At 47.4% G+C, this 66526-nt stretch overlaps 1 long non-coding RNA gene across 1 annotated transcript; it reads right to left on the bottom strand.

The window, feature by feature from the left end:
• Nucleotides 1-14977: 14977 nt before the first annotated feature.
• On the bottom strand, nucleotides 14978-42853 carry LOC142492512 (uncharacterized). Its single transcript, XR_012800828.1, has 2 exons — nucleotides 42636-42853; nucleotides 14978-15223 (listed from the first exon to the last, which is right to left on the bottom strand). It is a non-coding gene; the product is annotated as an uncharacterized LOC142492512 (long non-coding RNA).
• Nucleotides 42854-66526: the final 23673 nt, after the last annotated feature.

Genomic DNA, 66526 nt, shown 5'->3' on the forward strand with positions numbered 1-66526 from the left:
TGCCTGAGTATGCATAATGTGTAAGACGTGTATAGGTGCCTGAGTATGCATAATGTGTATGACGTGTATTGGTGCCTGAGTATGCATAATGTGTATGACGTGTATAGATGCCTGAGTATGCATAATGTGTAAGACGTTTATAGGTGCCTGAGTATGCATAATGTGTAAGATGTGTATAGGTGCCTGAGTATGCATAATGTGTAAGACGTGTATAGGTGCCTGAGTATGCATAATGTGTAAGACGTGTATAGGTGCCTGAGTATGCATAATGTGTAAGACGTTTATAGGTGCCTGAGTATGCATAATGTGTAAGACGTGTATAGATGCCTGAGTATGCATAATGTGTAAGACGTGTATTGGTGCCTGTGTATGTATAATGTGTAAGACGTGTATAGGTGCCTGTGTATGTATAATGTGTAAGACGTGTATAGATGCCTGTGTGTGTGTGTGTGTATCATGTGTAAGACATGTGTATAGGTGCCTGAGTATGCATAATGTGTAAGACGTGTATAGATGCCTGAGTATGCATAATGTGTAAGACGTGTATAGGTGCCTGAGTATGCATAATGTGTAAGACGTGTATAGGTGCCTGAGTATGCATAATGTGTAAGACGTGTATAGATGCCTGAGTATGCATAATGTGTAAGACGTGTATAGGTGCCTGAGTATGCATAATGTGTAAGACGTGTATAGGTGCCTGAGTATGCATAATGTGTAAGACGTGTATAGATGCCTGAGTATGCATAATGTGTAAGACGTGTATACAGTAGATGCCTGAATATGCATAATGTGTAAGACGTGTATAGATGCCTGAGTATGCATAATGTGTAAGACGTGTATAGATGCCTGAGTATGCATAATGTGTAAGACGTGTGTAGCCATGTTTAAAAATGGCATACAGTTTTCTCTCATGCTGGCAGTAAACCTGGTAAGTTACAGGATTGCCAGCATCAATCATGGAGGTTTGCCCTCACACCCTGGTGAGGTGTCATATGTACACCAGGGGAGTGGTAACATACTCTGTGTCCACTGTTAGTGACACAAGATTTGTGGCTATTCCCTAAGTTATATAAGACACAGCACTGCCCAAAGTTAGTGGTTCAATGTGTCTGTCAACTAGTTGTTCAAGTTATGCTATAGAGAGGATCTACTGCAAAGGATGAGAAGAAAAGAAAGTGCACACTTCCTGGTGCAAATAAAATTTTACTAGGTTAAAATCACAGAAAAACCTGTGCTGGAGAGGATGTGGTCAAAAGGGTGACATGGCCCATATTTTGTGGTCATGTCCGGAGATCCAGAAGTTCTGGACCAGAGTCCAAAGACTCCTAGATGATACCCTAGGTCTGGAGATCCCCCTGGACCCCCGGACTTACGTGCTGGGCAAACCAATAGAGGACCTCCCAGCCCCCATGACCAGGCTGACCTCCGCCATACTAACGGCGGCGAGATGCCAGCTGCTACAGCGCGTCCGCTGCCTGCTTCCGCCCCCCCAGGGGTTGGAGTGCCTTTCCGTGTCACGTGACAGCTTCAGACTGCGTCACCACATGATCTCCTCAAGCTCCCCCTCCTCCGTAGGGCGTCGCAACAGCGCGGCACTTCAGGGATGATCTCACCACAGCCCGGTCTAACAAAGTCAGCCCGCTCCCTGTCTTCTCCTTCACGAAGTTCAGCACTGAGAGTATTATTTGCACCAGGAAGTGTGCGCTTTCTTCTCTTCTCATCCTGTGCAGTTATCACTGAAGTACTGGGTTAGTACTTCCATCTGAGAAAGCAGCGCCCTCCTGGATTTTTTCAGCAGTCTGGACTGTTTTTGGACTCAAATTTCAAATGATTGGACTCTAAGGTTGTATTTGAACTACTTTGGGGTCAATCAGGGGACATATTTACACTCTTTTTGTTTGTTATTGAGCGCCTGTAGCTGAACCTTATATAGTATTTAGGCACTGATAATTGTGATTGTGGAACTGATTAGCAAGTCTTTCCTATAGAGAGGATCTACACTGTGTTCAGGGACCTGATACAGGCGGGTCTCTCCCTGAGGGGAGAGGTGACTCAACACCATTAGGAGGGAAGACCTTCTTAATGGACGTGTGGTGCAAGAATGAGCGGCTAAGCTGACCGCTGCAAAGGGCAGTCTGCCTGAACCTGAAATAAAGATGCCCAAGTTCACCAAAACCCTCATGTGTGAGTGTGGAGTTACTCAGCAAAGGAAGGCACCAAGAACGAGTTCCTCATCAGATCCATCTCCCTACGGACGCAGAGATCCTGATGAGGTGGAGGCGCTGCACTGGATGTAGGTAGGACTCAAAGCACACTACCTCAGCGCCTGTTTTGCTGATATCCCCACTACCATCATGCGGGAGACTCAGGAGTCCTGTAGCCAGCAGGTGCACCACAACACACAACCATGTAATGGGGACCGGTTAGACCACAGGGGCCAATATGAGATTGGGTGGGTCAAAGAGGGTCCAGAAACACCGTTACATTTGGAGGCGCTGCTGAGATCTGCATCAACAGGACAGGCTTTTGCTAGGCACACTAGGAAACAGGGAGAGTGTATGCTGCCAGTCAGTACTGTGTTTGGGACGGAGCCTAGGGTTAGTCAGGGGGCCTGATGGATTTGTCAGCTCGCAAGGACAACCTAGGATCCTGAGAGGGGTACAGTGGTTCTGGAGACAGGGCTATAGCTGTCCTAGTCACCTTGAGGCAGCTAGTTGGTAGGATGCCTAAAGAAATAACCTGTTAACGTGGTCAGGAATTCTGGAGAGGGTCTGCGCTAGGCTGGCCAACAGTAGGTAGACGCCCTAGTACTGTATGGGAGAAGCCAGAGTACTCTAGCCAGGAGCCAGAACACTTACCACAGAGCACAGACTGGAGGGAGGTGGACACAGCATACACAGAGAGAGTGAGCCTAGCCTGAGGTAGTGCAACATGAGTCAGACCTACATTAGGTACACGTAGGTGGTGCATCAGGCATTCTTTATTGCATCGGTATGTCAGCTGCCCCGCAGAGAGGAGCTCCATGTGCGATAACAGTAACTACTACAGTGAAAAGATGGCGACCGCAAGAATAGAGGATCCGCATGGTGCGGAAAGTCCAAGATTGCAGACGGAGGCAGATGGAGGGAGCACACGTGGTGTGCGTTCCACGGAAGAGCAAGCTGCAGAAGGAACTTTTGCTAGCATGCTGTGGAATGGTGCCAAGGCTGTGGCTGCGCAGTTTTGGTCCTGCCTAGGACCGCGGGGTGTTACCCTGGAGGACAGTGTTGAGGACATTGTGGTTATGGGTGGAAACGGAGAACCTGATTGCCAGACGGCGATTCCTATGCAAAGATCTACCTCAATTGCGATTGTAAACGGCCGTGCAAACCAAGATGGCGGCTCCCGCTTCCCTGGGAGACCACGTGGCCAGAGTGCAGGAAATTCTGCCAATGCAAAAGCTGCAGACAGTTAGCCGGGATTGGCGCCAAAAAGAGAATCCCACCCTGCTGGGGGGGTATGGAGCGAAAGCTGTGGCCGTGCCCTCATGGACAGTGACGGGCTCAGAGCCAGTGCTGGGTCACCCTGTAAACTTGTAGGACCCTCCCCTAATATCAACCAGGGGGAGTGGTTTCCAGCTGTGCCAAATGAGAATGGAGATAGAGGAGGGAGGAGTTACTAAACCGACCCCTGCCCTTCAGTTGCGAGGAGCTGGAGAAAAGGAAAGACCACTGCAAAAAGTGTCTCCTGTCATCAGCATGGCCGGCAAAGCAGAGGAAGAAATGGACATCTCCGCTCACCCCTACTCAGCCCCAGGAGGCTTCCTGGTGCTCAGAGCGGGTGGCAAAGAAATCATCAAGTGCCTATGTATGCAGTGCCGGCTGCCGGGTGTTACGGTCAGCACAGCGGCCAGGTGCCCCCAATGTGGCATCCACTACTTATGGGCCATGCAGTCGTTCATACCCGGACAGACCGTGGAGGCGGGAGCGGACACAGCCATGCTGACGGCTGAAGCCCCGCGTGCGGCATGGAAAGAACCTGTGAATCTGAGATTGGGTGGGTCAAGGAGGGTCCAGAAACACCATTACACGTGTATAGGTGCCTGTGTATGTATAATGTGTAAGATGTGTATACACTGGCGACACACTTTATTCGAGCTCGGCTAGTCCCACGAATTCGGGTATACCCGGGTGTATTGAGGTTTGTGACTGTTTTCTGCCCGAGTGCATTGGGTTATTTTCCAGGCAGGGATTGAAGCATTTTATTCCCGCTGGCTGCAATACTGCACAGTATATATATATATACTGCATTACAATTCATGAATTTATGCCATCTGGTAGACACGCGAAGCATTGCAGCCTATTAAATCCTAATCATTATCATTTAACAGATCAGCCGCCCGTCAGCCAGGCATGAACCCAGGCTGGGAAGGCAAACGCAACGGGGCTTGTCAGAGGTGAGGAGCGGCGCATTCCAGGTATCTGCCAGGTACATACTGGGTATTTGCTCGAATAAAGTGTGTCGGTGCAGTAGGTGCCTGTGTATGTATAATGTGTAAGATGTGTATAGGTGCCTGTGTATGTATAATGTGTAAGATGTGTATAGGTGCCTGTTTATGTACAGTATAATGTGTAAGATGTATTGCCTAGCCCACCGGCCTCTATCTTTCTCTTGGGCCCTAACAGTATAAGTCCTGTTAGGAACAGGCTCTGTGAGGGATAAGCTCTTTCATAAGGCCTAGCTTGTTATTGCAGCCTGGATGCATTGTTACTATATCAAGGGGTGGGCCTAGCAACATCGTGAGCGTGTCATCCCTGGGAGAATACTGGCACAAAATGTGATGCCTGTCAGTATCAGACCTGCCCTGTTATGGGGCAGGGTTACAAGCCACTCCATGAGGATACCTATTGACATTCTCCCAGAAGTAAAGCAGTCTATCTCCCCTCCCCTTGTGGAGTGGGAACATGGTTTATCCTGTATGTCACCAGGGGTAAAGGAGCTGGATGGGCCTTACTGGGCCTTATGCAAAGGGAGTGTTGCTCCAGGATTATGGATGCTGTGACCCTGACTATGCCATTAATAAAACCCAGTTGTAATATATCTTGTGGCTGTTTTATGGGACATTATATGAGTGCCAGTGTGGACCATCCTGGCTACACCAGGATCCTCACTGGATGGAGGCGCTGCAGCATTGAAGAACCATACTGAGAACCTGTCCTGATGTCTCCCCATACCAACGCGCAGTTTCTCAAGGCCTCTTGTTCCACCTCACAAGTATGCACCGCACCAGAACACACGGTGGCTGCATGATCTCACTTAGGGTGGGGAAAAAGGTGCTACAGACGTGTATAGGTACCTGTGTCTGTATAATATGTATGACGTGTATAGGTGCCTGTGTATGTATAATGTGTAAGATGTGTATAGGTGCCTGTGTATGTATAATGTGTAAGATGTGTATAGGTGCCTGTGTATGTATAATGTGTAAGATGTGTATAGGTGCCTGTGTATGTATAATGTGTAAGACGTGTGTAGGTGCCTGTGTATGTATAATGTGTAAGACGTGTATAGGTGCCTGTGTATGTATAATGTTTAAGATGTGTGTTTAGGTGCCCGTGTATGTATCATGTGTAAGACGTGTGTATAGGTGCCTGTGTATGTATAATGTGTAAGACGTGTGTATAGGTGCCTGTGTATGTATAATGTGTAAGACGTGTATAGGTGCCTGTGTATGTATAATGTGTAAGATGTGTATAGGTGCCTGTGTATGTATAATGTGTAAGATGTGTATAGCTAGCCCCCCCCCCCCCTGGTAGGGTGACCAGATTTACAAAAGTAAAAACTGGGACACATTCATTTTTTTTAACAAAACATGACATAACCAACTGCGCCCTTCTCCTTTGTGTCTCTCCGCCCCTCTCTGTCCCCCCTTCTCTCACCCCCCCCATTCTCTCTCCCCGCCATCCCTCCATTTTCTCTCTCCGCCCCATACCTCCATTCTCTCTTTCCCTCCCATCCCTCCATTCTCTCTCCCTCCATCCCTCCATTCTCTCTCCCCCCCATCCCTCCATTCTCTTCCCCCCCATCCCTACATTCTGTCTTACCCCCTGTAGACGGACGTTCACAGAGGTACACAATTGGAGACTTTTGTAAGGTGAAATTATAATAAGGCTTTATTGTGCCTTTTCCTTTTCATCAGGAAACCATCCAAACACAGGGGGGGGGGGGGGAGGACAAAGCTTCTATTCACTTGGGAGTATTTCTAGTGAAATCCTATGCAATTAATTCACATCTCCCTTAGTTAAGCATTTCTCCCAGCCCCAAACACATAGCATGAAATAAGCAGATATAAGAAGTCTCTTAAGAATGAAAGTCTTATCTGTTAGCTGCTGTAGAGTAAGCTTCTCTGCTCTCCTGGAACCGCACCCATGTGTGCACAGAAAATGTCAGCATCCAGGTTTAGAAGTCTTATTTGTCAGCTCCAGAGATCTGTGTTCTCTTGGTCAGTCTCTCCTGGGAGACTCAAGAACCACTACTCTGTCTCCAAAGTTCAGCTCACAAGTGAGCTAAGGAGTCACTTCCTGTTTCAACAGACAGGCTTTTGTAAGCAATCTAAATCAGGCAGATGGTGTTTATTAATTGACTACCAGCAGTTAACCACCACACTGCTAGATTAAAGGCACATTACTTGAACAGGGATTACTCCCCTGTTACACCCCCCCCCCATCCCTCCATTCTCTTCCTCCCCATCCCTCCATTCTCTTCCCCCCATCCCTCCATTCTCTTTTCCCCACATCCCTCCATTCTCTCTACCCCCCACCCCTACATTCTCTCTCTCCCCTCCATCCCCACATTCTCATTCCACCCTTCCCATTCTGTGTCTCTCCCCCATTCTGTGTCTCTCTCCCCCATTCTCTGTGTCTCTCTCCCCCATTCTGTGTCTCTCCCCCATTCTCTGTCTCTCTCCCCCATTCTCTGTGTCCATCTCCCCAATTCTCTCTGTGTCTCTATCCCCCCCCCATTCTCTGTGTGTCTCTCTCTCCCCCCATTCTCTGTGTCTCTCTCCCCGCATTCTCTGTGTGTGTGTCTCTGCCCCCCATTCACTGTCTCACTCTTTCCTCCCCATTCTCTGTCTCTCTCTCCCCGCCATTCTCTGTCTCTATCTTCCCCCCATTCTCTGTGTCTCTCTCTCCCCCCCATTTTCTGTGTCTCTCTCTCACCCCCATTCTCTGTCTCTCTCTCGCCCCACTCTCTTTTTCTATCTCTCTCCCCCATTCTCTGTCTCTCTCTCCCCCCACTCTCTTTCTCTATCTCTCCCCCATTCTCTGTAACTCTCTCCCCATTCGTTGTCTCTCTCCTCATTCTCTGTGTCTCTCTCCCCATTCTGTCTCTCTCTCGCTCTCTTCCCCCCCATTCTCTGTGTGTGTCTCACACCCTGATTCTATGTGTGTCTCTCTCTATCCCCATTCTGTGTCTGTCTCTCTCCCCATGCTGTGTCTGTCTCTCTCCCCATGATGTGTCTGTCTCTCTCCCCATGTTGTGTCTCTCTCTCCCCCTTTTTCTGTCTCTCTCTCCCCCCATTCTGTGTGTGTGTCTCTCTCCTCCCCCCCATTCTATGTGTGTGTGTCTCTCTCCCCATGCTGTATGTCTCCCCATGCTGTGTGTCTCCCAATGCTGTGCGTCTCCCCATGCTGTGCATCTCCCCATGCTGTGCGTCTCCCCATGCTGTGCGTCTCCCCATTCTGTGTGTCTCTCTCCCAATGCTGTGTGTCTCCCCCTGCTGTGTGTCTCACCATGCTGTGTGTCTTCCCATGCTGTCTGTCTCCCCACGCTTTGTGTCTCCCCATGCTGTGTCTCTCTCCCCATGCTGTGTCTCTTTCCCCATGCTGTGTGTCTCCCCCTGCTGTGTGTCTCCCCATGCTGTGTGTCTTCCCATGCTGTCTGTCTCCCCATGCTGTGTCTGTCTCCCCATGCTGTGTCTCCCCATTCTGTGTGTCTCTCTCCCCATGCTGTGTGTCTCCCCATTCTGTGTGTCTCTCTCCCCATGCTGTGTCTCCCCATTCTGTGTGTCTCTCTCCCCATGCTGTGTCTCTCTCCCCATGCTGTGTCTCTCTCCCCATGCTGTGTCTCTCTCCCCGTGCTGTGTCTCTCTCCCCATGCTGTGTCTCCCTATTCTGTGTGTCTCTCTCCCAATGCTGTCTGTCTGTGTCTGTGTCCCCATGCTGTCTCCCCATGCTGTCTCCCAATGCTGTCCCCCCTCCCATGCTGTGCCTCTCTCCCCATGCTGCGCCTCTCTCCCCATGCTGTGTCTGTCTCCCAATGCTGTGTCTGTCTCCCCATGCTGTGTCTGTCTCCCAATGCTGTGTCTGTCTCCCCATGCTGTGTCTGTCTCCCCATGCTGTGTCTGTCTTCCCATGCTGTCTGTCTCCCCATGCTGTATCTCCCAATGCTGTGTCTGTCTCCCCATGCTGTGTCTGTCTCCCCATGCTGTGTCTCCCCATGCTGTGTCTGTCTCCCCATGCTGTGTCTGTCTCCCCATGCTGTGTGTCTTCCCATGCTGTCTGTCTCCCCATGCTGTGTCTCCCCATTCTGTGTGTCTCTCTCCCCATGCTGTGTCTCTCTCCCCATGCTGTGCCTCTCTCCCCATGCTGTCTCCCAATGCTGTCCCCCCCCCATGCTGTCCGTCTCCCCATGCTGTGTCTCCCCATTCTGTGTGTCTCTCTCCCTATGCTGTGTCTCTCTCCCCATGCTGTGTCTCCCCATGCTGTCTCCCAATGCTGTGTCCCCCCCCATGCTGTCTGTCTCCCCATGATGTGTCTCCCCATTCTGTGTGTCTCTCTCCCCATGCTGTCTATCTCCCCATGCTGTGTCTCCCCATGCTGTCTCCCAATGCTGTCTGTCTCCCCATGCTGTCTGTCTCCCCATGCTGTGTCTCCCCATTCTGTGTGTCTCTCTCCCCATGCTGTCTGTCTCCCCATGCTGTGTCTCCCCATTCTGTGTGGATCTCTCCCCATGCTGTGTCTATCTCCCCATGCTGTGTCTCCCCATGCTGTGTCCCCCCCATGCTGTGCCTCTCTCCCCATGCTGTGCCTCTCTCCCCATGCTGTGCCTCTCTCCCCATGCTGTGTCTCCCCATGCTGTCTCCCAATGCTGTGTCCCCCCCATGCTGTGCCTCTCTCCCCATGCTGTGCCTCTCTCCCCATGCTGTGTCTGTCTCCCCATGCTGTGTCTGTCTCCCCATGCTGTGTCTCCCCATGCTGTCTCCCAATGCTGTGTCCCCCCCATGCTGTGCCTCTCTCCCCATGCTGTGCCTCTCTCCCCATGCTGTGCCTCTCTCCCCATGCTGTGTCTGTCTCCCCATGCTGTGTCTGTCTCCCCATGCTGTACATCTCCCCATGCTGTGTCTGTCTCCCCATGCCGAGTCTCTCTCTCTCCCCCCATTCTGTCTGTCTCCCTATAGAGAGTGTGTGTGAGTGTGTGTGTGTCTTTTCTCTCTGCTCCTGCTCTCCTTCTGCATTCTCTGCTCTCTGCTGCCCCCTGCTCTCTTCCTGCTCTGCCACTGCATTCTCTGTTCTCTGCTGCCCCCCCTGCTCTGATGGTCAAAAAAATGTGACATTTTAAAGAATGTCGGTCAGCTGGGACAGGCCTTAAAAAAACGGGACTGTCCTGGCTAAACCAGGACATCTAGTCACTCTACCACTTGGCCCCTTTCCCTTACCTCCGCTGTAATGCGGAAGGCTGTGGGCTGTTGCGGCGGGCAACTGCATCACAGAGGCGGCAGCTCCCGGTAAAGGGCGCCGCTATCTTGGGGAAAGTAGTGCATGCGTTGTGTAAGCGCGTGAAATGGCGGCCCATAAAGAAAGGCTCTATAAGGGGACTACATGTCCCATGAGCCTCAGGGACCAGGGTCACATGGCGCATTCTACCCAATAGGGCTCTGGAACTTCCCTGCCTGCAATGAGATACATCTCGTGCACTGTGAGCACCACGCTGGGACAAGGTAGGGGTAGGTTATGTGTGCAGGTGTCTGTGGCACCTGCACTAGGCCAGATACCCCCTGTTAGGCCCCAGCTAGGCCTCGACTCCCCTCAGCTTGTGGTTGCTACAGGGACAAGCCCATAGATAGGGACTCTACCCCTTTAGTATTAAAGTGCGGGACACAAGCAGGATGCGGCTGCATCCTGGCCTCAGGTGCTCTGGCACGAGACACCCATCTACTACAGAGACTACTAAAGGTGGTACAATCCTTGCGGAGCCACCCACCGTAGAAGCGGAGGCTCAGCGGGTATTCCTTGGATGCGCGGATCGTTTCATCACGGCATCGGCGCGCCCTGGTGTGGACACACCCGGCAGGTACCCAACTAAGTGCACCAACTCACCTTCACACATTAGTGGGCAGCGCTGTACCACACATTGGGTGAGGGTATTGAGCTTGTGGACACCGGATTGGTTGGGTGCCCAAGGGCCCCTAGGTATTTTGGGGGACCGTGACCCATTGAGAGGGGGGCAGAGTATTGGAAGGTATGGTCGTACGAGTCCTGGTGGATAGCCTGTAACTATATGCAGTGTGCTACACGTATATTGGTGCCTGTGTATGTATAATGTGTAAGATGTGTATAGGTGCCTGTGTATGTATAATGTGTAAGATGTGTATAGGTGCCCATGTAGGTATAATGTGTAAGACGTGTGTATAGGTGCCTGTGTATGTATAATGTGTAAGATGTGTATAGGTGCCTGTGTATGTATAATGTGTAAGATGTGTATAGGTGCCTGTGTATGTATAATGTGTAAGATGTGTATAGGTGCCTGTGTATGTATAATGTGTAAGACATGTATAGGTGCCTGTGTATGTATAATGTGTAAGATGTGTATAGGTGCCTGTGTATACAAAAACACACTATCTAAATAAACTCTCTACAAGCGCTAACCTAAACTGAACATGTGAGGTGCAGTTAAACTAATTGGGGCTATAATATATGTAACGGATTTTCTGGCCTAGCCTGACCCACCCAATCTCACATTGGCCCCTGTGGTCTAACCAGTCACCATTACAGTGTAGTGTCTGGTGGTGCACCTGTTGGCAACAGGACTCCTGAGTCTCCCGCATGATGTTGTGTGGGGATTGCCAACCCAGACAGGCAGCTGAGGTAGTGTGCATGAGTCCTACCTATATCCAGTGCAGCGCCTCCACCTCATCAGGATCCCAGCGTCCGCTTGTGGATGGTCCTGGTGAGGAACTCCTCTGTGGTGCACTCCTCTGTGTAATCACTCCACACTTACACACGAGGGTATGATTTAACAAGATCATCTTTATTGACTTGCGGTGGGCCAGCTGCCCCTCACAGCGATTGTACTCAGCCGCTCATGTTCACCGCACTTCCCTTTGAAAGGTGTCCTTCCCCAAATTGGTGGATTCCCTATCTCCCCTTAGGGAGATAGTCCCTGTGCCAGGTCCCTGGTCACAGTCTCATGAGCTGTCTCCTCCCAAGTCTGTACTCAGACTTGTTCCATGTTTCATCATCTACTACCAACTCAGCAACAACCTCCAACAACCTAACTTTTGAGCAGTGCTGTGCCTTATGTATCCTCTGGGGGCAGGCACAACTCTGACATCACTAATCATGGATTCAGAGCATGTGACCACTCCCATCCATACATAGGGCACCTCACCAGGGTGTGAGGGCAAACCTCCATAATTACTGCGGGCATGACCATAACTTACCAGGCCTTACTGTCAGCAGGAGAGATGACTGTCATCCATTTTACAGCATGGCTACATATAATAGATAGATCCAGTGACAAGTGATGGAAACAATTGACTGGAAGAGAAGAGCTGCCGATGGGAACCTCATAAAACAGATGCTCCCAGGACCTGTTGGACAAAAATGACAAACACAAAATATGCGTTCCCCGGCGCTATAAAATTGGTGTAAACCCAATTTACCGTAGTCCAATTATCAGTCCATAGAGGTTGAACGGACTCCGGATTCAAATGTTGAATTCTCCAACAAAAGTCATTGACAAATGAGTGTCTTTGGAAGGTGTCTCAGTGGGTTGTCCTAGAAAGTAAACAAAGGACACACCAATTGCGCAGTACCTAAAACAAGGACACTTATCTAAAACTTAAAGACCCCTACTTACAAGATAGGATCTCACTCAGGCAGGGGATAGAATCTGTGCTTGTGCCACGTCTTCACCTTGATCTTCCACGGGCCCCACGTGGTCTGACCGGGGGATTCCCTCCAGATGGTGATCGGGGCTCACAAAGTGCGCCGATGGCGGCGATACCCGGTGGGGAAGGGAACAGGACAAGTGTGTGTGTCCTGACTGTAACGCCTGTATGCCCGCAGACCTGGCCAGTCCCCAGTACTGAGGTGGGTAAGGGTATAACATGCACCCACAGCAGTGAGGGCGTGCCGGAGTGTGGTAGTGCATTGCCGGGCCTGGTGAGAAAAGATTAGCAGATACTTGCAATGTCCTGGGTATGAGAGTTTGGATAGTAATGTCCGTGTGCCAGAGTTCAGGGGTAATAGAGAGCAGCGTAATCAAGTCCATAAGCCAGTGTTTGAGGATAGGAGAGGGCAGCATAAACGTATCCGAATGCAGGGTCCAAGGGCAGGAGAAAGCAGGGTAATCCCATTCAAAGCAGAGTTCAAGCCAGGGAGATCCAAAGGTAAACAGGGACAGGAACCAGCACTGAAAGAGACAGGAGAGCCAAGCATAGAGACTGCACACACAGGGGTCACAAGAAGCTATGCAGAGCAATGAGCTAGAGGACATACAGGGGTTATAAAGGAGGGAGCACCAATGGGAGAGAGAGGAGGAGTGAAGGGTTGAGCACCAATGGGAGAGAGAGGAGGAGCAGAGGGTAGAGTGAGGGATTGAGCACCAATGGGAGAGAGAGGAGGAGCAGAGGGCGGAGTGAGGGGTTGCAGAGATAGGTCAGAAGGAGTGAGGGAGGAGACAGGCAAATCAGACAGGGAAATGGCTTGCACACTATGAGGGGCGGAACCAGGGCTCAGGGAAGACCTACAAGTGGAGCGTGTGCGCGCGCTCTCTGTAAGGGCTGGATGCGCGCGCACAGTGTGTGCCAGGGAGCGTGAGGAGCGTCGCGCCGCGGGGTTGCTCGCCAAGGACGGCGACGGGGCAGGAGGAGCAGCTGAAGGAGGTAACATGGCAGGAGAGGAAATCGAGGGGCGCCGCGAGCGATGAGTGCCGCGGGAGGAATCGGGAGTTTGGGGATAAGCGCGCACCTTGAGGGGAACGCGCGTGACAGCTGGGCGTGTGTCCGGACAGGGCGCAGAGGAACGGGTGCGGGAGGAGGAAGGGAGAGATGAACGAGGAGGCGGAGGAGGAAGGTCAGAGGCAGGGAGAAGAGGGGTGACGGGGACACATTGAGAAGCAGGAATCCCCTGAACCGTCACACTGACGTCATATCAGCCCGACGCCGGAAGAGAGACGTCTGGAAGTGACATCACCATCAGCGAGTCCCGAGAGTTCCCGTGTTCCTTGTACTGCTGATCTCCGGGTACTTCGGGTGGGATACAGGCTGCGGACGGCATTCGTGAGTCGTTTCGATACCACACACACTTGTCCTTTTCCCTTCCTCACCGGGTATCGCTGCCATCGGCGCACTTTGTGAGCCCCGATCACCATCTGGAGGGAATCCCCCGGTCAGACCACGTGGGGCCCGTGGAAGATCGAGGTGAAGACGTGGCACAAGCACAGATTCTATCCCCTGCCTGAGCGAGATCCTATCTCTAGCTTTAGATGTGTCCATGTTTTAGGTAATTGGTGTGTCCTTTGGTGTGTGCGCAATTGGTGTGTCCTTTGTTTACTTTCTAGGACAACCCATGAAGGTGTCTGTGTATGTTTAATGTGTAAGACGTGTATAGGTGCCTGTGTATGTTTAATGTGTAAGACGTGTATAGGTGCCTGTGTATGTTTAATGTGTAAGACGTGTATAGGTGCCTGTGTATGTTTAATGTGTAAGACGTGTATAGGTGCCTGTGTATGTTTAATGTGTAAGACGTGTATAGGTGCCTGTGTATGTTTAATGTGTAAGACGTGTATAGGTGCCTGTGTATGTTTAATGTGTAAGACGTGTATAGGTGCCTGTGTATGTTTAATGTGTAACACGTGTATAGGTGCCTGTGTATGTATAATGTGTAAGACGTGTATAGGTGCCTGTGTATGTTTAATGTGTAAGACGTGTATAGGTGCCTGTGTATGTTTAATGTGTAACACGTGTATAGGTGCCTGTGTATGTATAATGTGTAAGATGTGTATAGGTGCCTGTGTATGTTTAATGTGTAAGACGTGTATAGGTGCCTGTGTATGTTTAATGTGTAACACGTGTATAGGTGCCTGTGTATGTATAATGTGTAAGACGTGTATAGGTGCCTGTGTATGTTTAATGTGTAAGACGTGTATAGGTGCCTGTGTATGTATAATGTGTAAGACGTGTATAGGTGCCTGTGTATGTTTAATGTGTAAGACGTGTATAGGTGCCTGTGTATGTTTAATGTGTAACACGTGTATAGGTGCCTGTGTATGTATAATGTGTAAGACGTGTATAGGTGCCTGTGTATGTTTAATGTGTAAGACGTGTATAGGTGCCTGTGTATGTTTAATGTGTAACACGTGTATAGGTGCCTGTGTACAGTATGTATAATGTGTAAGACGTGTATAGGTGCCTGTGTATGTTTAATGTGTAACACGTTTATAGGTGCCTGTGTATGTTTAATGTGTAAGACGTGTATAGGTGCCTGTGTATGTTTAATGTGTAAGACGTGTATAGGTGCCTGTGTATGTTTAATGTGTAACACGTGTATAGGTGCCTGTGTATGTATAATGTGTAAGACGTGTATAGGTGCCTGTGTATGTTTAATGTGTAAGACGTGTATAGGTGCCTGTGTATGTTTAATGTGTAAGACGTGTATAGGTGCCTGTGTATGTTTAATGTGTAGGACACCGCTGATCTTAACACAGGAGACATTAGAACATGTTACATGCTTTATTGATGCTCTATGAGGGATGATTGGCAGCCTGGTTGGCGTGTGAGCCCGATACGTCATGCATGTGACATTGCATGTGAAAGCCATGTTTCGATTCGGCAGCAGCTCACGGATTTACACGTGTCATTTGCAGGACTTGGACAGTTCCTTCGCGTATCCTTGTACAACCATTGCACACTGTATGCGGCACTGATTATCCTTTAATTTCCTGCAGTTATTCATAGTCAGGCCTGCAGGGGAGAGAGAGCACAGGGTCACTAATACAGAGACGTCCTGCACACAGGGTCACTAATACAGAGAGACGTCCTGCACACAGGGTTACTAATACAGAGACATCCTGCACACAGGGTCACTAATACAGAGACGTCCTGCACACAGGGTCACTAATACAGAGACATCCTGCACACAGGGTCACTAATACAGAGAGACATCCTGCACACAGGGTCACTAATACAGAGAGACATCCTGCACACAGGATCACTAATACAGAGACATCCTGCACACAGGGTCACTAATACAGAGAGACGTCCTGCACACAGGGACACTAATACAGAGAGACATCCTGCACACAGGGTCACTAATACAGAGACGTCCTGCACACAGGGTCACTAATACAGAGAGACATCCTGCACACAGGGTCACTAATACAGAGAGACATCCTGCACACAGGGTCACTAATACAGAGACATCCTGCACACAGGGACACTAATACAGAGACATCCTGCACACAGGGTCACTAATACAGAGATACATCCTGCACACAGGGACACTAATACAGAGAGACTTCCTGCACACAGGGGCTAATACAGAGACACATCCTGCACACAGGGACACTAATACAGAGATACATCCTGCAACCAGGGTCACTAATACAGAGATACATCCTGCAACCAGGGTCACTAATACAGAGATACATCCTGCACACAGGGTCACTAATACAGAGAGACATCCCGCACACAGGGACACTAATACAGAGACATCCTGCACACAGGGTCACTAATACAGAGACATCCTGCACACAGGGTCACTAATACAGAGAGACATCCTGCACACAGGGTCACTAATACAGAGAGACATCCTGCACACAGGATCACTAATACAGAGACATCCTGCACACAGGGTCACTAATACAGAGAGACGTCCTGCACACAGGGACACTAATACAGAGAGACATCCTGCACACAGGGTCACTAATACAGAGACGTCCTGCACACAGGGTCACTAATACAGAGAGACATCCTGCACACAGGGTCACTAATACAGAGACATCCTGCACACAGGGACACTAATACAGAGACATCCTGCACACAGGGTCACTAATACAGAGATACATCCTGCACACAGGGACACTAATACAGAGAGACTTCCTGCACACAGGGGCTAATACAGAGACACATCCTGCACACAGGGACACTAATACAGAGACGTCCTGCACACAGGGTCACTAATACAGAGACATCCTGCACACAGGGTCACTAATACAGAGAGACATCCTGCACACAGGGACACTAATACAGAGAGACATCCTGCACACAGGGACACTAATACAGAGATACATCCTGCACACAGGGACACTAATACAGAGACATCCAGCACACAGGGACACTAATACAGAGACATCCTGCACACAGGGTCACTAATACAGAGATACATCCTGCACACAGGGTCACTAATACAGAGAGACATCCTGCACACAGGATCACTAATACAGAGACACATCCTGCACACAGGGACACTAATACAGAGAGACATCCTGCACACAGGGTCACTAATACAGAGAGACATCCTGCACACAGGGTCACTAATACAGAGACATCCTGCACACAGGATCACTAATACAGAGAGACATCCTGCACACAGGGTCACTAATACAGAGAGACATCCTGCACACAGGGTCACTAATACAGAGACGTCCTGCACACAGGGTCACTAATACAGAGAGACATCCTGCACACAGGGACACTAATACAGAGACATCCTGCACACAGGGACACTAATACAGAGACGTCCTGCACACAGGGACACTAATACAGAGACGTCCTGCACACAGGGTCACTAATACAGAGGGACATCCTGCACACAGGGTCACTAATACAGAGATACATCCTGCACACAGGGTCACTAATACAGAGAGACATCCTGCACACAGGGTCACTAATACAGAGAGACATCCTGCACACAGGGTCACTAATACAGAGAGACATCCTGCACACAGGGTCACTAATACAGAGAGACATCCTGCACACAGGGTCACTAATACAGAGACATCCTGCACACAGGGTCACTAATACAGAGATACATCCTGCACACAGGGACACTAATACAGAGAGACGTCCTGCACACAGGGACACTAATACAGAGATACATCCTGCACACAGGGTCACTAATACAGAGACACATCCTGCACACAGTGTCACTAATACAGAGAGACGTCCTGCACACAGGGACACTAATACAGAGATACATCCTGCAGACAGGGTCACTAATACAGAGAGACATCCTGCACACAGGGTCACTAATACAGAGAGACATCCTGCACACAGGGTCACTAATACAGAGAGACATCCTGCACACAGGGTCACTAATACAGAGAGACATCCTGCACACAGGGTCACTAATACAGAGAGACATCCTGCACACAGGGTCACTAATACAGAGATACATCCTGCACACAGGGACACTAATACAGAGAGACATCCTGCACACAGGGTCACTAATACAGAGATACATCCTGCACACAGGGACACTAATACAGAGAGACATCCTGCACACAGGATCACTAATACAGAGAGACATCCTGCACTCAGGGTCACTAATACAGAGATACATCCTGCACACAGGGACACTAATACAGAGAGACATCCTGCACACAGGGTCACTAATACAGAGAGACATCCTGCACACAGGGTCACTAATACAGAGAGACATCCTGCACACAGGGACTAATACAGAGACATCCTGCACACAGGGACACTAATACAGAGAGACATCCTGCACACAGGGTCACTAATACAGAGAGACATCCTGCACACTGGGTCACTAATACAGAGAGACATCCTGCACACAGGGTCACTAATACAGAGACATCCTGCACACAGGGTCACTAATACAGAGACATCCTGCACACAGGGACACTAATACAGAGAGACATCCTGCACACAGGGTCACTAATACAGAGACACATCCTGCACACAGGGACACTAATACAGAGACACATCCTGCACACGGGGTCACTAATACAGAGAGACATCCTGCACACAGGGACTACAGTAATACAGAGAGACATCCTGCACACAGGGTCACTAATACAGAGAGACATCTTGCACACAGGGTCACTAATACAGAGAGACTTCCTGCACACAGAGTCACTAATACAGAGAGACATCCTGCACACAGAGTCACTAATACAGGGAGACATCCTGCACACAGGGACACTAATACAGAGATACATCCTGCACACAGGGACACTAATACAGAGAGACATCCTGCACACAGGGACACTAATACAGAGAGACATCCTGCACACAGGGACACTAATACAGAGAGACATCCTGCACACGGGGTCACTAATACAGAGAGACATCCTGCACACAGGGTCACTAATACAGAGATACATCCTGCACACAGGGTCACTAATACAGAGAGACGTCCTGCACACAGGGACACTAATACAGAGATACATCCTGCACACAGGGTCACTAATACAGAGATACATCCTGCACACAGGGTCACTAATACAGAGATACATCCTGCACACAGGGTCACTAATACAGAGAGACGTCCTGCACACAGGGACACTAATACAGAGATACATCCTGCACACAGGGTCACTAATACAGAGATACATCCTGCACACAGGGTCACTAATACAGAGAGACGTCCTGCACACAGGGACACTAATACAGAGATACATCCTGCACACAGGGTCACTAATACAGAGATACATCCTGCACACAGGGTCACTAATACAGAGATACATCCTGCACACAGGGTCACTAATACAGAGAGACGTCCTGCACACAGGGACACTAATACAGAGATACATCCTGCACACAGGGTCACTAATACAGAGATACATCCTGCACACTGGGTCACTAATACAGAGAGACATCCTGCACACAGGGACACTAATACAGATACATCCTGCACACAGGGTCACTTATACAGAGAGACATCCTGCACACAGGGTCACTAATACAGAGAGACGTCCTGCACACAGGGACACTAATACAGAGATACATCCTGCACACAGGGTCACTAATACAGAGATACATCCTGCACACAGGGTCACTAATACAGAGAGACGTCCTGCACACAGGGACACTAATACAGAGATACATCCTGCACACAGGGTCACTAATACAGAGATACATCCTGCACACAGGGTCACTAATACAGAGATACATCCTGCACACAGGGTCACTAATACAGAGAGACGTCCTGCACACAGGGACACTAATACAGAGATACATCCTGCACACAGGGTCACTAATACAGAGATACATCCTGCACACTGGGTCACTAATACAGAGAGACATCCTGCACACAGGGACACTAATACAGATACATCCTGCACACAGGGTCACTTATACAGAGAGACATCCTGCACACAGGGTCACTAATACAGAGAGACATCCTTGTCACGGGAGACCAGGTCTTATGCACACCTTAATACCGGGATTCTGCACAAGTTGAGTAAAATAAATTGTAATTTATTTTGTTTCAGACAAACACACAGGGCCTCATGCAGAGAGCAGCCATTTTTAGTAGAAAATCGTGCTAAAAACAGCTGAAAATGGCGAGTTAGGGAAAACGCGCCATTTTTTTTTTCTATTTCAAAATTTCGCCGCGCGGCTGGCGAGAAACTACATCTCGCCAGTCTGAAAAATAGCCGAATTCAGAAAGGCGCTCTCGCCATCTAGCGGCTGTTTTTGGCGCGATTTTCGTCAATTTTCTCCGCCAACTAAAGTTGGCAAGAAGCAGGAGCTCGCCGGCTATAGGGAAAAAAAAAAAAAATGCGCAATTTTTTTTTTTCCCTTTCAGCTGCGCGCATCTCCTCATTTACAATTCTCCACATGCAGTAATGCTAAAAATAGCGGATTTCGCCCATTTCTGCATATGGAGAATAAAACTCTCCATTAAAGCTACTTTTTCTTAAACTCTCCATTTTATTATAACACTGCTCTCTGCATAGGCCCCACAGAATCTTCACAATATACACTTAATAAAACACTTACTGGGATGGGCAACGAAAACAAATGTCCTTGGGACAAAACAAAGTCTCTGGGCACGCATGCAAGTGGGTGTGTATAAGGATCCGTGTAGCAGTTCCTGGCTAGGGGCGCAACTTGCCAGCCCCATATCACAGGCAAATGGTTCGTTCCGTCCTTACATGGTTCGTTCGTGAACCCTTAGCTCGAACGAATTCCAGAAGAGGGTGTAAAACCTCGTTGCATTGGATATTAACCCGTCACACTCCGGAACCGCTGGTGCTGGAACTTAAGATGAATCTTGAGATGGAACAGCCTGGGACTGGCCCACAGGCATGTTTATAGGGTTGAAGGCCCTATACCCAACATGTACAACCAATCCCTCCCGTGGGAACCTTTTTCCCACCTATCCCCAGCGTGCCAGTACTTTGCAGTAATTGTGTAGATAAAGGTAAAAGACAGGCGCTACTTATCAGATGAAACCAATAGATAATAAGTGGAAAAGTGATTGAGAGAAATGGGTGACCCAACCCCTTGCTCAAACCTCACTGGTGGGACCTGTTTCACGGGTTCCAAGGATTAAGTATTGCTCAAAACATCCAGGGGGAGCATAGGGGAAGATAAGAGAACAAAATATATATATAAGTGCAGACGTTATGTAATTAGATGAGTATTTCAGCAGTGTCTTGGCTCGTATGGCTATTCTACTCACAGGAGCAAGGTATATTCAAAGCAGTTGGCAAATTGGGTTGCCACCCTTGAAGATGTCTATGATCTGTGCCCCCCAGGCGATGATCCGACAGCGGTATGTGTATAGAGAGAGGGAGAGACTACATAGTGCGATCAGTATGAAAAAAGTTTATATATATGTAACGGGTCTTCCCTATGACTACCGCCGCTACTACGTGCTGTGCAACCTGTGTGGCTCTCAGGAGCCTAAGCCTCCGCTTGGGGAACCTGGGGTACATCTTTATCATACATCTCTAGGTGCAACGCCTCCACCTGGGAGGGATCCCAACGGAGTGGGAGGAGGCCCTCACAGGAACAACCACACAACACTACAGAATATAAAACAGGACGGGCTTTACTGCATGGAAACACACAAATCACGTAACAGCATAACATCAAAACAGCATAACATCAAAACAGCATAACAGCATATTGCGCCACGGCGGACGCTAACCACACTATGCGTCACGGCGGACGCTATCACCTCTAGGCGTCACGGCGGACGCTAGCCACCTCTAGGCGTCACGGCGGACGCTAACCACCCACAGTGTGACCCCACCCTGTGTCCAGTAACCCCCACCCAAATGTCTCGTGTTCGCGAAGTCAAATACCACTGTACAGGTGTGTGTGTGACTGCGCAGCCACTATGTTTGGTGATAGGCCTGGTTGGTGCACGTGAGATACAGGTTACCTGCCCGGGCTCCAGCCACGGGTACCGCGATATAAATCCACACGATCCGACGGGGTCCTCCACACCGCGTGGGTTGAAAGTCCAGCGCAACAATGTCACTCCTTGTCGCAGGGTCTTGGGTGGTGTTCTGAGCCCAGAACCCACCTCACAGGGCCGCACGGCTTCAACACTGTGTCCCTGTCTATTCAACCAATAAATGGGGCAGTGTCCCTATCTAGGGCCTGTCCCTAAGCTCCACAAGCTAATAGATGGCTCAGGACCTAACTGGGACCTTGGGGGCTGCTGGCCTAATGCAGAGGGTCACTCACCCCTGCATCTACCTCCTACCCCTAGCTGGTCCGGATCCTGAGTGACTGCGTGGCTGCAAAACCCCGCGAAATGTATCTCTTTGCTAGCAGGGGAATCTGGCCTTCCGATAGGCTCCCTGGCATCAGGTGTCTCTGCCCCTATGCACCCTGGGGGGCTGGCATGCTCATCTCGCGCATGCGCGAACTATCTGGTCCTCCCGCGCTGGGTTGGGGCACTGCGCATGCGCAACAGCCCTAACATGGCGGCGCCCTGCTTCCCGAGCCGCCGGGCCGGTAGCAACGCGATCGCGGCCTTAGCGACGGCCCGATCGCGTCCCCGGCAACCGGCCTGCTCGCCGCTCGCGTCCCTAGCTACCAGGGATCGCTCCTTCGCGCACACGGCCCCCCCTCACTCCCTCGTACACAGCGTCGGCCGAAAGGGAGGAGGGGGTCAGCCATGACAGGGGGGAACCTGGCTACATCCTCCCCCTGGTGAGAACTCCAACGTCCTCGCTTGAACCACATAACCTTCCAACAGTGTACAAAATTTATATAATAAAAATGCAGTGTTAAAGTACAACTTAACGATTACTCTAAACGAGATTGTACAGTTCAACAAACATATTGATAACTGAGGCTAGCTTGGCTTTAGCTTGCTGCTGAGACTCATAGTGAGGTGCCCCTAATGAATCATAAGCCACTCTAGTGGGAGGGCGTCTCACTCTCTGACTCCTGCGAGTCTCAGTCTCCATTTCTTCCTCTTGAGACAGACCATCGTAGGCTTGAGGCCTAGACTCTCTGGCAGAGGGTGAACCAGTTTGGGGAAAGTCTCTTTGCAACTGAACATTGTCTCTTTGAGGCACAAAACTCGGAGTGGTAGGATCTAGTGATTGATTACTTGGTGAAAATTCCAATGGCGGTACTTTGTCAGCTGGCCCCTTACTTGTTGCGCCTTCGGGAGGTGCCCACCAGTCTCGGTTGGATGTTCCCTCCAAAGGATCCTGAAGGGTCTCATCTATGGGGCCGGGATTCGCAATAGCCTCTTCAGGCTCACTGTCGTTCATTACTGTTTCTGTTTCAGGTTCACTTTCTCCCAGTTGGGAGATAGGTAACAAGTGGTTTCGGTGCCAAACTTTTACTTTGCCATTCACATCACGTATGCGATAAACAGGTAGGCCCGGCATTTGGGACTCTACTTGAAAAGGCCCTTCCCTCCAGCGATCAGCTAACTTGTGCTTGCCTGGAATCCCTAAGTTGCGTAGGAGAACTGCGTCTCCTGGTTGGAGCGCTCTATAGCGTACTTTGTGGTCGTACCGTCTTTTATTATTGGCATTCAATCGAGCGGTGGCTCTTTCAGCCAACTGATAGGCACGGTGCAGACTGTCCTGGAGTCTCTGCACATATCGATAATGAGCCATGTTGGGTATCCCGTCGGTAGATACCCGTAGGCGGATGTCGATTGGCAGTCTGGCTTCTCTCCCGAACATCATGAAGTATGGGGTGTATCCGGTGGACTCGTGCCTAGTGCAATTGTAGGCATGCACCAAGGCCTCAACATGTTTACTCCATTCTCCTTTTTGGGAATTTTTCAGAGTACCTAGCATGTCCAGCAATGTCCGATTAAATCTTTCAGGGAGAGCATCTCCCTCCGGGTGGTAGGGAGTAGTCCTGGACTTTTGAATGTTCAACAGTGTTAGCAACTCTTTGATCAGCTTGCTCTCAAAATCCCGTCCCTGGTCAGAGTGCATCCTGCTGGGCAGACCATAATGCACAAAATACTTCTCCCACAGCACTTTAGCCACTGTGGTAGCCTTCTGGTCCTTCGTGGGGAAGGCTTGAGCGTATCGAGTGTAGTGATCTGTCACTACTAGCACATTTCCTATACCCTTTGAATCTGGCTCTATGCACAAAAAGTCCATACAAACTAAATCCATAGGCCCAGCACTTTTGAGATGGCCCATTGGAGCAGCACGGGTGGGAAGGGTCTTCCTATGAATGCACCGTAGACATTTTCTGCAGTGTTGTTCAATTGACTCCCGCATCCTAGGCCAGAAGAACCGGTCTCGCACTAAACCCAAGGTCTTATCCACCCCCAAATGTCCATGATCATCATGTAGTGATCTTAAAACGAGACCTTGCATACGCCGAGGTAGAAATAGTTGTCGACGGTCAGGATGATTGTGGAATTGAACAACCCTATAGAGTAGGCCGTTATCCATCTCAAACTTATCCCATTCTCTCATGAGAAGACCCACATCCTCGCGAGGAGCCCGTTTCACCAGTGCAGAGTCATTTTTGTGTAGGGCCTCGCGGACAGCCTTAGCCGCAGGATCATGTGTCTGTGCTAGTACCAGTTCCTTCACCGTGAAGATGACGTCTTGTGTTAGACCCATGCCATCAGGGTGGCAGTAAGCTTCTGGAAGGGCTTGAGGTCGACACCCTAAAGAATCCACTACTCGTAGCTCGGAGAATGCCACTCGGTCGTTTACAATAGCAGCAGTGGAACACATAGCTCTCATTCCTGGTCCTGGAATTTCTTCCCAAGGGCCATCGTCGGCGGTCTCGCCCAGTCCCGATCTCCTAGATAGAGCATCGGCTCCTATATTGAGAGGTCCAGGCTTATATTTCATAGAAAACTGGTAATTGGCGAGGATGGCCAACCATCTGTGACCGGTCGCATCTAATTTGGCCGTGGTTTGTACATAGGTCAGCGGATTGTTGTCTGTTCGGACCTCGAAGGTGACCCCATATAGGTAATCATGTAGTTTGTCAGATATGGCCCATTTGAGGGCGAGGAACTCCAATTTGTGAACTGGATAATTCTTTTCACTGGGAGTCAAACTTCTACTTGCATATGCCACGGGACGAAGCCCAGTGGGGTACTTCTGGTGTAGCACAGCTCCCAATCCGTTAAGGCTGGCATCCACGTGCAGAATGTAAGGCTTCTCCGGGTCAGCATATGCTAGAACGGGAGCCTCTGTTAAACTATTCTTCAGCCTCTTAAATGCTTCCTCACAAGCCGGCGTCCACCGATCCCCGAAGGGGGTCCTTGGGGGGGTCCTCTTCTGCTTGGGTTCCTCTGGATAGACCTTCAGCAGATCGTTCAGCACAGCTGCCTTCTTGGAGTATCCATCCACGAATCTTCTATAATATCCACAGAACCCGAGAAATGACCTCAGCTCCAGCACATTCTCGGGTCTTGGCCAATTCACCACCGCCTCCACCTTGGCCGGGTCGGTGGCCACTCCGTCTGCGGACACGATATGACCCACATAAGTGACCGATGTTCGACAGAAGCGGCACTTATCCAATGAGAGCTTCAGGCCTTCTTTCCCTAAGCGATCCAATACTTTCATCAGCCTAGTCTCGTGTTCTTCAAGGGTGGCTCCGAACACGATTATGTCGTCTAGATAGACCAAACACTCACGCGGACACATATCTCCAATCGTCTTTTCCATAAGCCGTTGGAAAGTGGCTGGAGCGCCACAGATACCTTGGGGCATCCGAGTGAACTGATAAAATCCCAGGGGACAGACGAACGCCGTCTTTTCTTGATCAGTAGGGCTCATCGGAACCTGGTAATACCCAGATCGAAGGTCCAACACGCTAAACCACTGGCTTCCGGACAGTGCGCTGAGAATCTCCTCTATTCGGGGTAGCGTGTATTGGTCAGGCACAGTACGTCTGTTCAATGTTCTGTAGTCCACGCACAATCGAACAGACCCATTCTTCTTTCGTACCACCACAATCGGTGAGGCATAGGGACTCCGAGATCCGGTCACTATGCCGGCCGTTTCCATCTCGTTCAGGACACCCCGCACATCCTCCACATCTCTGGGAGCTAAGCGGCGCGACCTTTCCCTAAATGGCGTGTCATCATTCAGACGAATCGTGTGCTGAGCGCTTCTGCTGCATCCCACGTCCATCTCACTAGTAGAGAACACATCTCGTCTCTCTCTCAACTGAGCACATAGCTTCTCTTTCCATGCTTCTCCCAGGGGAGACTCTCCGAAGTCGAATTGTAGTGCCTCGGCCTCTTCTCCCACACGGGCAGTGTGAACGGTCACTGGATCGTCTACAGGATCCACAGGATAAATTCTACCCAACCTTTGTCCTACTTCCAGCGGCACGGTATGGAGAGACATGTTCTGGATAGACACGGTAATCTTCCTAGGGACAGTAGATGGCCAATCCCGTACTTCAGGTATCATTCGGTATCCCCACTGATTCTCAGACTCGGGGAGGGTCTCTAGCGAGAAGTATCGGTCGTGTTCGTGCCGACTGGGGTACTTGATCAGCGCTGTCACGTGCCTCACTCCCCCTGGTGGAATCTGCAATAACCCTCGCTCTTGATTAAAGATTTCACCATACTGTTCCTCATACGCCACCCTATAGCATTCTTCCCGCAGGCCAGGGGCTATATTCAGGGATGACAACGGTAGCTCACCGGCTTCTTGTAGGAATGAGCGAATCACCGACCTCACAATATCGGCATTCGTGCCTAGTATGATGGGGGCACTGGGATGTTCTCGAGCCTCTGGACAGACCAAAGCTTCCACCAGCATGGGATGCGACTTGTTAGTGTTCAACTGCAAGATATCCAGCTTGACCGCTACTATTCCGTCTATGGGATAATCATCTTTACTCAGTCCCCATAACTTCATCTTTTCGGCTGACTGCAAGGGAAGATGGCTGAGGTGCTGGTCGTAGAATGGACGGTAGATGATGGTCACCTGTGATCCAGTGTCCAGAAGTGCTGAAGAGTATATCCCCTCCACGACGACTCTTATTACAGCGGTGGGCCCTACTCGGCAGTAAGCATCGGCCGGGGGCGTCTCCTCCGTGGAAGGCCCCCCCGACTCCTCGGCAACATCTTCGGGTATGGTTGATAGGGACGAGCTTGCCTTCCGCACGGTCACGGTGTAGGTCTGGGCCTTAGTGGGGTTTGAACAGTTCCTTGCAACATGGCCCTGCTCGCCACAGTTGAAGCAACGGAAGTCTGGGCGGGGACCCGGACCGTCAAGTGACCTGGGAGCGGACCTAGGCACCTCCGGGGTGGCCGTATCCTTACCGCTCTTGCTCCCCTTTGCTTTGGGCACTGTTGCTTCCTTGGTCTCATCCTTGCGCGGGTCTTTGGCCTTCTTGGGCGTATGCAACCTAGTATAGGCCTCATGACCCTTCACCTCATCCAGTAGGTCTTCTAGAGTAGGGGGGTCTCCCTTCTGTAGCGTGCGTCTGAGCATTATCACGATATGGTGCGTGGGTATGGCTCCCCGCAGGAATTGAGTGCGCCTATACTCATTTACTTCTGAGGCCTTGATGACTTGGCGGGAACGTAGCTCCCACAAGAGCAATTGGATCCGTTGTATGAACTCGGATAGGTCTTCCCCCTCTTTCTGGCGGAGATTGTAATACTTAGTCCATAGTTCACTCACATCATCTTCCTTACCATATGCCCGGGTAAGCGACTCCATCATCTGATGTGCGGTAACCCCAGTATGCTGATCTTTATACATCTTGATGGTAGTGGACGCAGGCGGGCGCAGGCACTCCATGATTCGTTGTCTTTTCACCTCATCAGGACAGGTCCACTCTTCCAGTACCTGTGAAGCATATTCCTTCCAAACATCAAAAGCCTCTTCACCAGTGGGAGTAGGGTTTACCCCTGAAAAGAGCTTTAACTTGCGGTATGGCTGAGGGGAAGGGGAGTCGTGCTTGGGTCTACCCAGTTGTTGGATGGCCTGGGCTAATAATTGGATTTCTCCCATTCTACTGGGGCTGGAGCTCCGTCTGCTTGAGCGACAATTAGCACAGGATAATACACTGGCCTCATCCCCGCATATACTTTCGGGTGGGGACAGGGACATGCGCATACTAGTCTCTAGCAGGTCTGTTCTGGGGCTACAGGGTTCGGGTTTTATCGGCATTTCAGGATATATAACAGGACACCCTGAGCTGAGGGCCCCGTGGAAACGCAAGTTGGATGGGCCTTGCTGTGGCGACAATTCACATCCCCCAGTGATTAATACGGTGCACCATGACCCGTCGGGGTCGGAGCGGCGACCCAAGATTCTGGCATCTTCTAAGCCTGGGTACTGCATTAGGATTAAACATAGTTCATAGGATGAGGCATTGGCGGGAACTTGTCCTACAGCAAGGGTTTGTGAGGGCGGGACTTGCCTTTTTACCGCCCACGTGTACACCTCTTGGCGGGAAGGTAACGTGTAACCTAACGACATTTTTGCTGAGTTCGGGCACCCCAGGTCTCAATCTCAGCAGCGCCTCCAAATGTAACGGGTCTTCCCTATGACTACCGCCGCTACTACGTGCTGTGCAACCTGTGTGGCTCTCAGGAGCCTAAGCCTCCGCTTGGGGAACCTGGGGTACATCTTTATCATACATCTCTAGGTGCAACGCCTCCACCTGGGAGGGATCCCAACGGAGTGGGAGGAGGCCCTCACAGGAACAACCACACAACACTACAGAATATAAAACAGGACGGGCTTTACTGCATGGAAACACACAAATCACGTAACAGCATAACATCAAAACAGCATAACATCAAAACAGCATAACAGCATATTGCGCCACGGCGGACGCTAACCACACTATGCGTCACGGCGGACACTATCACCTCTAGGCGTCACGGCGGACGCTAGCCACCTCTAGGCGTCACGGCGGACGCTAACCACCTCTAGGCGTCACGGCGGACGCTAACCACCCACAGTGTGACCCCACCCTGTGTCCAGTAACCCCCACCCAAATGTCTCGTGTTCGCGAAGTCAAATACCACTGTACAGGTGTGTGTGTGACTGCGCAGCCACTATGTTTGGTGATAGGCCTGGTTGGTGCACGTGAGATACAGGTTACCTGCCCGGGCTCCAGCCACGGGTACCGCGATATAAATCCACACGATCCGACGGGGTCCTCCACACCGCGTGGGTTGAAAGTCCAGCGCAACAATGTCACTCCTTGTCGCAGGGTCTTGGGTGGTGTTCTGAGCCCAGAACCCACCTCACAGGGCCGCACGGCTTCAACACTGTGTCCCTGTCTATTCAACCAATAAATGGGGCAGTGTCCCTATCTAGGGCCTGTCCCTAAGCTCCACAAGCTAATAGATGGCTCAGGACCTAACTGGGACCTTGGGGGCTGCTGGCCTAATGCAGAGGGTCACTCACCCCTGCATCTACCTCCTACCCCTAGCTGGTCCGGATCCTGAGTGAATGCGTGGCTGCAAAACCCCGCGAAATGTATCTCTTTGCTAGCAGGGGAATCTGGCCTTCCGATAGGCTCCCTGGCATCAGGTGTCTCTGCCCCTATGCACCCTGGGGGCTGGCATGCTCATCTCGCGCATGCGCGAACTATCTGGTCCTCCCGCGCTGGGTTGGGGCACTGCGCATGCGCAACAGCCCTAACATGGCGGCGCCCTGCTTCCCGAGCCGCCGGGCCGGTAGCAACGTGATCGCGGCCTTAGCGACGGCCCGATCGCGTCCCCGGCAACCGGCCTGCTCGCCGCTCGCGTCCCTAGCTACCAGGGATCGCTCCTTCGCGCACACGGCCCCCCCTCACTCCCTCGTACACAGCGTCGGCCGAAAGGGAGGAGGGGGTCAGCCATGACAGGGGGGAACCTGGCTACATATAGAAAACACAATAAAAATGCGCACTTACAATTTGCACAAAGATAAAAAGCATGTATCACATAATGTGAATGGAGGGTGTCCCGAAACAGCTCACCGCCTCCTTCTGGTCAGTCTGCTGGCTTCCGCGGCTCTGTGTCCTGGACCGGAGCTTCCTTCTGCGCGCCCGTCTGCAAGGTGTGACGTCACTGCATACAGAGCTGGTTTCTACGGATCCTCTCCAAGACCAAAATAGGTCCGCAGGTATAACTCTACGCGTTTCGCCCAGCTACCAAACTGTTTCTCGGCTTCGTCAGGAGTATGTTGTGTGTTCTAATGGTGGCTATTTATACATCATGAGACTATGTAGTCTCTCCCTCTCTCTATACACATACCGCTGTCGGATCATCGCCTGGGGGGCACAGATCATAGACATCTTCAAGGGTGGCAACCCAATTTGCCAACTGCTTTGAATATACCTTGCTCCTGTGAGTAGAATAGCCATACGAGCCAAGACACTGCTGAAATACTCATCTAATTACATAACGTCTGCACTTATATATATATTTTGTTCTCTTATCTTCCCCTATGCTCCCCCTGGATGTTTTGAGCAGTACTTTGCAGTAAGGCAGGGGTGGGGAACCTTTTTCCCACCTATCCCCAGCATGCCAGTACTTTGCAGTAATCCAGGGGTGGGGAACCTTTTTCCCACCTATCCCCAGCGTGCCAGTACTTTGCAGTAATCCAGGGGTGGGGAACCTTTCTCCCACCTATCCCCAGCGTGCCAGTACTTTGCAGTAATCCAGGGGTGGGGAACCTTTTTTCTCCCAAGGGCCATTTTGATATTTATAAAATCATTCGAGGGCCATCCAAAATTATCAACTTAAAAATTAGCCTGCTGTATTTGGTCAAACATTTAATGAACTCACCCCTAATGTGATGGCTGGAACTGCTTCTCTTTGGGTGACTGACTGACTCTTGGGTGGTGGGTGACTATGACTGACTGTGGGTTGGTGTCTGTGCACATGCAAATGCACACGCGCACACACGCATGCACACACACACGCACGCACGCACGCACGCACGCACACACACACACACACACACACACACACACACACACACACACACAGAAATCGGGCAGGGGGTAGGGAAATCAGACTCTCAGACCCACTCTCTCTCTCAGACCCACTCTCTCTCTCAGACTCTCAGACCCACTCTCTCTCACTCTCAGACCCACTCACAGGCTCTCAGACCCACTCTCACTCACTCTCAGACACACTGTCACTCAGACTGTCAGACCCACTCTCAGACTGTCAGACCCACTCTCAGACTGTCAGACCCACTCTCTCTCAGACTGTCAGACCCACTCTCAGACTCTCAGACCCACTCTCAGACTCTCAGACCCACTCTCAGACTGTCAGACCCACTCTCAGACTGTCAGACCCACTCTCAGACTGTCAGACCCACTCTCAGACTCTCAGACCCACTCTCAGACTGTCAGACCCACTCTGAGACTGTCAGACCCACTCTTAGACTCTCAGACCCACTCTCAGACTCTCAGACACACACTCTCTCAGACACACACACTCTCTCTCTCAGACACACACACACACTCTCTCTCTCAGACACACTCTCTCTCAGACACACACACACACGCTCTCTCTCAGACACATACTCTCTTAGACACACACTCTCTTTCAGACACACACACTCTCTCTCAGACACACACACTCTCTCTCATACACACACACTCTCTCTCATACACCCACACTCTCTCAGACACACACACTCTCTCAGACACACACACACTCTCTCTCAGACACACTCTCTCTCAGACATACACACTCTCTCTCTCAGACACACACACTCTCTCTCAGACACACACACTCTCTCTCAAACACACACACACACTCTCTCAAACACACACACTCTCTCTCTCAGACACACACAATCTCTCTCTCAGACACACACACACTCTCTCTCTCTCTCTCTGACATACACACACTCTCTCTCTCAGACACACACACTCTCTCTCTCTGACACACACTCTCTCTCTCAGACACACACACTCTCTCTCAGACACACACACTCTCTCAGACACACACACTCTCAGACAAACACACACACTCAGACACACACTATCTCTATCAGACACACTCTCTCTCTCTCTCTCTCTCTCTCTCAGACACACACACACACACACACACACACACACACACACACACACACACACACACACACACACACACACACACACACACACACACACACACACACACACACACACACACACACACACACACACACAGTGACAGAGACAGACACACACAGTGACACACACAGTGACACACACACACACACACACACACACACACACACACACACACACACACACACACACACACACACACACACACACACACACACACACACACACACACACACACACACACAATAAGCCCACCTCTGCAAACACACACACAAATAAGGCCTCTCACCCCTTGGGGTGGGTAAGGTGCCTGGGAGGAGGTATAAGGGGTCATGTGGGTTACTTGGGGCCCGTGGATGGGCTGCTGGAGCAGCATAGGTAGCCAGTGCAGCTGAGAGACTGGCAGGCCCGCGGAGCCTAAAGGGAGGGACAGAGGGGCGGAGCCTAAAGGGAGGGACATAGGGGTGGAGCCTAAAGGGAGGGACAGAGGGGCAGAGCCTAAAGGGAGGGACATAGGGGTGGAGCCTAAAGGGAGGGACAGAGGGGCGGAGCCTAAAGGGAGGGACAGAGGGGCGGAGCCTAAGGAGCCGGCATTACTGGAGGAGAGAAGGGAGGGGAGCAGTACTGAGGGAAGGGGAGGGCCCGGCATTACTGGAGGAGAGAAGGGAGGGGGCAGTGCTGTAGGAAGAGGCGGGCCAAAAAAAAAAATCTTGGCAGAGTGACAGCACGGGCAGCTAATCAGGAAAGGGGGAGTTGACATATTTTTTTTTTTTTAAACCATTCTTGCAGGCTTGCTTCCCGGGGGCCGGACCAAATGATTTCGCGGGCCTTACACGGCCCGCGGGCCAGACGTTCCCCACCCACTGCAGTAAGGGCAGGAGCTGCCTCCCGGTTTGCACAGAGCATGTGTCAACTTCACACCTGAGCTCCGCACACAGATGAACACACTATCTCCGCTGCTGGTCTCGAGGTGGCAAGTGCAGGCCATGGACGATGGACGTCTCTCTATGGGCTAGTTCCACGGCTATGCTGGCTCCTCTGTGTGTGCCAGTCGCACATGGGCGACCGGCCACGCAGCTTATGATCGTTGCCCCTGATGGGGTCCCCCGGACCTGTCCCGGTCCGGACAGTCCGGCCTGAGATGTCTAACCTTGTTGCAAATAAAACACCGCCTGGAGTTTGTTAAGCAGGATAACATGATCAACTGTATCAAAAGTCTTTGCAAAATCTAGGAATACTGCACCAGTGAGTTGTCCCCGTTCCTTTCCACAGTGGATTTCATTGCAAACTTTTAGCAGGGTAGTTACGGTGGAGTGTTTGGGGCGAAAGCCAGATTGGAATTGGCTAGGGAAATTTGTCTTGTTATAGTAATCGCTTAGTTGGGAGAGGACACATAGTTTGAGACAGTGTTTTTGTCCCCACTTTTGAAGATTGGGACAACTCTGGCAGTTTTCCAGGTCTTAGGGATATGGCCAGCAGACAGGATAGAGTTGACTATGGAAGCAATTGGTTTGGCAAATGCTGGGGCACCAAGTCTTAGGATCCTAGATTGTAGTAAGTCAGGTCCGCATTGGCTGCTTAGTTTTAGTTTGAGAAGCGCTTGGCAGCTCACTCTTCTCATTCAGAGAGGAAATGGAGCCAAGAAACTGAAGGATATCAGTCAGAGATTGTAGAGGGGCTTTAGGGGGGCGGTAGATGCCAGCAAGCAAGATGGGCTTAGAAAAGGGGAGGCAGATTCTGCCAACTAGGATTTCAAAAGAGGGTGGACTTGGTGGGCAATGTAACAGTGTAAACTGTAAGGTGTCTGCAATATAAAATAACACCCCTCCTCCTCTCTTTGACCTATCTCTCCTAGAAATGGAGTATCCCTGAATGGCGATATTTGCATTAGGGGTTTTAGGGTTTAGCCATGTTTCTGTAAGAACGATGGCTTTGGGTTTGTGCATAAGGCACCATGCTCTTAGTTCATCCAGTTTGGGCAGCAGGCTCCGGATATTTATATGGGCGAGAGATAGCCCTTTTAGGAATTTGAACCGGGTATTCTCAGGGGCATGGGACAGAGCTGTAATGGGAGGGCCTGGGTTAGGTTCAATATCACCTGCTAAAGAGAGTAATAGTATGAGTAGAAATTTGAGTAGTGCACTCAGCAGTGCACTGCAGAGGTGAGAATCATCACCATTCATCATCCCAAGGACTGTATTTGGACTGTCACAACAGGACTGGTATTTACCCTCTTTGGCGCCGGTTAACCCCTTTGTTTCATCTGTTTCCCTGACTGGTTGTACCACCAGTCTTTCACCTGGCTGCCTGAACATTTATTCATCAGTATCCCTAGCGCTGTTTTGCACCTATTCCTTTTTTCTGTGATTTTTTGTTTTGTACATTTGGTGTTAGCTGCTTTTATATTTATATTTTATTGATTGTAAGTGTCATCATGAGTTCTCTGTTCATGAGATCTCGTCATAATGTCAATGTTGATCATATCTTTGGTGATCCTAGCTCAGTCCAAGGTATAGAAAGTGTGACTGAAGATTTCCACCCAATACTTGCTCAGTTAGAGAAAACACTAATGCTAGAAAGCAAACAATGGTGGGAAGCCACCACACTGAGCAAGTATTTGGAAAATCACCGTATCCCTAGGGGGCTTAGGGTTCGAAAAAAGCCCACCGGGGATGCACATAATGAGGGCTTCATGAGGGAATGGAATGAAATATTAGATCATTGTTCATTCTCTCTCATGAAGCTTTTGGTGCATCAACGGAGGAAAACCTTAGTCGAACTGGACGATCATATATTAGATATGAAGATCCAGTTAGATCCATATAAAGACAACAAAGAGTTGCTCGCTCTAGAACCGACTATTAAGAAAAGGCTAGATCAGGCTGAATTAGAGATAGTTCAAATCAAACAACAAAAATTTTTCAGGGATAAACAAGACTATGACACTGGTTGTCAGAGAGATTGGGCAAAGAAATCCAAAGAGATTAATGTTACAAATGTAGATAATAAGAAACCCAGTGTAACGATAGGACCTAAAGAATCCAATGCTAAAAGGAGCAGATTTATACAAAAGGGAGCTATCAATGTCCCAAAAAAACCCTCCACTAATGTACTGGTTCCCACACCGTTCGTTCCGGTTAAACAACCGTTGCATGATAAAAATCTATATCTGCAACAAAAAAGAGCCAAGGAGCGATATGATGCACTAACATTACCACAATCAATTCCTGTCACGGTCAGCAATAGATACACATCGCTGTCCGATATAGGATCAGAGAGTGATGTGGAGAGCATCTCGTATACACCACTCCCCACACCAGCCATTAAATCAAATTTTTCTTTTTTAGAGTGGAGGAAGGAAAGAGATCACATCTTCCCAGAGGTGGAAATAATCAAACATGCATCAGAAATCCAACCTCCACTAAACCACAAAAAAAGAAAGACAGGACCCGAGGGAGGAGAGGAGGTACTAGTAGAAATCGGGTAAAAATTACAAAAGAGTATCCGAATATCTTTAATATAAGTCAGTACCAGCTCACCGACATTGAGAAAAAAGTACTCAATAAAGGACTTAAGTTTGCTCCAGTCTGTGGACCAAATAGTTTTAATCTCTACATAGATGTTCACAAATTTGCCCGCAAACTCGCCCTGAAAAAATATTTTGCTAGGGATAAAATTACTAACCAAACCAATCCCATCCAAGAGGTACGCAGTACTGCTGATCCTCAAGAAAAAACTTTTAAAAAAGCATCCACGTTCTATCCAAAGTTCGCACAAGGACATCTAGTAAGCTCCTTTGTAGAAATGGTCAATGGTCAGCATAGATCTAGAGAACTCATGTAGAACATACAAAATCAAAAAAGATAATTTTAATATTACAGAAAAAGAGGCAGTCCAAAATCTAGAGAATAATGACTTGATTGTTATTAAATCGGCTGATAAGGGTGGGGGTATTGTGGTCATGGACAAAGAGTATTATCTAAAAGAGTCCATGAGATTACTGGGAGATGAGACCACATACCTCCCCCTTAACAGTGACCCTTTGGTACATTTCAAAGCCGAACTGGGAGAATTGTTGACTTCTGGTGTAGATAGTGGGGCATTATGTGAGGATGAGTTCAAATTTCTGTCTGTTCAGTTTCCACGCACACCGTTATTTTATTTTATACCTAAAATTCACAAAAATTTAACTGCACCTCCATGGAGACCTATTATTTCTGGTATTTCTTCCCTCACTTCAAATCTTTCACAATTTATAGATCACCATCTTCAACCGGTAGTCACTGGTGGCAGGTCCTATTTGCGAGACACGACACATACGCTACAAATTCTAAAAGATCTTAAATGGCAGCAAGGATACATTCTAGCCACGGCTGATGTAACATCCTTGTACACAGTTATTGACCATCATCAAGGATGCCAGGCCGTGTCTCGCAAACTGGAACACTCCAGTGGCTATTCACGCACCAAGAGGGATTTTTTGATGGAGAGTATTTGGTTTATTTTAACACATAATTATTTGACTTTTAATTCTCACTATTACATTCAGAAATGTGGTACCGCCATGGGCACGAGGTTCGCTCCTAGTTATGCCAACTTATTCATGGACAGTTGGGAGGAGGAGTTCATTTGGAACAACTGTCCTCTAGGAGCGAGCCTGGTGCTCTGGCGGCGCTACATTGATGATGTGATTTTCATTTGGTCAGGCACTCAGGATTCTTTAAATGATTTTTGCACTTATTTAAATCACAATCACCTTAATTTAAAATTCACATGTAGTTTTAGTACTGAACACATCGATTTTTTGGACCTCCACATATATGTCAAAGATGACATATTGCACACAAAAACCTTTTTTAAGCCTGTGCAGGCAAATAACTATGTGCGCGCGGATAGTCACCATAATCCGCAGTGGCTGCGAAATATTCCAAAGGGACAACTGGTACGTCTTAAACGTAACTGTTCAGAAGACGAGATTTTTAAAAAACAAGCAGAAGATCTAAAACATAAATTCATTAATAGAAAATACAAAGAGTTTCAATTAAATGAGGCTTTTAATCAGGTCAATGAGATCAATAGGGACACTTTACTTCAATATGAGGTTAAAAAGAAGGAATCAATAAATACACGTCACAACCAGGTAGCGTTCATCACTCAATATAATGAGATGGCGCCAAAAATTAAACAAATTATAAATAAGTATTGGCCTATTTTATTACAAGATGAAGTATTGGCAGATATCCTCCCAAAAAAAGCCAATATTATATTTTCCAAGGCAAATAACTTAAAATCTAAACTAGCTCCCAGTTGTCCGGTGAACCAAAGAAAGCAGAAACTAGGAGGGAATCTAAAAGGTTTCTTCACCTGTGTAAAATGCGTAGCATGTTCATTTAGTAAAAATTCAAAAAAATTTACATCTAATGTTACTAATAGGAGTTACCCTATATATAATTTCATTAACTGCCACTCCACATATGTTATATATTTATTGCAATGCCCTTGTGGCTTGCAATATGTGGGCAGAACAGGGAGAACCTTTCAGAGACGTGTCTATGAGCATATTTACAATATCAGAAGGGGCTTAGTGACACATAGTGTCTCACATCATTTTTCTCTGTACCACGATAAAAATCCCAAGGGTCTTATCTGTCAGGCAATTGAGCAGGTTGATGTTAATCCCAGATGGGGGAGTAGACTCCAGCAGGCCAGTATACGTGAGGCTTACTGGATATATGAACTTAAAACCCTCTCCCCTAAGGGAATGAATATCGACTTTGAACTCAAAGCCTTTTTATAATCACTTATTTTTAAGTCATTAATTCTTTGTTCTGCCACTGTTTATATTTTTAATGTCTTTTTAAATGTTTTTAACGTTTTTTTTCACTTTTCTGTTATCCCAATTAATGTTGTATGTTTGTTATGTATGTTGATTAGCATAGGCCATTGTTTATGTGCTGTTGTCTATTAGCCCTAATTGGGGTTAATACCACTTATCCAATTAACCAACCAGGACTTTGGACTGAGGGTATATATACCATAGAGACTATCAGACAAGCACATCCCTTTAAGAAGTACGCGCATGCGTACGAAACGCGTCGGGAAGTTTCAAGTTTTTAGAGTGTTCCAGTGTGGTGAAGTCTGCAGTTCCAAAGGAGAAACTCTGCAGTCTCCAACTAGTGTTTTGAACCGAGGTACGGCGATATTGCGGCTGCTGATGAGGACTGGAGGACTGGAGTCCTGTGAGCCGGTGGAGAATACACAACGGGGGTGACGTCACGTCCGCCCAGAGGCCTCGTCATCTGAGTCATCTGCCTGGCTTCCTAGTCACGTGTGGACGCCAGCACAAGTGCTCCGGTCGCCATCTTGAGAGCCCAGCTGCACACAGCAGATCTGCCTGTACCTTTCCAGCATTTTGTGAGTAGGGTTGCAATTTTACCCCTCCGGATGCGGTTTATGCACATTTCCACATCAATAAATATGCTTTTTATTAATATTTAGGCCGTGCTAGTGTTATATGTTTGTATGTCTTGTTTGTTGTTTTTTGTCAATATCTGTGATCACCCCCCCCCCCTGTGTTGATTTACTGCACTATTATTTTTCTTTCTCTTTCTCTTTTTTCACATATGCACTGCTGAGGTGAGAATCATCACCATTCATCATCCCAAGGACTGTATTTGGACTGTCACAACAGGACTGGTATTTACCCTCTTTGGCGCCGGTTAACCCCTTTGTTTCATCTATATCCCTACAAACATTTTCTTTATACTTTTACCTCCACTGCAAATTTCTATCCACAAAGTCTCTACATTTTCATCATTCCCTTCATAAACATCATCCCTAATAATAGGTTTTAGATCCGGTTTAACATATAAACATACTCCAACTCCCCTTCCATTTGTTCAATCCTTCCGAAAAAGGGAATAACCCTCTAAATTAACTGTCCAGTCATGAGTTTCATCCCACCATGTTTCAGTAATGCCTATGATATCATACTGCTCCCTTGCAGCTATTAATTCAAGCTCCTCCATTTTATCTGTCAGGCTTCTTGCATTAGCAAGCATGCATTTAAGTTTTTTTTCAGCCTGTACTATTATCTTATCTGCTCCTTCCTTTCTGCGCCCACTTGGTTTAGTCTTTAGAAGTTTTCTAGTATTATCTGTATGTCTATGGGTGTCTCACTGCTTGTCATACTCGCACTTGCCCCCATTCTACCTCCATACCACCTTGTATCCTCATCTATTCCATTTAGTTCATTATCTGTTTCATTCCCCTCCCCCTCCATCCTAGTTTAAAATCTCCTCCAACCTTTTTAGCATTCTCCCCCCCTAGCACAGAAGATCCCTCTTCATTGAGGTGCAATCCGTCCCTAGAATATAGATGGCACCTCTCAGAAAAGGAATCCCAGTGCTCTAAAAACCCAAACCCCTCCTTCCTGCAGCACTTTCTTAGCCATGCATTCACCTCCATGATCTCTGACGGTCTCCCTGCGGTAGCTCATGGCACTGGTAGTATTTCAGAAAATACTACCTTGGAGGTCCTTGCTTTAAGCTTTTGGCCTAGATCCCTGTAATCATTGTTTAGGAACCTCCATCTTTCTCTAACTTTGTCATTGGTGCCAACGTGTACCAAGACCGCCGGGTCAATCCCAGCCCCCACACAACAATCTGTCTACCCGATCCGCAATGTGCCGAAACCGAGCACCCGGGAGACAACAAACTGTTCGGTTCATGCGGTCCTGGCAACTGATTGCCCTATCAACCTTCCTAATAATGAAGTCCCCTACCACCACAATCTTTCTTTGTATCTGAGCATCCTGAGTCCCCACTGTGCTGGTGGAACTATTCCCCTGGCTGCTAGAGGAATCAGTCTCCCCCAGCCTTGCCATTTCTGCCCCGACATTCCCAATATCTTCACTCAACACGGCAAATCTATTGGGATGTGTCAGCTCAGAAATGACCTGCCTCTCCCTATTGCCCCTGCTTCCCCTTGACCTGCCTCTCCCTATTGCCCCTGCTTCCCTGTCTGTGGTGAGCCTGTGCTTCCTTCCTGGGGGAACAATGAAAACTGTTAAATCCTCTCTGTAAACCCCCTAGGTGTTGCAGACAGAACCCAATCCAGGTGATCACTAAATATTTGCCTCCAAGGAAAAGTCATATGAACATATCTTTTCAATGAAACCACTGAAGTCTAACTGATGGTATATAGCAGTCACATTTGCTGGTGAAAAAAGTAGTACTACTGAGCTTTTTCGCTTAGAGCATACTATAAAAATAAGAGATACGTTGGTGTAAGTGGTGGTAAGGATAGTCAGTCTTTATATTTCTGTACTTGTTGTATATACGGCTGGGTAAGAGGGAAGAGGGAGGAGAGCAGTGGAAACACAGATCCCTTACAGAGATATCTTGTACACTGTTTGCAGCCCTCACAGAGTGAGAGAATGGGCTGCGGTGCATACACAGGTTAGGTATGTGCAGGTGTTAACCCTTCACCTGGAGTGTTGCTGGCTCTTCACACAGAACTTTCCACAGTTGTGTTTGATCTCTCAGCAGAGAGATATTTTGGCTCCACTCACCCAGTGCGGGCTGCAGTTACCTGTACTGAGTATCTGTGGGATACTACAGGTGGGAGCAGTTCCTCTCTGCTCCTTGTCGCCTCCGGCTTAGACGAGTGGTTTGCTGCACATGTCCTTGGGGTACTGCGACCCACCAGCTGCTCCACTTCCTCCTCTGCTGCCGTCCAGCTCAGTAGTACTACTTTTTTCACCAACAAATGTGACTGCTATATACCATCAGTTAGACTTCAGTGGTTTCATTGACAAAATATGTTCATATGACTTTTCCTTGGAGGCAAATATTTAGTGATCTGCATTGGGTTCTGTCTGCAACACCTAGGGGGTTTACAGAGAGGATTTAACAGTTTTCATTGTTCCCCCAGGAAGGAAGTACAGGCTCACCACAGACATCACTAATATTGCAGACATTTTAAGTGGTTATATATATGCATGCAAATGTATGTAAGTAAGGGGTGCTTTTCAGAGTAACAAGCGCCTGTTCTTTTAGAAGCTTAGTATAAGATGAATGTTTTATTTTTAATTTAATATCCATATTTGTGTTGGTGTAATTTTTTGCACCCATCTGGGATAATTGTTTGATCAAGTTTTTGTTTTATTTTATTAAATGACTGTTTGTACCACACACATCTAGAGTGAGATTTCATTTGGAATCCCTTGGCCTCTGAGACATTAAGTTCTCTCCTTAAATTGATCCCATGCGCTGAAATATATTTTCCTGTCATCTTTTTTTTAACAAGTCTATTGTATCTGCCATCACAGTCTCCATGGGTAATCAATTCCACATTTTAACTGCCCTTACTGTAAAGAACCCTTTCCTTTGTTTCTGGCGAAATCTTCTCTCCTCCAACCTTAAGGGATGGCCCGAGTCCTTTGTACTGCCTGTGGGATGAATAGTTCTTTTGAAAGCTCCTTGTTTTGTCCCTGAATATATTTGTATATAGTTATCATATCCCCTCTTAGACGCCTCTATAAATCAAATTTAGCTAGCCTCTCCTCATAAATTAGATTGTCCATCCCCTTTATTAATTTGGTGGCTCTTCTCTGCACTCTCTCTAGTTCCAGAATGTATATTCTAAGGAGTGGTGCCCAAAATTGTACTCCATATTCAAGGTGTGGTCTTAAAAATGCTTTGTAATGGGGCATAATTATGTTTACTTCCCTTCCATCCATTGCCCGTTTGATGCAAGATAAGATCTTGTTTGCCTTTGGAGCTACTGCATGACATTGGGCACTATTGTTAAGCCTGCTGTCTACAAGCACTCCTAAATCCTTCTCCATCAAGGATTCCCCAATTTATCCCCATTTAATTTGTAAGTCGACTGTTTATTCTTGCATCCCAAATGCATAACCTTAAATTTATCTGTATTAAATCTGTATTAATTTGTCGTTTTGTTCTCCAATGCAACTACAACACACATCACTGCGAAATGCTCAAAGAACTAGATTGGTCATCACTCGAGTCTAGGCACAAAGTTCACCTTTCCTGTCTTGCCTTCAAATACTTTCTGGGCAAGCTACCCACCTACCTGAACAAGCTCCTCACCCCTACCACATGCAGCACCTATCACCTGAGATCAGACTCCAAAAGACTGTTCATGGTCCCAAGACTCAACAAAGTATCCGGTCGCTCCTCCTCTTACCGCGCACCCCAAAACTGGAACAACCTACCAGAGACTCTCACATCCACCACCAGTTTAAGTTCTTTCATAACTAAGGCTGTCTCACATTTTAATCTGGTCTGTAACTGTTTCATACGCCCATAATATATATCCTCTCTTACTGCGCATGCAATGTCTTGTATATAATGTATAACCTGTTCATTTATGTAACTATTTGTAACCATGCATTATTTGTTTTAACTCTGTGCCCAGGACATACTTGAAAACGAGAGGTAACTCTCAATGTAATTACTTCCTGGTAAAATATTTTATAAATAAATAAATAATTAAAACTCATCTGCCATTTACCTGCCCACGTTTCCAGTCACTCCAAGTCCTTCTGAAGAGAAATTACATCCTGCTCTGATTCTATTACCTTACACAATTTAGTATCATCAGCAAAGATGGAGACTTTGCTCTCGATCCCAACCTCAAGGTCATTAATAAACAAGTTAAAAAGCAGGGGTCCCAGTACCGATCCCTGAGGTACTCCACTCACGACCACTAAATCCCCATGTGACTGATCTCACAGGCTTACAGCAGGAAACCCAACAGCTCACATCTCCCAGCTCCTGATACAGGACACTGTGTATAAGGAAGGATAGAGCCAGAAGTCCCAGCATAGGAGAGGTGTTATGTATGTGTATACCTGGGCAGGATCACTTACCCTCACAGCTGGGTACCCAGGAGGATACAGCACAGAGAACAAGCAGCAGCAGGAAGAGGATTCTCATGGCTGGTCAGAGGCTCAGGAGATGCAGGGACACAGGCTCTGGGCTTTGTGTGTAGCTGTGATAAGCTGTGTGTCCCTCACAGGGTATTTATCACACACGGACTCTCAGCATGGGATACTTCCCTAATGCTGGCAGAGGGACACGTCCCACGTTACTGTCTTACTGGTCCCATGGTACTGTGCTTATATGTTTAATAAACTTATACCAATAGTTTAGATGCCAAGGAAGCCGATTCTCAGACTGGGAAACTTGTGATAAAACAGCATCAATGTGACACAGAAACCAGCCCAGTGTGGGCATGTGAGATCTGGGTAATGATTAATACAGTGAGAGGTGTTTCATGCAGAATTGCCGGTTTCCCATGAAAATGTCTTTGTGGCAGTTTAATGAGCAGCACCCTATGAGTTCTGCACAGTTTAATGAGCAGCACCCTATGAGTTCTGTACAGGTTAATGAGCAGCACCCTATGAGTTCTGTACAGTATAATGAGCGGCACCCTATGAGTTCTGTACAGATTAATGAGCGGCACCCTATGAGTTCTGTACAGTTTAATGAGCGGCACCCTATGAGTTCTGTACAGGTTAATGAGCAGCACCCTATGAGTTCTGTACAGTTTAATGAGCGGCACCCTATGAGTTCTGTACAGATTAATGAGCGGCACCCTATGAGTTCTGTACAGTTTAATGAGCGGCACCCTATGAGTTCTGTACAGTTTAATGAGCGGCACCCTATGAGTTCTGTACAGATTAATGAGCGGCACCCTATGAGTTCTGTACAGATTAATGAGCGGCACCCTATGAGTTCTGTATAATGAGCGGCACCCTATGAGTTCTGTACAGTTTAATGAGCGGCACCCTATGAGTTCTGTAACGTTTAATGAGCGGCACCCTATGAGTTCTGTACAGTTTAATGAGCGGCACCCTATGAGTTCTGTACAGTTTAATGAGCGGCACCCTATGAATTCTGTACAGTTTAATGAGCGGCACCCTATGAATTCTGTACAGTTTAATGAGCGGCACCCTATGAATTCTGTACAGTTTAATGAGCGGCACCCTATGAGTTCTGTACAGTATAATGAGCGGCACCCTATGAGTTCTGTACAGTATAATGAGCGGCACCCTATGAGTTCTGTACAGTTTAATGAGCGGCACCCTATGAGTTCTGTACAGTATAATGAGCGGCACCCTATGAGTTCTGTACAGTTTAATGAGCGGCACCCTATGAGTTCTATACAGTTTAATGAGCGGCAAACTATGAGTTCTGTACCGTTTAATGAGCGGCACCCTATGAGTTCTGTATAGTTTAATGAGCGGCACCCTATGAATTCTGTACAGTTTAATGAGCGGCACCCTATGAATTCTGTACAGTTTAATGAGCGGCACCCTATGAGTTCTGTACAGATTAATGAGCAGCACCCTATGAGTTCTGTACAGTTTAATGAGCAGCACCCTATGAGTTCTGTACAGTTTAATGAGCGGCACCCTATGAGTTCTGTACAGTTTAATGAGCGGCACCCTATGAGTTCTGTACAGTTTAATGAGCGGCACCCTATGAGTTCTGTATAGTTTAATGAGCGGCACCCTATGAGTTCTGTACAGTTTAATGAGCGGCACCCTATGAGTTCTGTACCGTTTAATGAGCGGCACCCTATGAGTTCTGTACAGTTTAATGAGCGGCACCCTATGAGTTCTGTACAGTTTAATGAGCGGCACCCTATGAGTTCTGTACTGTTTAATGAGCGGCACCCTATGAGTTCTGTACAGTTTAATGAGCGGCACCCTATGAGTTCTGTACAGTTTAATGAGCGGCACCCTATGAGTTCTGTACAGTTTAATGAGCGGCACCCTATGAGTTCTGTACAGTTTAATGAGCGGCACCCTATGAGTTCTGTACAGATTAATGAGCGGCACCCTATGAGTTCTGTATAATGAGCGGCACCCTATGAGTTCTGTACAGTTTAATGAGCGGCACCATATGAGTTCTGTAACGTTTAATGAGCGGCACCCTATGAGTTCTGTACAGTTTAATGAGCGGCACCCTATGAGTTCTGTACAGTTTAATGAGCGGCACCCTATGAATTCTGTACAGTTTAATGAGCTGCACCCTATGAATTCTGTACAGTTTAATGAGTGGCACCCTATGAATTCTGTACAGTTTAATGAGCGGCACCCTATGAGTTCTGTACAGTATAATGAGCGGCACCCTATGAGTTCTGTACAGTATAATGAGCGGCACCCTATGAGTTCTGTACAGTTTAATGAGCGGCACCCTATGAATTCTGTACAGTTTATTGAGCGGCACCCTATGAATTCTGTACAGTTTAATGAGCGGCACCCAATGAGTTCTGTACAGATTAATGAGCAGCACCCTATGAGTTCTGTACAGTTTAATGAGCAGCACCCTATGAGTTCTGTACAGTTTAATGAGCGGCACCCTATGAGTTCTATACAGTTTAATGAGCGGCACCCTATGAGTTCTGTACCGTTTAATGAGCGGCACCCTATGAGTCCTGTATAGTTTAATGAGCGGCACCCTATGAATTCTGTACAGTTTAATGAGCGGCACCCTATGAATTCTGTACAGTTTAATGAGCGGCACCCTATGAGTTCTGTACAGATTAATGAGCAGCACCCTATGAGTTCTGTACAGTTTAATGAGCAGCACCCTATGAGTTCTGTACAGTTTAATGAGCGGCACCCTATGAGTTCTGTACAGTTTAATGAGCGGCACCCTATGAGTTCTGTACAGTTTAATGAGCGGCACCCTATGAGTTCTGTATAGTTTAATGAGCGGCACCCTATGAGTTCTGTACAGTTTAATGAGCGGCACCCTATGAGTTCTGTACCGTTTAATGAGCGGCACCCTATGAGTTCTGTACAGTTTAATGAGCGGCACCCTATGAGTTCTGTACAGTTTAATGAGCGGCACCCTATGAGTTCTGTACTGTTTAATGAGCGGCACCCTATGAGTTCTGTACAGTTTAATGAGCGGCACCCTATGAGTTCTGTACAGTTTAATGAGCGGCACCCTATGAGTTCTGTACAGTTTAATGAGCGGCACCCTATGAGTTCTGTACTGTTTAATGAGCGGCACCCTATGAGTTCTGTACTGTTTAATGAGCGGCACCCTATGAGTTCTGTACAGTTTAATGAGCGGCACCCTATGAGTTCTGTACAGTTTAATGAGCGGCACCCTATGAGTTCTGTACTGTTTAATGAGCGGCACCCTATGAGTTCTGTACAGTTTAATGAGCGGCACCCTATGAGTTCTGTACAGTTTAATGAGCGGCACCCTATGAGTTCTGTACAGTTTAATGAGCGGCACCCTATGAGTTCTGTACAGATTAATGAGCAGCACCCTATGAGTTCTGTACAGTTTAATGAGCAGCACCCTATGAGTTCTGTACAGTTTAATGAGCGGCACCCTATGAGTTCTATACAGTTTAATGAGCGGCACCCTATGAGTTCTATACAGTTTAATGAGCGGCACCCTATGAGTTCTGTACAGATTAATGAGCGGCACCCTATGAGTTCTGTACAGTTTAATGAGCAGCACCCTATGAGTTCTGTACAGTTTAATGAGCGGCACCCTATGAGTTCTATACAGTTTAATGAGCGGCACCCTATGAGTTCTGTATAGTTTAATGAGCGGCACCCTATGAGTTCTGTACAGTTTAATGAGCGGCACCCTATGAGTTCTGTATAATGAGCGGCACCCTATGAGTTCTGTACAGATTAATGAGCGGCACCCTATGAGTTCTGTACAGATTAATGAGCGGCACCCTATGAGTTCTGTACAGTTTAATGAGCGGCACCCTATGAGTTCTGTACAGATTAATGAGCGGCACCCTATGAGTTCTGTATAATGAGCGGCACCCTATGAGTTCTGTACAGTTTAATGAGCGGCACCCTATGAGTTCTGTAACGTTTAATGAGCGGCACCCTATGAGTTCTGTACAGTTTAATGAGCGGCACCCTATGAGTTCTGTACAGTTTAATGAGCGGCACCCTATGAATTCTGTACAGTTTAATGAGCGGCACCCTATGAATTCTGTACAGTTTAATGAGCGGCACCCTATGAATTCTGTACAGTTTAATGAGCGGCACCCTATGAGTTCTGTACAGTATAATGAGCGGCACCCTATGAGTTCTGTACAGTATAATGAGCGGCACCCTATGAGTTCTGTACAGTTTAATGAGCGGCACCCTATGAGTTCTGTACAGTATAATGAGCGGCACCCTATGAGTTCTGTACAGTTTAATGAGCGGCACCCTATGAATTCTGTACAATTTAATGAGCGGCACCCTATGAATTCTGTACAGTTTAATGAGCGGCACCCTATGAGTTCTGTACAGATTAATGAGCAGCACCCTATGAGTTCTGTACAGTTTAATGAGCAGCACCCTATGAGTTCTGTACAGTTTAATGAGCGGCACCCTATGAGTTCTATACAGTTTAATGAGCGGCACCCTATGAGTTCTGTACCGTTTAATGAGCGGCACCCTATGAGTCCTGTATAGTTTAATGAGCGGCACCCTATGAATTCTGTACAGTTTAATGAGCGGCACCCTATGAATTCTGTACAGTTTAATGAGCGGCACCCTATGAGTTCTGTACAGATTAATGAGCAGCACCCTATGAGTTCTGTACAGTTTAATGAGCAGCACCCTATGAGTTCTGAACAGTTTAATGAGCGGCACCCTATGAGTTCTGTACAGTTTAATGAGCGGCACCCTATGAGTTCTGTATAGTTTAATGAGCGGCACCCTATGAGTTCTGTACAGTTTAATGAGCGGCACCCTATGAGTTCTGTACCGTTTAATGAGCGGCACCCTATGAGTTCTGTACAGTTTAATGAGCGGCACCCTATGAGTTCTGTACAGTTTAATGAGCGGCACCCTATGAGTTCTGTACTGTTTAATGAGCGGCACCCTATGAGTTCTGTACAGTTTAATGAGCGGCACCCTATGAGTTCTGTACAGTTTAATGAGCGGCACCCTATGAGTTCTGTACAGTTTAATGAGCGGCACCCTATAAGTTCTGTACTGTTTAATGAGCGGCACCCTATGAGTTCTGTACTGTTTAATGAGCGGCACCCTATGAGTTCTGTACAGTTTAATGAGCGGCACCCTATGAGTTCTGTACAGTTTAATGAGCGGCACCCTATGAGTTCTGTACTGTTTAATGAGCGGCACCCTATGAGTTCTGTACAGTTTAATGAGCGGCACCCTATGAGTTCTGTACAGTTTAATGAGCGGCACCCTATGAGTTCTGTACAGTTTAATGAGCAGCACCCTATGAGTTCTGTACAGTTTAATGAGCGGCACCCTATGAGTTCTATACAGTTTAATGAGCGGCACCCTATGAGTTCTGTATAGTTTAATGAGCGGCACCCTATGAGTTCTGTACAGTTTAATGAGCGGCACCCTATGAGTTCTGTATAATGAGCGGCACCCTATGAGTTCTGTACAGATTAATGAGCGGCACCCTATGAGTTCTGTACAGATTAATGAGCGGCACCCTATGAGTTCTGTACAGTTTAATGAGCGGCACCCTATGAGTTCTGTACAGTTTAATGAGCGGCACCCTATGAGTTCTGTACAGTTTAATGAGCGGCACCCTATGAGTTCTGTACTGTTTAATGAGCGGCACCCTATGAGTTCTGTACAGTTTAATGAGCGGCACCCTATGAGTTCTGTACAGTTTAATGAGCGGCACCCTATGAGTTCTGTACCGTTTAATGAGCGGCACCCTATGAGTTCTGTACAGTTTAATGAGCGGCACCCTATGAGTTCTGTACAGTTTAATGAGCGGCACCCTATGAATTCTGTACAGTTTAATGAGCGGCACCCTATGAATTCTGTACAGTTTAATGAGCGGCACCCTATGAATTCTGTACAGTTTAATGAGCGGCACCCTATGAGTTCTGTACAGTATAATGAGCGGCACCCTATGAGTTCTGTACAGTATAATGAGCGGCACCCTATGAGTTCTGTACAGTTTAATGAGCGGCACCCTATGAGTTCTGTACAGTATAATGAGCGGCACCCTATGAGTTCTGTACAGTTTAATGAGCGGCACCCTATGAATTCTGTACAGTTTAATGAGCGGCACCCTATGAGTTCTGTACAGTTTAATGAGCAGCACCCTATGAGTTCTGTACAGTTTAATGAGCGGCACCCTATGAGTTCTGTACAGTTTAATGAGCGGCACCCTATGAGTTCTATACAGTTTAATGAGCGGCACCCTATGAGTTCTGTACCGTTTAATGAGCGGCACCCTATGAGTTCTGTACAGTTTAATGAGCGGCACCCTATGAGTTCTGTACAGTTTAATGAGCGGCACCCTATGAGTCCTGTATAGTTTAATGAGCGGTACCCTATGAGTTCTGTACAGTTTAATGAGCGGCACCCTATGAGTTCTGTACCGTTTAATGAGCGGCACCCTATGAGTTCTGTACAGTTTAATGAGCGGCACCCTATGAGTTCTGTACAGTTTAATGAGCGGCACCCTATGAGTTCAGTACTGTTTAATGAGCGGCACCCTATGAGTTCTGTACAGTTTAATGAGCGGCACCCTATGAGTTCTGTACAGTTTAATGAGCGGCACCCTATGAGTTCTGTACAGTTTAATGAGCGGCACCCTATGAGTTCTGTACAGTTTAATGAGCGGCACCCTATGAGTTCTGTACAGTTTAATGAGCGGCACCCTATGAGTTCTGTACAGTTTAATGAGCGGCACCCTATGAGTTCTGTACAGATTAATGAGCGGCACCCTATGAGTTCTGTACAGTTTAATGAGCGGCACCCTATGAGTTCTGTACAGTTTAATGAGCGGCACCCTATGAGTTCTGTACAGTTTAATGAGCGGCACCCTATGAGTTCTGTACAGTTTAATGAGCGGCACCCTATGAGTTCTGTACAGTTAATGAGCGGCACCCTATGAGTTCTGTACAGTTTAATGAGCGGCACCCTATGAGTTCTGTACAGTTAATGAGCGGCACCCTATGAGTTCTGTATAATGAGCGGCACCCTATGAGTTCTGTACAGTTTAATGAGCAGCACCCTATGAGTTCTGTACAGTTTAATGAGCGGCACCCTATGAGTTCTGTACAGTTTAATGAGCGGCACCCTATGAGTTCTGTACAGATTAATGAGCGGCACCCTATGAGTTCTGTACAGTTTAATGAGCGGCACCCTATGAGTTCTGTACAGATTAATGAGCGGCACCCTATGAGTTCTGTACAGATTAATGAGCGGCACCCTATGAGTTCTGTTCTGTATAATGAGCGGCACCCTATGAGTTCTGTACAGATTAATGAGCGGCACCCTATGAGTTCTGTACAGATTAATGAGCGGCACCCTATGAGTTCTGTACAGATTAATGAGCAGCACCCTATGAGTTCTGTACAGGTTAATGAGCAGCACCCTATGAGTTCTGTACAGATTAATGAGCGGCACCCTATGAGTTCTGTACAGTTAATGAGCGGCACCCTATGAGTTCTGTACAGTTTAATGAGCGGCACCCTATGAGTTCTGTACAGTTAATGAGCGGCACCCTATGAGTTCTGTACAGTTTAATGAGCGGTACCCTATGAGTTCTGTATAATGAGCGGCACCCTATGAGTTCTGTACAGTTAATGAAAGGCACCCTATGAGTTCTGTACAGTTTAATCACCGGCACCCTATGTGTTCTGTACAGTATAATGAGCAGCACCCTATGAGTTCTGTACAGATTAATGAGCGGCACCCTATGAGTTCTGTACAGATTAATGAGCGGCACCCTATGAGTTCTGTACAGTATAATGAGCGGCGCCCTATGAGTTCTGTACAGTTTAATGGGCAGCACCCTATGAGTTCTGTACAGTTTAATGAGCGGCACCCTATGAGTTCTGTACAGTTTAATGAGCGGCACCCTATGAGTTCTGTACAGATTAATGAGCGGCACCCTATGAGTTCTGTACAGTTTAATGAGCGGCACCCTATGAGTTCTGTACAGTTTAATGAGCGGCACCCTATGAGTTCTGTACAGTTTAATGAGCGGCACCCTATGAGTTCTGTATAGTTTAATGAGCGGTACCCTATGAGTTCTGTACAGTTTAATGAGCGGCACCCTATGAGTTCTGTACCGTTTAATGAGCGGCACCCTATGAGTTCTGTACAGTTTAATGAGCGGCACCCTATGAGTTCTGTACAGTTTAATGAGCGGCACCCTATGAGTTCAGTACTGTTTAATGAGCGGCACCCTATGAGTTCTGTACAGTTTAATGAGCGGCACCCTATGAGTTCTGTACAGTTTAATGAGCGGCACCCTATGAGTTCTGTACAGTTTAATGAGCGGCACCCTATGAGTTCTGTACAGTTTAATGAGCGGCACCCTATGAGTTCTGTACAGTTTAATGAGCGGCACCCTATGAGTTCTGTACAGTTTAATGAGCGGCACCCTATGAGTTCTGTACAGATTAATGAGCGGCACCCTATGAGTTCTGTACAGTTTAATGAGCGGCACCCTATGAGTTCTGTACAGTTTAATGAGCGGCACCCTATGAGTTCTGTACAGTTTAATGAGCGGCACCCTATGAGTTCTGTACAGTTAATGAGCGGCACCCTATGAGTTCTGTACAGTTTAATGAGCGGCACCCTATGAGTTCTGTACAGTTAATGAGCGGCACCCTATGAGTTCTGTATAATGAGCGGCACCCTATGAGTTCTGTACAGTTTAATGAGCAGCACCCTATGAGTTCTGTACAGTTTAATGAGCGGCACCCTATGAGTTCTGTACAGATTAATGAGCGGCACCCTATGAGTTCTGTACAGTTTAATGAGCGGCACCCTATGAGTTCTGTACAGATTAATGAGCGGCACCCTATGAGTTCTGTACAGATTAATGAGCGGCACCCTATGAGTTCTGTACTGTATAATGAGCGGCACCCTATGAGTTCTGTACAGATTAATGAGCGGCACCCTATGAGTTCTGTACAGTTTAATGAGCGGCACCCTATGAGTTCTGTACAGTTTAATGAGCGGCACCCTATGAGTTCTGTACAGATTAATGAGCGGCACCCTATGAGTTCTGTACAGATTAATGAGCGGCACCCTATGAGTTCTGTACAGATTAATGAGCAGCACCCTATGAGTTCTGTACAGGTTAATGAGCAGCACCCTATGAGTTCTGTACAGATTAATGAGCGGCACCCTATGAGTTCTGTACAGTTAATGAGCGGCACCCTATGAGTTCTGTACAGTTTAATGAGCGGCACCCTATGAGTTCTGTACAGTTAATGAGCGGCACCCTATGAGTTCTGTACAGTTTAATGAGCGGTACCCTATGAGTTCTGTATAATGAGCGGCACCCTATGAGTTCTGTACAGTTAATGAAAGGCACCCTATGAGTTCTGTACAGTTTAATGACCGGCACCCTATGTGTTCTGTACAGTATAATGAGCAGCACCCTATGAGTTCTGTACAGATTAATGAGCGGCACCCTATGAGTTCTGTACAGATTAATGAGCGGCACCCTATGAGTTCTGTACAGTATAATGAGCGGCGCCCTATGAGTTTTGTACAGTTTAATGGGCAGCACCCTATGAGTTCTGTACAGTTTAATGAGCGGCACCCTATGAGTTCTGTACAGTTTAATGAGCGGCACCCTATGAGTTCTGTACAGATTAATGAGCGGCACCCTATGAGTTCTGTACAGTTTAATGAGCGGCACCCTATGAGTTCTGTACAGTTTAATGAGCGGCACCCTATGAGTTCTGTACAGTTTAATGAGCGGCACCCTATGAGTTCTGTACAGTTAATGAGCGGCACCCTATGAGTTCTGTACAGTTTAATGAGCGGCACCCTATGAGTTCTGTACAGTTAATGAGCGGCACCCTATGAGTTCTGTATAATGAGCGGCACCCTATAAGTTCTGTACAGTTTAATGAGCAGCACCCTATGAGTTCTGTACAGTTTAATGAGCGGCACCCTATGAGTTCTGTACAGTTTAATGAGCGGCACCCTATGAGTTCTGTACAGTTTAATGAGCGGCACCCTATGAGTTCTGTACAGTTAATGAGCGGCACCCTATGAGTTCTGTATAATGAGCGGCACCCTATGAGTTCTGTACAGTTTAATGAGCAGCACCCTATGAGTTCTGTACAGTTTAATGAGCGGCACCCTATGAGTTCTGTACAGTTTAATGAGCGGCACCCTATGAGTTCTGTACAGATTAATGAGCGGCACCCTATGAGTTCTGTACAGTTTAATGAGCGGCACCCTATGAGTTCTGTACAGATTAATGAGCGGCACCCTATGAGTTCTGTACAGATTAATGAGCGGCACCCTATGAGTTCTGTACTGTATAATGAGCGGCACCCTATGAGTTCTGTACAGATTAATGAGCGGCACCCTATGAGTTCTGTACAGTTTAATGAGCGGCACCCTATGAGTTCTGTACAGTTTAATGAGCGGCACCCTATGAGTTCTGTACAGATTAATGAGCGGCACCCTATGAGTTCTGTACAGATTAATGAGCGGCACCCTATGAGTTCTGTACAGATTAATGAGCAGCACCCTATGAGTTCTGTACAGGTTAATGAGCAGCACCCTATGAGTTCTGTACAGATTAATGAGCGGCACCCTATGAGTTCTGTACAGTTAATGAGCGGCACCCTATGAGTTCTGTACAGTTTAATGAGCGGCACCCTATGAGTTCTGTACAGTTAATGAGCGGCACCCTATGAGTTCTGTACAGTTTAATGAGCGGTACCCTATGAGTTCTGTATAATGAGCGGCACCCTATGAGTTCTGTACAGTTAATGAAAGGCACCCTATGAGTTCTGTACAGTTTAATGACCGGCACCCTATGTGTTCTGTACAGTATAATGAGCAGCACCCTATGAGTTCTGTACAGATTAATGAGCGGCACCCTATGAGTTCTGTACAGATTAATGAGCGGCACCCTATGAGTTCTGTACAGTATAATGAGCGGCGCCCTATGAGTTTTGTACAGTTTAATGGGCAGCACCCTATGAGTTCTGTACAGTTTAATGAGCGGCACCCTATGAGTTCTGTACAGTTTAATGAGCGGCACCCTATGAGTTCTGTACAGATTAATGAGCGGCACCCTATGAGTTCTGTACAGTTTAATGAGCGGCACCCTATGAGTTCTGTACAGTTTAATGAGCGGCACCCTATGAGTTCTGTACAGTTTAATGAGCGGCACCCTATGAGTTCTGTACAGTTAATGAGCGGCACCCTATGAGTTCTGTACAGTTTAATGAGCGGCACCCTATGAGTTCTGTACAGTTAATGAGCGGCACCCTATGAGTTCTGTATAATGAGCGGCACCCTATGAGTTCTGTACAGTTTAATGAGCAGCACCCTATGAGTTCTGTACAGTTTAATGAGCGGCACCCTATGAGTTCTGTACAGTTTAATGAGCGGCACCCTATGAGTTCTGTACAGATTAATGAGCGGCACCCTATGAGTTCTGTACAGTTTAATGAGCGGCACCCTATGAGTTCTGTACATTTTAATGAGCGGCACCCTATGAGTTCTGTACAGATTAATGAGCGGCACCCTATGAGTTCTGTACAGATTAATGAGCGGCACCCTATGAGTTCTGTACTGTATAATGAGCGGCACCCTATGAGTTCTGTACAGATTAATGAGCGGCACCCTATGAGTTCTGTACAGTTTAATGAGCGGCACCCTATGAGTTCTGTGCAGATTAATGAGCGGCACCCTATGAGTTCTGTACAGATTAATGAGCGGCACCCTATGAGTTCTGTACAGATTAATGAGCAGCACCCTATGAGTTCTGTACAGTATAATGAGCAGCACCCTATGAGTTCTGTACAGATTAATGAGCGGCACCCTATGAGTTCTGTACAGATTAATGAGCGGCACCCTATGAGTTCTGTACAGTTAATGAGCGGCACCCTATGAGTTCTGTACAGTTTAATGAGCGGCACCCTATGAGTTCTGTACAGTTAATGAGCGGCACCCTATGAGTTCTGTACAGTTTAATGAGCGGTACCCTATGAGTTCTGTATAATGAGCGGCACCCTATGAGTTCTGTACAGTTAATGAAAGGCACCCTATGAGTTCTGTACAGTTTAATGACCGGCACCCTATGTGTTCTGTACAGTATAATGAGCAGCACCCTATGAGTTCTGTACAGATTAATGAGCGGCACCCTATGAGTTCTGTACAGATTAATGAGCGGCACCCTATGAGTTCTGTACAGTATAATGAGCGGCGCCCTATGAGTTCTGTACAATTTAATGGGCAGCACCCTATGAGTTCTGTACAGTTTAATGAGCGGCACCCTATGAGTTCTGTACAGTTTAATGAGCGGCACCCTATGAGTTCTGTACAGATTAATGAGCGGCACCCTATGAGTTCTGTACAGTTTAATGAGCGGCACCCTATGAGTTCTGTACAGTTTAATGAGTGGCACCCTATGAGTTCTGAACAGTTTAATGAGCGGCACCCTATGAGTTCTGTATAATGAGCAGCACCTTATGAGTTCTGTACAGTTTAATGAGCGGCACCCTATGAGTTCTGTACAGTTTAATGAGCGGCACCCTATGAGTTCTGTACAGTTTAATGAGCGGCACCCTATGAGTTCTGTACAGTTTAATGAGCGGCACCCTATGAGTTCTGTACAGTTTAATGAGCGGCACCCTATGAGTTCTGTACAGTTTAATGAGCGGCACCCTATGAGTTCTGTACAGTTAATGAGCGGCACCCTATGAGTTCTGTATAATGAGCGGCACCCTATGAGTTCTGTACAGTTTAATGAGCAGCACCCTATGAGTTCTGTACAGTTTAATGAGCGGCACCCTATGAGTTCTGTACAGTTTAATGAGCGGCACCCTATGAGTTCTGTACAGATTAATGAGCGGCACCCTATGAGTTCTGTACAGTTTAATGAGCGGCACCCTATGAGTTCTGTACAGATTAATGAGCGGCACCCTATGAGTTCTGTACAGATTAATGAGCGGCACCCTATGAGTTCTGTACTGTATAATGAGCGGCACCCTATGAGTTCTGTACAGATTAATGAGCGGCACCCTATGAGTTCTGTACAGTTTAATGAGCGGCACCCTATGAGTTCTGTACAGTTTAATGAGCGGCACCCTATAAGTTCTGTACAGATTAATGAGCGGCACCCTATGAGTTCTGTACAGATTAATGAGCAGCACCCTATGAGTTCTGTACAGGTTAATGAGCAGCACCCTATGAGTTCTGTACAGATTAATGAGCGGCACCCTATGAGTTCTGTACAGATTAATGAGCGGCACCCTATGAGTTCTGTACAGATTAATGAGCAGCACCCTATGAGTTCTGTACAGGTTAATGAGCAGCACCCTATGAGTTCTGTACAGATTAATGAGCAGCACCCTATGAGTTCTGTACAGGTTAATGAGCAGCACCCTATGAGTTCTGTACAGTTTAATGAGCAGCACCCTATGAGTTCTGTACAGTTAATGAGCGGCACCCTATGAGTTCTGTATAATGAGCGGCACCCTATGAGTTCTGTACAGTTTAATGAGCGGCACCCTATGAGTTCTGTACAGTTAATGAGCGGCACCCTATGAGTTCTGTACAGTTTAATGAGCGGTACCCTATGAGTTCTGTATAATGAGCGGCACCCTATGAGTTCTGTACAGTTAATGAAAGGCACCCTATGAGTTCTGTACAGTTTAATGACCGGCACCCTATGTGTTCTGTACAGTATAATGAGCAGCACCCTATGAGTTCTGTACAGTATAATGAGCGGCACCCTATGAGTTCTGTACAGTATAATGAGCGGCGCCCTATGAGTTCTGTACAGTTTAATGGGCAGCACCCTATGAGTTCTGTACAGTTTAATGAGCGGCACCCTATGAGTTCTGTACAGTTTAATGAGCGGCACCCTATGAGTTCTGTACAGATTAATGAGCGGCACCCTATGAGTTCTGTACAGTTTAATGAGCGGCACCCTATGAGTTCTGTACAGTTTAATGAGCGGCACCCTATGAGTTCTGAACAGTTTAATGAGCGGCACCCTATGAGTTCTGTATAATGAGCAGCACCTTATGAGTTCTGTACAGTTTAATGAGCGGCACCCTATGAGTTCTGTACAGTTTAATGAGCGGCACCCTATGAGTTCTGTATAATGAGCGGCACCCTATGAGTTCTGTACAGTATAATGAGCGGCACCCTATGAGTTCTGTACAGTTTAATGAGCGGCACCCTATGAGTTCTGTACAGTTTAATGAGCGGCACCCTATGAGTTCTGTACAGTTTAATGAGCGGCACCCTATGAGTTCTGTACAGTTTAATGAGCGGCACCCTATGAGTTCTGTACAGTTTAATGAGCGGCACCCTATGAGTTCTGTACAGTTTAATGAGCGGCACCCTATGAGTTCTGTACAGTTTAATGAGCGGCACCCTATGAGATCTGTACAGTTTAATGAGCGGCACCCTATGAGTTCTGTACAGTATAATGAGCGGCACCCTATGAGTTCTGTACAGTTTAATGAGCGGCACCTTATGAGTTCTGTACAGTTTAATGAGCAGCACCCTATGAGTTCTGTACAGTTTAGTGGGCGGCACCCTATGAGTTCTGTACAGTTTAATGAGCGGCACCCTATGAGTTCTGTACAGTTTAATGAGCTGCACCCTATGAGTTCTGTACAGTTTAATGAGCGGCACCCTATGAGTTCTGTACAGTTTAATGAGCGGCACCCTATGAGTTCTGTACAGATTAATGAGCGGCACCCTATGAGTTCTGTACAGTTTAATGAGCGGCACCCTATGAGTTCTGTACAGATTAATGAGCGGCACCCTATGAGTTCTGTACAGATTAATGAGCGGCACCCTATGAGTTCTGTACTGTATAATGAGCGGCACCCTATGAGTTCTGTACAGATTAATGAGCGGCACCCTATGAGTTCTGTACAGTTTAATGAGCGGCACCCTATGAGTTCTGTACAGATTAATGAGCGGCACCCTATGAGTTCTGTACAGATTAATGAGCGGCACCCTATGAGTTCTGTACAGATTAATGAGCAGCACCCTATGAGTTCTGTACAGGTTAATGTGCAGCACCCTATGAGTTCTGTACAGATTAATGAGCGGCACCCTATGAGTTCTGTACAGTTAATGAGCGGCACCCTATGAGTTCTGTACAGTTTAATGAGCGGCACCCTATGAGTTCTGTACAGTTAATGAGCGGCACCCTATGAGTTCTGTACAGTTTAATGAGCGGTACCCTATGAGTTCTGTATAATGAGCGGCACCCTATGAGTTCTGTACAGTTAATGAAAGGCACCCTATGAGTTCTGTACAGTTTAATGACCGGCACCCTATGTGTTCTGTACAGTATAATGAGCAGCACCCTATGAGTTCTGTACAGATTAATGAGCGGCACCCTATGAGTTCTGTACAGATTAATGAGCGGCACCCTATGAGTTCTGTACAGTATAATGAGCGGCGCCCTATGAGTTTTGTACAGTTTAATGGGCAGCACCCTATGAGTTCTGTACAGTTTAATGAGCGGCACCCTATGAGTTCTGTACAGTTTAATGAGCGGCACCCTATGAGTTCTGTACAGATTAATGAGCGGCACCCTATGAGTTCTGTACAGTTTAATGAGCGGCACCCTATGAGTTCTGTACAGTTTAATGAGCGGCACCCTATGAGTTCTGTACAGTTTAATGAGCGGCACCCTATGAGTTCTGTACAGTTAATGAGCGGCACCCTATGAGTTCTGTACAGTTTAATGAGCGGCACCCTATGAGTTCTGTACAGTTAATGAGCGGCACCCTATGAGTTCTGTATAATGAGCGGCACCCTATGAGTTCTGTACAGTTTAATGAGCAGCACCCTATGAGTTCTGTACAGTTTAATGAGCGGCACCCTATGAGTTCTGTACAGTTTAATGAGCGGCACCCTATGAGTTCTGTACAGATTAATGAGCGGCACCCTATGAGTTCTGTACATTTTAATGAGCGGCACCCTATGAGTTCTGTACAGATTAATGAGCGGCACCCTATGAGTTCTGTACAGATTAATGAGCGGCACCCTATGAGTTCTGTACTGTATAATGAGCGGCACCCTATGAGTTCTGTACAGATTAATGAGCGGCACCCTATGAGTTCTGTACAGTTTAATGAGCGGCACCCTATGAGTTCTGTACAGTTTAATGAGCGGCACCCTATGAGTTCTGTGCAGATTAATGAGCGGCACCCTATGAGTTCTGTACAGATTAATGAGCGGCACCCTATGAGTTCTGTACAGATTAATGAGCAGCACCCTATGAGTTCTGTACAGGTTAATGAGCAGCACCCTATGAGTTCTGTACAGATTAATGAGCGGCACCCTATGAGTTCTGTACAGATTAATGAGCGGCACCCTATGAGTTCTGTACAGTTAATGAGCGGCACCCTATGAGTTCTGTACAGTTTAATGAGCGGCACCCTATGAGTTCTGTACAGTTAATGAGCGGCACCCTATGAGTTCTGTACAGTTTAATGAGCGGTACCCTATGAGTTCTGTATAATGAGCGGCACCCTATGAGTTCTGTACAGTTAATGAAAGGCACCCTATGAGTTCTGTACAGTTTAATGACCGGCACCCTATGTGTTCTGTACAGTATAATGAGCAGCACCCTATGAGTTCTGTACAGATTAATGAGCGGCACCCTATGAGTTCTGTACAGATTAATGAGCGGCACCCTATGAGTTCTGTACAGTATAATGAGCGGCGCCCTATGAGTTCTGTACAGTTTAATGGGCAGCACCCTATGAGTTCTGTACAGTTTAATGAGCGGCACCCTATGAGTTCTGTACAGTTTAATGAGCGGCACCCTATGAGTTCTGTACAGATTAATGAGCGGCACCCTATGAGTTCTGTACAGTTTAATGAGCGGCACCCTATGAGTTCTGTACAGTTTAATGAGTGGCACCCTATGAGTTCTGAACAGTTTAATGAGCGGCACCCTATGAGTTCTGTATAATGAGCAGCACCTTATGAGTTCTGTACAGTTTAATGAGCGGCACCCTATGAGTTCTGTACAGTTTAATGAGCGGCACCCTATGAGTTCTGTACAGTTTAATGAGCGGCACCCTATGAGTTCTGTACAGTTTAATGAGCGGCACCCTATGAGTTCTGTACAGTTTAATGAGCGGCACCCTATGAGTTCTGTACAGTTTAATGAGCGGCACCAAATGAGTTCTGTACAGTTAATGAGCGGCACCCTATGAGTTCTGTATAATGAGCGGCACCCTATGAGTTCTGTACAGTTTAATGAGCAGCACCCTATGAGTTCTGTACAGTTTAATGAGCGGCACCCTATGAGTTCTGTACAGTTTAATGAGCGGCACCCTATGAGTTCTGTACAGATTAATGAGCGGCACCCTATGAGTTCTGTACAGTTTAATGAGCGGCACCCTATGAGTTCTGTACAGATTAATGAGCGGCACCCTATGAGTTCTGTACAGATTAATGAGCGGCACCCTATGAGTTCTGTACTGTATAATGAGCGGCACCCTATGAGTTCTGTACAGATTAATGAGCGGCACCCTATGAGTTCTGTACAGTTTAATGAGCGGCACCCTATGAGTTCTGTACAGTTTAATGAGCGGCACCCTATGAGTTCTGTACAGATTAATGAGCGGCACCCTATGAGTTCTGTACAGATTAATGAGCAGCACCCTATGAGTTCTGTACAGGTTAATGAGCAGCACCCTATGAGTTCTGTACAGATTAATGAGCGGCACCCTATGAGTTCTGTACAGATTAATGAGCGGCACCCTATGAGTTCTGTACAGATTAATGAGCAGCACCCTATGAGTTCTGTACAGGTTAATGAGCAGCACCCTATGAGTTCTGTACAGATTAATGAGCAGCACCCTATGAGTTCTGTACAGGTTAATGAGCAGCACCCTATGAGTTCTGTACAGTTTAATGAGCAGCACCCTATGAGTTCTGTACAGTTAATGAGCGGCACCCTATGAGTTCTGTATAATGAGCGGCACCCTATGAGTTCTGTACAGTTTAATGAGCGGCACCCTATGAGTTCTGTACAGTTAATGAGCGGCACCCTATGAGTTCTGTACAGTTTAATGAGCGGTACCCTATGAGTTCTGTATAATGAGCGGCACCCTATGAGTTCTGTACAGTTAATGAAAGGCACCCTATGAGTTCTGTACAGTTTAATGACCGGCACCCTATGTGTTCTGTACAGTATAATGAGCAGCACCCTATGAGTTCTGTACAGTATAATGAGCGGCACCCTATGAGTTCTGTACAGTATAATGAGCGGCGCCCTATGAGTTCTGTACAGTTTAATGGGCAGCACCCTATGAGTTCTGTACAGTTTAATGAGCGGCACCCTATGAGTTCTGTACAGTTTAATGAGCGGCACCCTATGAGTTCTGTACAGATTAATGAGCGGCACCCTATGAGTTCTGTACAGTTTAATGAGCGGCACCCTATGAGTTCTGTACAGTTTAATGAGCGGCACCCTATGAGTTCTGAACAGTTTAATGAGCGGCACCCTATGAGTTCTGTATAATGAGCAGCACCTTATGAGTTCTGTACAGTTTAATGAGCGGCACCCTATGAGTTCTGTACAGTTTAATGAGCGGCACCCTATGAGTTCTGTATAATGAGCGGCACCCTATGAGTTCTGTACAGTATAATGAGCGGCACCCTATGAGTTCTGTACAGTTTAATGAGCGGCACCCTATGAGTTCTGTACAGTTTAATGAGCGGCACCCTATGAGTTCTGTACAGTTTAATGAGCGGCACCCTATGAGTTCTGTACAGTTTAATGAGCGGCACCCTATGAGTTCTGTACAGTTTAATGAGCGGCACCCTATGAGTTCTGTACAGTTTAATGAGCGGCACCCTATGAGTTCTGTACAGTTTAATGAGCGGCACCCTATGAGATCTGTACAGTTTAATGAGCGGCACCCTATGAGTTCTGTACAGTATAATGAGCGGCACCCTATGAGTTCTGTACAGTTTAATGAGCGGCACCTTATGAGTTCTGTACAGTTTAATGAGCAGCACCCTATGAGTTCTGTACAGTTTAGTGGGCGGCACCCTATGAGTTCTGTACAGTTTAATGAGCGGCACCCTATGAGTTCTGTACAGTTTAATGAGCGGCACCCTATGAGTTCTGTACAGATTAATGAGCGGCACCCTATGAGTTCTGTACAGATTAATGAGCAGCACCCTATGAGTTCTGTACAGGTTAATGTGCAGCACCCTATGAGTTCTGTACAGATTAATGAGCGGCACCCTATGAGTTCTGTACAGTTAATGAGCGGCACCCTATGAGTTCTGTACAGTTTAATGAGCGGCACCCTATGAGTTCTGTACAGTTAATGAGCGGCACCCTATGAGTTCTGTACAGTTTAATGAGCGGTACCCTATGAGTTCTGTATAATGAGCGGCACCCTATGAGTTCTGTACAGTTAATGAAAGGCACCCTATGAGTTCTGTACAGTTTAATGACCGGCACCCTATGTGTTCTGTACAGTATAATGAGCAGCACCCTATGAGTTCTGTACAGATTAATGAGCGGCACCCTATGAGTTCTGTACAGATTAATGAGCGGCACCCTATGAGTTCTGTACAGTATAATGAGCGGCGCCCTATGAGTTTTGTACAGTTTAATGGGCAGCACCCTATGAGTTCTGTACAGTTTAATGAGCGGCACCCTATGAGTTCTGTACAGTTTAATGAGCGGCACCCTATGAGTTCTGTACAGATTAATGAGCGGCACCCTATGAGTTCTGTACAGTTTAATGAGCGGCACCCTATGAGTTCTGTACAGTTTAATGAGCGGCACCCTATGAGTTCTGTACAGTTTAATGAGCGGCACCCTATGAGTTCTGTACAGTTAATGAGCGGCACCCTATGAGTTCTGTACAGTTTAATGAGCGGCACCCTATGAGTTCTGTACAGTTAATGAGCGGCACCCTATGAGTTCTGTATAATGAGCAGCACCTTATGAGTTCTGTACAGTTTAATGAGCGGCACCCTATGAGTTCTGTACAGTTTAATGAGCGGCACCCTATGAGTTCTGTATAATGAGCGGCACCCTATGAGTTCTGTACAGTATAATGAGCGGCACCCTATGAGTTCTGTACAGTTTAATGAGCGGCACCCTATGAGTTCTGTACAGTTTAATGAGCGGCACCCTATGAGTTCTGTACAGTTTAATGAGCGGCACCCTATGAGTTCTGTACAGTTTAATGAGCGGCACCCTATGAGTTCTGTACAGTTTAATGAGCGGCACCCTATGAGTTCTGTACAGTTTAATGAGCGGCACCCTATGAGTTCTGTACAGTTTAATGAGCGGCACCCTATGAGATCTGTACAGTTTAATGAGCGGCACCCTATGAGTTCTGTACAGTATAATGAGCGGCACCCTATGAGTTCTGTACAGTTTAATGAGCGGCACCTTATGAGTTCTGTACAGTTTAATGAGCAGCACCCTATGAGTTCTGTACAGTTTAGTGGGCGGCACCCTATGAGTTCTGTACAGTTTAATGAGCGGCACCCTATGAGTTCTGTACAGTTTAATGAGCGGCACCCTATGAGTTCTGTACAGATTAATGAGCGGCACCCTATGAGTTCTGTACAGATTAATGAGCAGCACCCTATGAGTTCTGTACAGGTTAATGTGCAGCACCCTATGAGTTCTGTACAGATTAATGAGCGGCACCCTATGAGTTCTGTACAGTTAATGAGCGGCACCCTATGAGTTCTGTACAGTTTAATGAGCGGCACCCTATGAGTTCTGTACAGTTAATGAGCGGCACCCTATGAGTTCTGTACAGTTTAATGAGCGGTACCCTATGAGTTCTGTATAATGAGCGGCACCCTATGAGTTCTGTACAGTTAATGAAAGGCACCCTATGAGTTCTGTACAGTTTAATGACCGGCACCCTATGTGTTCTGTACAGTATAATGAGCAGCACCCTATGAGTTCTGTACAGATTAATGAGCGGCACCCTATGAGTTCTGTACAGATTAATGAGCGGCACCCTATGAGTTCTGTACAGTATAATGAGCGGCGCCCTATGAGTTTTGTACAGTTTAATGGGCAGCACCCTATGAGTTCTGTACAGTTTAATGAGCGGCACCCTATGAGTTCTGTACAGTTTAATGAGCGGCACCCTATGAGTTCTGTACAGATTAATGAGCGGCACCCTATGAGTTCTGTACAGTTTAATGAGCGGCACCCTATGAGTTCTGTACAGTTTAATGAGCGGCACCCTATGAGTTCTGTACAGTTTAATGAGCGGCACCCTATGAGTTCTGTACAGTTAATGAGCGGCACCCTATGAGTTCTGTACAGTTTAATGAGCGGCACCCTATGAGTTCTGTACAGTTAATGAGCGGCACCCTATGAGTTCTGTATAATGAGCGGCACCCTATGAGTTCTGTACAGTTTAATGAGCAGCACCCTATGAGTTCTGTACAGTTTAATGAGCGGCACCCTATGAGTTCTGTACAGTTTAATGAGCGGCACCCTATGAGTTCTGTACAGATTAATGAGCGGCACCCTATGAGTTCTGTACATTTTAATGAGCGGCACCCTATGAGTTCTGTACAGATTAATGAGCGGCACCCTATGAGTTCTGTACAGATTAATGAGCGGCACCCTATGAGTTCTGTACTGTATAATGAGCGGCACCCTATGAGTTCTGTACAGATTAATGAGCGGCACCCTATGAGTTCTGTACAGTTTAATGAGCGGCACCCTATGAGTTCTGTACAGTTTAATGAGCGGCACCCTATGAGTTCTGTGCAGATTAATGAGCGGCACCCTATGAGTTCTGTACAGATTAATGAGCGGCACCCTATGAGTTCTGTACAGATTAATGAGCAGCACCCTATGAGTTCTGTACAGGTTAATGAGCAGCACCCTATGAGTTCTGTACAGATTAATGAGCGGCACCCTATGAGTTCTGTACAGATTAATGAGCGGCACCCTATGAGTTCTGTACAGTTAATGAGCGGCACCCTATGAGTTCTGTACAGTTTAATGAGCGGCACCCTATGAGTTCTGTACAGTTAATGAGCGGCACCCTATGAGTTCTGTACAGTTTAATGAGCGGTACCCTATGAGTTCTGTATAATGAGCGGCACCCTATGAGTTCTGTACAGTTAATGAAAGGCACCCTATGAGTTCTGTACAGTTTAATGACCGGCACCCTATGTGTTCTGTACAGTATAATGAGCAGCACCCTATGAGTTCTGTACAGATTAATGAGCGGCACCCTATGAGTTCTGTACAGATTAATGAGCGGCACCCTATGAGTTCTGTACAGTATAATGAGCGGCGCCCTATGAGTTCTGTACAGTTTAATGGGCAGCACCCTATGAGTTCTGTACAGTTTAATGAGCGGCACCCTATGAGTTCTGTACAGTTTAATGAGCGGCACCCTATGAGTTCTGTACAGATTAATGAGCGGCACCCTATGAGTTCTGTACAGTTTAATGAGCGGCACCCTATGAGTTCTGTACAGTTTAATGAGTGGCACCCTATGAGTTCTGAACAGTTTAATGAGCGGCACCCTATGAGTTCTGTATAATGAGCAGCACCTTATGAGTTCTGTACAGTTTAATGAGCGGCACCCTATGAGTTCTGTACAGTTTAATGAGCGGCACCCTATGAGTTCTGTACAGTTTAATGAGCGGCACCCTATGAGTTCTGTACAGTTTAATGAGCGGCACCCTATGAGTTCTGTACAGTTTAATGAGCGGCACCCTATGAGTTCTGTACAGTTTAATGAGCGGCACCCTATGAGTTCTGTACAGTTAATGAGCGGCGCCCTATGAGTTCTGTATAATGAGCGGCACCCTATGAGTTCTGTACAGTTTAATGAGCAGCACTCTATGAGTTCTGTACAGTTTAATGAGCGGCACCCTATGAGTTCTGTACAGTTTAATGAGCGGCACCCTATGAGTTCTGTACAGATTAATGAGCGGCACCCTATGAGTTCTGTACAGTTTAATGAGCGGCACCCTATGAGTTCTGTACAGATTAATGAGCGGCACCCTATGAGTTCTGTACAGATTAATGAGCGGCACCCTATGAGTTCTGTACTGTATAATGAGCGGCACCCTATGAGTTCTGTACAGATTAATGAGCGGCACCCTATGAGTTCTGTACAGTTTAATGAGCGGCACCCTATGAGTTCTGTACAGTTTAATGAGCGGCACCCTATGAGTTCTGTACAGATTAATGAGCGGCACCCTATGAGTTCTGTACAGATTAATGAGCAGCACCCTATGAGTTCTGTACAGGTTAATGAGCAGCACCCTATGAGTTCTGTACAGATTAATGAGCGGCACCCTATGAGTTCTGTACAGATTAATGAGCGGCACCCTATGAGTTCTGTACAGATTAATGAGCAGCACCCTATGAGTTCTGTACAGGTTAATGAGCAGCACCCTATGAGTTCTGTACAGATTAATGAGCAGCACCCTATGAGTTCTGTACAGGTTAATGAGCAGCACCCTATGAGTTCTGTACAGTTTAATGAGCGGCACCCTATGAGTTCTGTACAGTTTAATGAGCGGCACCCTATGAGTTCTGTACAGTTTAATGAGCGGCACCCTATGAGTTCTGTACAGTTTAATGAGCGGCACCCTATGAGTTCTGTACAGTTAATGAGCGGCACCCTATGAGTTCTGTACAGTTTAATGAGCGGTACCCTATGAGTTCTCTATAATGAGCGGCACCCTATGAGTTCTGTACAGTTAATGAAAGGCACCCTATGAGTTCTGTACAGTTTAATGACCGGCACCCTATGTGT

Source organism: Ascaphus truei, chromosome 4 (genome assembly GCF_040206685.1).
Source record: "Ascaphus truei isolate aAscTru1 chromosome 4, aAscTru1.hap1, whole genome shotgun sequence".
In the NCBI taxonomy this organism is placed as follows: domain Eukaryota; kingdom Metazoa; phylum Chordata; class Amphibia; order Anura; family Ascaphidae; genus Ascaphus; species Ascaphus truei.